Raw genomic sequence first — 72,089 nt, forward strand, 5'->3', positions numbered from 1 at the left:
CCAGAGCCCAGACTTGAATCCGATTAAACATCTTTGGAGAGATCTGAAAATGGCTGTGCACTGATCCTTCCCATCCAACCTGATGGAGCTTGAGAGGTGCTGCAAAGAGGAATGGGGCGAAACTGCCCAAAGATAGGTGTGCCAAGCTTGTGGCATCATATTCAAAAAGACTTGAGACTGTAATTGCTGGTAATTGCTGCCAAAGGTGCATCAACAAGGCATGGTTTTACCTTGTAAGTGATTGTCCCTTTGAAAGAAAAAGTCTGAGTTCAGCCGTTGTCCCGCATGGCCACCGGAATTGGGCGGCATTACATCCTGCTGATGGTGTAGGTGGCCAAAGCTCACTACCTTTTGGAATTACATTAGTTCTCTAATCCACTCCAATGTTGGCTTGAATATGTCTCTAACTCCTAAAAACGTTCTATTACCATTGAGTCCCCCTGATGCCACTCGCTATCAGCATAAGCTTACCAAGCACATTCTGTCAGCGGCTATATGTCAGCTGGCAGCAAACTGGAAACAAACAGTAACTCCTCAAATAGGGGAGAAAATTGGCAATGTATGGCACATATATACTATGGAACACATGACTAGCATACTGTGTAGCTCCTCCAAGAGGTTTTCTAAAACATGGGAATGGTGGTCAACTCATTTTTATGTCTCTCCAGCATTTTTCTGATATATCTGTTAAGGCCCATACACACAAGCCGATTTTGAGCTCAAAGTAGCTCACTTTTGGCATTTTGAGTTACCTTGAGCTCAAACTCGGCCAGTGTGTATGGCCGGGTGATGAGCGGTGAGTGCTGATGCGTGCTCCCGCATCATCACTGGCCGCCGCCGTCCGTCGGGCTGTTTTAACAGGCAAGTGAACCACTTTCCATAGTCTCCTACTGTGGAAAGTGGTTCATCCCTGTGAACATCGCTGGGCACAGTGAAAATCGCTCAGTGTGTATGCACTGGGCTATTTTCCTGCCAGTGTGTATGCACCTTTAGTCTTCCAACAAGTTGTTTTTTTTCACTTTCAGACCTCTCTTGTTTTTGTAGCCCAACAGAGCTTTAGGATGGGTCCAGTGGGACTAAAACCTGCCCTCTCCCCTTCCTCTAGACCCCCCCCCCCCCCTTCATGTTCCTTTCTAAGCAGCTGGAAACCCTGTGCCCTTTCTTTGCATCCTTCTCTTCTGTTTCTTTCGTTTTTCGTTTTCTCCTATTTTATCTTTTAAGGGAAAAAAATAACATAACATCGGATAAGTTGATGAGTTCATCATTCTTCCTGGTTACATTGTGGTGATTCTGACAATGCTTTAGAAATATCCTCTACTCCAGAGGTAGCCAACCCTGGTCCTCGAGAGCTACCAACAGTTCATGTTTTCCAGGCCACCTGTGAATCTGCAGAATATGTCAGTTAGGAATGAATGCGCACGTTTGAAAATGTGACAGTTAGTAATGACTGCACCTGTGCACCAGCAAGGTGGTTTGGAAAACGTGAACTGTTAGTAGCTCTCAAGGACCAGGTTGGCTACCCTTGCTCTACTACATTTCTTTTCAGATTGACATTATGTCATTATATCACTTCACCATGCATATTGTATGTTTACTTATATGCTTTTCTGTATTGGTTGACCTCTATGTTGGTGTGTTTTACCTAGACTCTCATTCTTTGAATAAAACTAAAAAAATAAATAAAATAAAACTCCAGAGCTTCACTCTGCAAAACTACAACGCACTAAAATCCAACATACTACCACTTTAGTTTTACGCCTTTCCTAATAATAATTATTCAGTTGTTCTCCCAAAATATTGCTTAGTTTGTGACCTAAACTAGAGTAAAGGTGCATACACACTATGGGGTAAATTTACTAAGGTGGGAGATTTTTAGAACTGGTGATGTTGCCCATAGCAACCAATCAGATTATATCTATTATCTGCTAGAAGCAGCTAGATAAATGGTAAGTAGAATCTGATTGGTTGCCATTGGCAACATCACCAGTTCTAAAAATCTCCCACCTTAGTAAATTTACACCTGTATGTGATTCCCATTAAACTCCCCGCAGCCCAGAACCACCAATTTTGACTATATACAATTTTGACCTTACCAGAAACTAGATTGTGCACAATATAGTCAATATTGCCATGTCTGCACAGTCTATTTTTTCTTGCGAAACCGACCCCACGGGAGCGCGCATCGGTATCACAAGCTGTATACACAAGGTGCGATATGTGCTAACTTTTCTTACAATTTTGACTATATAGTCAAAACCATAAGCACACATTGCACCGTGTGTATGCACCTTAAGGGGACATTGGGAATGTTTTTATGACATGCGCCAGTTCTGTGTTTGCAAAGCACATTAATCATAATTGCACTGCGAGGTAATCACATTTCATTGAATTCTCCCTAAGTTTTTGCATTTCATACACTTGAGTGATATGGTTCTTTTTCGACAGTAGGGAATCTAGGGATGTACAGTATCTGTTCTTCAAGAAAATGATTCTGGAATTCTGCCAGGTACAATAGTACCGGTAATTATGCATTTAACAGTACAGCAAAATTCTTATACTGAATTTAAAACGAAAAATAAAATCAACATTTATACTAACAACTTTCTATCATACATATACTTTACAGTTAGTACAATTAAAAGTATTATGTAATGTATTATAACAAAACAGTGATGTTTAATTTAAAAAAAGCTATATAGCTATATTGACGCTTATAGAGTAAAAAAAAATAATCGTAATTGGCAGAATCACTGCATTATGTTAGTGAGGGCATAAAATAATAATACCAATAAAAGTCAACACTTTCCGTGACAGACTTAAACACTTTTACCCTTACTTAAGATGGCTATCGGAAGTCAGATCACTGAGTGACTCATAAACCTATCCTGACACGTAATGACACATCAAGCCCTTATACGCGGCTGCCCCTGCCGCCTGTATATACATAGAACGTATATGCCGGTTTTTTAGTTTAATAGAACGGCACTACTCTTTAACATATGTTGCTATATTTTAATAATAAATGTATAGGTGCAGATATGTGTGTCGCTACTACAGTTTGTGCAGCATTCTCACACAGGCATTGGTTAGGGCAGCTCTTTTGCTGGTGACGTCCGTACCGGTGTGGCTGCTGCTGCATGTTCTCTGGGTTCAGTGATTGACAAGTTGGGCTGAGGAGCTCGCATTCTGCTCCGTACAAGATGTAAGTAGTAGTAGGGCAGGCACAGTTATATTCCTCCTGCTGTGTGAGTAAGTCTGAGGGCTGAGTCACTGGCTTCTATACTAAACCCTCACACATCTCTCTACCTAACATGTTCTTGAATTATATTATTATTAGAGTGTCTGGAAAGCACAGAAAGGTGAAGTGTCACTCATCAGAAATTAAAATAACCTTCCTGGCTGCAGTCTATTATTCTGATGGTAGCCATTAGTTTTGGTTACACAGCTGTAACAGAACTGCAAGTCCCAGCATACCCAGTCAGCTGATGCCTGCTGTTTACAGCTTTGCAGCTGTACTGGGCTAGACAGAATTGTGAAGTCAGTTCAGTTAGGGCTGAGTTGTGAAATGATGGATGCAATGTACCATTGTGATGGCTTTGTAAAACCAGCAAATGCCCAATAAAGTGTCCTTAAAAAGCATAATTTAGTTTACTGCCCTGCCCTGTAGTTGTGCTTATTAAAATATGCAATTTAGGGTCTGCCGTAGGTACGTGATTGGCATTGCACTTAATTGAATTACACATTAACATCAGAAACCTTGTGTGATGTGTGTTGGTAATTACTGGAGGAAAACCTTGCTTATTTTTGCTTGTATGTCTATGCTGATTTTAACGTGAAGTTCTGTTGACTTGTTAAAATTATAATGTTACTGTTTATTTCTCTGGCATAAGAAACAATCAGCCAGTGACCTCTTTTTTAATTCATGGTCACTGAATTTTAAACTAACCAATTTTTCCGTTATGTGCGTGCCAGACATTCCATATTTAATTTAAATATATTTAAAAATTGCTTTTCTCTGACGTCCTAAGTGGATGCTGGGGACTCCGTCAGGACCATGGGGAATAGCGGCTCCGCAGGAGACAGGGCACAAAAGTAAAAGCTTTAGGATCAGGTGGTGTGCACTAGCTCCTCCCCCTATGACCCTCCTCCAAGCCTCAGTTAGGTTTTTGTGCCCGGCCGAGAAGGGTGCAATCTAGGTGGCTCTCCTAAAGAGCTGCTTAGAGTAAAAGTTTTATTAGGTTTTTTATTTTCAGTGAGTCCTGCTGGCAACAGGCTCACTGCAATGAGGGACTTAGGGGAGAAGAAGTGAACTCACCTGCGTGCAGGATGGATTGGCTTCTTAGGCTACTGGACACTAGCTCCAGAGGGACGATCACAGGTACAGCCTGGATGGGTCACCGGAGCCGCGCCGCCGACCCCTTGCAGATGCTGAAGAGAGAAGAGGTCCAGAAATCGGCGGCTGAAGACTTCTCAGTCTTCATGAGGTAGCGCACAGCACTGCAGCTGTGCGCCATTGCTCTCAGCACACTTCACACCAACGGTCACTGAGGGTGCAGGGCGCTGGGGGGGGCGCCCTGGGCAGCAATGAAAGTACCTATACTGGCTAAAAATACATCACATATAGCCTCTGGGGCTATATGGATGTATTTAACCCCTGCCAGGTTGTCAGAAAAACGGGAGAAGAAGCCAGCCGAAAAGGGGGCGGGGCCTATTCTCCTCAGCACACAGCGCCATTTTCCCTCACAGAACTGCTGGTGGGAAGGCTCCCAGGCTCTCCCCTGCACTGCACTACAGAAACAGGGTTAAAACAGAGAGGGGGGGCACTTATTTGGCGATATGATTATATATTAAGATGCTATAAGGGAAAACACTTATATAAAGGTTGTCCCTGTATAATTATAGCGTTTTGGTGTGTGCTGGCAAACTCTCCCTCTGTCTCCCCAAAGGGCTAGTGGGGTCCTGTCCTCTATCAGAGCATTCCCTGTGTGTGTGCTGTGTGTCGGTATGTGTGTGTCGACATGTATGAGGACGATGTTGGTGAGGAGGCGGAGCAATTGCCTGTAATGGTGATGTCACTCTCTAGGGAGTCGACACCGGAATGGATGGCTTATTTAGGGAATTACGTGATAATGTCAACACGCTGCAAGGTCGGTTGACGACATGAGACGGCCGGCAAACAAATTAGTACCTGTCCAGGCGTCTCAAACACCGTCAGGGGCTTTAAAACGCCCATTTACCTCAGTCGGTCGACACAGACACGGACACTGACTCCAGTGTCGACGGTGAAGAAACAAACGTATTTTCCTTTAGGGCCACACGTTACATGTTAAGGGCAATGAAGGAGGTGTTACATATTTCTGATACTAGAAGTACCACAAAAAAGGGTATTATGTGGGGTGTGAAAAAACTACCTGTAGTTTTTCCTGAATCAGATAAATTAAATGAAGTGTGTGATGATGCGTGGGTTTCCCCCGATAGAAAATTATTGGCGGTATACCTTTTCCCGCCAGAAGTTAGGGCGCGTTGGGAAACACCTCTTAGGGTGGATAAGGCGCTCACACGCTTATCACAAGTGGCGTTACCGTCTCCAGATACGGCCGCCCTCAAGGAGCCAGCTGATAGGAGGCTGGAAAATATCCTAAAAAGTATATACACACATACTGGTGTTATACTGCGTCCAGCGATCGCCTCAGCCTGGATGTGCAGCGCTGGGGTGGCTTGGTCGGATTCCCTGACTGAAAATATTGATACCCTTGACAGGGACAGTATTTTATTGACTATAGAGCATTTAAAGTAGGGGTGGGCAACAGGCGGCCCGCGGGCCGGATGTGGCCCGCGGACCGATCCTGCCTGGCCCGCTGTGCCCCACCAGAGTGCAATGACAAGCGGCCCGACAGGCCGCTTGTCATTGCACTGCTCTCAGACGCGGCGCCGCTGAGGAAATCCCGGTCACGTCACAGAGTCAGCTGACCGGGATTTCCTCTGTTAGCTGGGCGGCACGGGGAGCGGGCACTGCAGTGACCAGGAGCGGCGGCCTGTGAGGAGGAGATTAAGCGGTGGCCAGTGAGGAGAAGCGGCGGGCAGCGAGCCGGAGCAGGAGAGGCCACATCAGTGGTGACTCCGGCCAGCAGCAGCGCGGATCTTCGGACAGCGGGGATCGTTTGTGTCGGTGACAAACAGGTAAACCCCCTGTCCAGCCAACCCCTGGATCAGTGCTTAAGCTGCCATATAGGTTTAGGGGTGGGGAGGGAGGGGGATTAAAAACTGCAATATGGGTTTAGGGGAGGGGAGGAAAGGGGGGTAGGGACTGTCTGCCTTAATGTGTAAAAATGGGGGATGCTGTCTGCCGTAATGTGTAAAAATGGGGGTGCTGTCTGCCGTAATGTGTAAAAAGGGGGACGATGTCTGCCGTAATGTGTAAAAAGAGGGACGCTGTCTGCCGTAATGTGTAAAAAAGGGCACGCTGTCTGCCGTAATGTGTAAAAAGAGGGACGCTGTCTGCCGTAATGTGTAAAAAAAGGCACGCTGTCTGCCGTAATGTGTAAAAAGAGGGACGCTGTCTGCCGTAATGTGTAAAAGGGGGACGATGTCTGCCGTAATGTGTAAAAAGAGCACACTGTCTGCCGTAATGTGTAAAAAGGGGACGCTGTCTGCCGTAATGTGTAAAAAGAGGGACGCTGTCTGCCGTAATGTGTAAAAAAAGGGCACGCTGTCTGCCGTAATGTGTAAAAAGAGGGACGCTGTCTGCCGTAATGTGTAAAAAGAGGGACGCTGTCTGCCGTAATGTGTAAAAAGAGGGACGCTGTGTGCCGTAATGTGTAAAAAAGGGCACGCTGTCTGCCGTAATGTGTAAAAAGAGGGACGCTGTCTACCGTAATGTGTAAAAAGAGGGACGCTGTCTGCCGTATTGTGTAAAAAAGGGCACGCTGTCTGCCGTAATGTGTAAAAAGGGGACTCTTTTTGAGTATTTTGTGTGTGGCCCTCGAATATTCGCTGGAAGTGTTAAGCGGCCCCCCAGCTGAAATAATTGCCCACCCCTGATTTAAAGGATGCATTTCTATATTTGCGAGATGCACAGAGGGATATTTGCACTGTGGCATCAAGAGTAAGTGCGATGTCCATATCTGCCAGAAGATGTTTATGGACACGACAGTGGTCAGGTGATGCAGATTCCAAACGGCACATGGAAGTATTGCCTTATAAAGGGGAGGAGTTATTTGGGGTCGGTCCATCGGACCTGGTGGCCACGGCAACAGCTGGAAAATCCACCTTTTTTACCCCAAGTCACATCTCAGCAGAAAAAGACACCGTCTTTTCAGCCTCAGTCCTTTCGTCCCCATAAGGGCAAGCGGGCAAAAGGCCAGTCATATCTGCCCAGGGATAGAGGAAAGGGAAGAAGACTGCAGCATGCAGCCCATTCCCAGGAACAGAAGCCCTCCACCGCTTCTACCAAGTCCTCAGCATGACGCTGGGGCCGTACAAGCGTACTCAGGTGCGGTGGGGGGTCGTCTCAAGAGTTTCAGCACGCAGTGGGCTCACTCGCAAGTGGACCCCTGGAGCCTACAAGTAGTATCCCAGGGGTACAGATTGGAAATTCGAGACGTCTCCCCCTCGCAGGTTCCTGAAGTCTGTTTTACCAACGTCTCCCTCCGACAGGGAGGCAGTATTGGAAACAATTCACAAGCTGTATTCCCAGCAGGTGATAATCAAAGTACCCCTCCTACAACAAGGAAAGGGGTATTATTCCACACTATATTGTGGTACTGAAGCCAGACGGCTCGGTGAGACCTATTCTAAATCTGAAATATTTGAACACTTACATACAAAGGTTCAAATCAAGATGGAGTCACTCAGAGCAGTGATAGCGAACCAGGAAGAAGGGGACTATATGGTGTCCCTGGACATCAGGGATGCTTACCTCCATGTCCAAATTTGCCCTTCTCACCAAGGGTACCTCAGGTTCGTGGTACAGAACTGTCACTATCGGTTTCAGACGCTGCCGTTTGGATTGTCCACGGCACCCCGGGTCTTTACCAAGGTAATGGCCGAAATGATGATTCTTCTTCAAAGAAAATGGACGATCTCCTGATAAGGGCAAGGTCCAGAGAACAGTTGGAGGTCGGAGTAGCACTATCTCAAGTAGTTCTACGACAGCACGGGTGGATTCTAAATATTCCAAAATCGCAGCTGTTTCCGAAGACACGTCTGCTGTTCCTAGGGATGATTCTGGACACAGTCCAGAAAAGGGTGTTTCTCCCGGAGAAGAAAGCCAGGGAGTTATCCGAGCTAGTCAGGAACCTCCTAAAACCAGGAAAAGTGTCAGTGCATCATTGCACAAGGGTCCTGGGAAAAATGGTGGCTTCTTACGAAGCGATTCCATTCGGCAGATTTCACGCAAGAACTTTTCAGTGGGATCTGCTGGAAAAATGGTCCGGATCGCATCTTCAGATGCATCAGCGGATAACCCTGTCTCCAAGGACAAGGGTGTTTCTTCTGCGGTGGCTGCAGAGTGCTCATCTATTAAAGGGCCGCAGATTCGGCATTCAGGACTGGGTCCTGGTGACCACGGATGCCAGCCTGAGAGGCTGGGGAGCAGTCACACAGGGAAAAAATTTCCAGGGAGTGTGATATAGTCTGGAGACTTCTCTCCACATAAATATACTGGAGCTAAGGGCAATTTACAATGCTCTAAGCTTAGCAAGACCTCTGCTTCAACGTCAGCCGGTATTGATCCAGTGGGACAACATCACGGCAGTCGCCCACGTAAACAGACAGGGCGGCACAAGAAGCAGGAGGGCAATGGCAGAAACTGCAAGGATTCTTCGCTGGGCGGAAAATCATGTGATAACACTGTCAGCAGTGTTCATTCCGGGAGTGGACAACTGGGAAGCAGACTTCCTCAGCAGGCACGACCTCCACCCGGGAGAGTGGGGACTTCATCGGGAAGTCTTCCACATGATTGTGAACCGTTGGGAAAGACCAAAGGTGGACATGATGGCGTCCCGCCTGAACAAAAAACTGGACAGGTATTGCGCCAGGTCAAGAGACCCTCAGGCAATAGCTGTGGACGTTCTGGTAACACCGTGGGTGTACCAGTCGGTGTATGTGTTCCCTCCTCTGCTTCTCATACCCAAGGTACTGAGAATTATAAGACGTAGAGGAGTAAGAACTATACTCGTGGCTCCGGATTGGCCAAGAAGGACTTGGTACCCGGAACTTCAAGAAATGCTCACAGAGGACTCATGGCCTCTGCCGCTAAGAAGGGACTTGCTTCAGCAAGTACCATGTCTGTTCCAAGACTTACCGCGGCTGCGTTTGACGGCATGGCGGTGGAACGCCGGATCCTAAGGGAAAAAGGCATTCCGGAAGAGGTCATTCCTACCCTGGTCAAAGCCAGGAAGGAGGTGACCGCACAACATTATCACCACATGTGGCGAAAATATGTTGCGTGGTGTGAGGCCAGGAAGGCCCCACGAAGAAATTTCAACTCGGTCGATTCCTGCATTTCCTGCAAACAGGAGTGTCTATGGGCCTCAAATTGGGGTCCATTAAGGTTCAAATTTCGGCCCTGTCAATTTTCTTCCAGAAAAAATTGGCTTCAGTTCCTGAAGTCCAGAAGTTTGTCAAGGGAGTACTGCATATACAACCCCCTTTTGTGCCTCCAGTGGCACTGTGGGATCTCAACGTAGTTCTGGGATTCCTCAAATCACACATGGAAAGTGACCATGCTGTTGGCCCTGGCCTCGGCCAGGCGAGTGTCAGAATTGGCGGCTTTGTCTCACAAAGCCCATATCTGATTGTCCATTCGGACAGGGCAGAGCTGCTGACTCGTCCCCAGTTTCTCCCTAAGGTGGTGTCAGCGTTTCACCTGCACCAGCTTATTGTGGTACCTGCGGCTACTAGGGACTTGGAGGACTCCAAGTTGCTAGATGTTGTCAGGGCCCTGAAAATATAGGTTTCCAGGACGGCTGGAGTCAGGAAAACTGACTTGCTGTTATCCTGTAGGCACCCAAAAAACTGGGTGCTCTTGCTTCTAAGCAGACGATTGCTAGTTGGATGTGTAGTACAATTCAGCTTGCACATTCTGTGGCAGGCCTGCCACAGCCAAAATATGTAAATGCCCATTCCACAAGGAAGGTGGGCTCATCTTGGGCGGCTGCCCGAGGGGTCTCGGCTTTACAACTTTGCCGAGCTGCTACTGGGTCAGGGGCACACCCTGGCTGAGGAGGACCTGGAGTTCTCTCATTCGGTGCTGCAGAGTCATCCGCACTCTCCCGCCCGTTTGGGAGCTTTGGTATAATCCCCATGGTCCTGACGGAGTCCCCAGCATCCACTTAGGACGTCAGAGAAAATAAGAATTTACTTACCGATAATTCTATTTCTCGTAGTCCGTAGTGGATGCTGGGCGCCCATCCCAAGTGCGGATTGTCTGCAATACTTGTACATAGTTATTGTTACAAAAATCGGGTTATTATTGTTGTGAGCCATCTTTTCAGAGGCTCCGCTGTTATCATGCTGTTAACTGGGTTCAGATCACAGGTTGTACAGTGTGATTGGTGTGGCTGGTATGAGTCTTACCCGGGATTCAAAATCCTTCCTTATTGTGTACGCTCGTCCGGGCACAGTATCCTAACTGAGGCTTGGAGGAGGGTCATAGGGGGAGGAGCCAGTGCACACCACCTGATCCTAAAGCTTTTACTTTTGTGCCCTGTCTCCTGCGGAGCCGCTATTCCCCATGGTCCTGACGGAGTCCCCAGCATCCACTACGGACTACGAGAAATAGAATTATCGGTAAGTAAATTCTTATTATCCCCTCTCCAATGCACAATAAATGCCGTGGGGAGATTGCTCTTCGCACGTCACAGCTAGATCCCACAACTGTCCGTCAAATCAGACTTTCATGGTGCCAATATTGTTTGACAGACTAGTATTATATGGGCAGGAAGTGTGTAATCATCACCTAAACCAGGGGTGGGGAACCTTTTTTCAGCAAAGGGCCATTTGGATTTTTTAAGCATCATTTGTGGGCCCCCCCACCCTCTGGAAAGTAGGCGTGGCCTTACACATAATGCCCACATTAGTACTCCTTACACATAATGGCCACAGTAATAGAGCAGTTGTACAGTATATCACTCATAATCAACCCCACCATGTCCCACACAGGACAGAAAACACACACCCACATTACACCCACAGTGACATAATAAAACACATTGTCCCCACTGGAGAATAATAAAACATATTCATTGCCCACCCTAAAAAAAAAAAAAACTGACCTGGTATGAAGTGAAGGCAAAGATGTGTGGCAGAACTTGCAATAAAGTGGAAGCTGGCTCCTCGGATCCTCATCCACTCCCTCATTCTCGCAGCAGCCTAAGCAGTCTGCACTGGCACTGCAGTGTGTGGGCAGCCTCTCTGCTCCAGCGCTCCTTCCCGCTACTGGTTTAAATGTGTGAGGCTGTGAGTTGCTGAGCCTCTACAGTAGTTCCAGCGTTCTCTCCCGCTGCAGCCTTAGCTCAGTTGTGTGAGCAGTGCTGACGGCTGTCTCCCCCCTCCGCCGATCTCTGTTGATCTGTGTGTGTCCCCCCCTTGCCGATCTCTGTTTAGCTGCCGACTGCCTCCTCATCCCAGCCAATCTCTGCTCAGTTAGGCAGTGCAAAAGCAGAGCCGCCGGTGGGTGCCCCGCAAAGCCATACTCTGCATCAAGGGAGATGTAATTTTCTCACACGGTACACTGAATACTGTAAAGTCTGATTTACTTACAAGGAAAAAAGCAATACCTAATCACACTGTGGTTCGGGTTGCTACACGTAATCAATAACCCTAAGATGTGTATGCACGTTGCGTATACACGCCGACACGCCGTGCACACAATACAGCGACATGTGTGGCTGAATATACCTTATATCCCAAACAAAAATGGAATGTGACACCAGTAGTTAAATGTAATGTTGTGGTCCAACGCATCAACAATATTTACTCAAAAGATAAAAGTAAAAGATACAACAATATTGCAGAGAAGAGCTACAACCAATAGTACATACGTTTGTTCGCCAGGGCTCCCTGATCCGGGCCTCAGTCAGTCTTAGCAAGATGACCTCAAGAGAATAGACTGGTGCTTGGTCAGGGAGCCTTTCTTTTATACAATGGGTCCAAATACAGTGTAATAGGAAATGTAAGCTCTTCTTCCATAGGTCAAGGGGCAGGTCATTTACAGTACATGAGGGGTCATAGGTTGGTTTGAATGAGTGGGCGATGCTTGGTCCAGGTGTGCTTGCAGGTCTCCACCACAGGGTTCCCGCCGAATATCATGAGTACAGTATTTACAGTATTTGTGAAAATTACAATTCTGCGCATATCTGTGTGCAGAAACATGCGATTAACTGCACATAACAACCGGAACATAGATCTCAAAATACTGCACATCTGGATACCAAACACTAAGTCCTAACCTTGTTCTGTCCCTTCACATCCTGTAAAGCTGGATAACTCTATTGTTCTACCCTCTGAGTAAATGTAACTTGCTGGCAATGTGTGTGGAGACTATGTGTAAATTGTGCACTATATGAATTGAATATTGCATATGTCTTTGTAGCTTTTCTGTGCGAATGCGTATGCTACCGTATATACTCATAGTGTTCACTCTAGGGGACGGGCAGGGCGCGGGTCCGTGAGGGGCACAAGCGCGCACACCAAAAGGGGGTGTGGTTATGCAAATAGGGGGCATGGCCATTTGCATGTAATGCAAGTGGGCGGTTCAGTCCACAGACGGGGGTGTGGGCGGCCAGCAGCGTCACTGTTGGGGGCGTGCCCAGCCCCAAGCTCTCTGACAGCGTGAATGGTTGCTGCGCGCATGCGCGCTGCATCTTTACACGCTGAGAGGGCAGAAAGCGGGTGGCTGTTTTAGCAGGGCACCGCAGAAAGGGCAGGGCGGGTTTTGCCCTTAAAAAATCGGGCATGGCGCGGCGCTCTGCTAAAACAGCCTAGAGTGAACACTATACTCATACCACGCGCCAATGTGCAAGGCTTGCGAACCAGTATGCGTACGCACGCGAAAATGCGCACGTACAGAGGCCACTCTGTGTGATGTTTGCACGTGAAGTGTGTGTGTGTGGGTAATATTTTCGACTTCGACAATACAGTGCAGTGTGAGAAAACTACATCTCCCAGGATGCCGTGCGCGTCGGACGGCTTTACACCTTGTCGGCTGCCTTGCGGGCCGGTCAAAATGCTTTGACGGGCCGAAGGTTCCCCACCCCTGACCTAAACAGAAATATTTCTCTTACGTCCTAGAGGATGCTGGGGACTCCAAAAGGACCATGGGGTATAGACGGGATCCGCAGGAGCTTGGCCACACTAAAAAGACTTTGACTGGGTGTGAACTGGCTCCTCCCTCTATGCCCCTCCTCCAGACCTCAGTTAGACTTTGTGCCCAGGAGAGACTGGACACGCACTAGGGGAGCTCTACAGAGTTTCTCTAGAAAGACTTTTGTTAGTTTTTTTTATTTTCAGGGAGACCTGCTGGCTACAGGCTCCCTGCATCGTGGGAGTGAGGGGAGAGAAGTCAGACCTACTTCTTCTTAGTTAAGGGCTCTGCTTCTTAGGCTACTGGACACCATTAGCTCCAGAGGGTTCGATCACTTGGTTCGCCTAGCTGCTTTTTCCCGGAGCCGCGCCGTCACCCCCTCACAGAAGCCAGAAGAAAGAAGCCGGGTGAGTATTAGAAGAACCGAAGACTTCAGTGACTGCAGAAGACTTCAGTAATGAGGTACAGCGCAGCGGTAGCGCTGCGCTCCATGCTCCCACACATGTCACCAACGGCACTTGCAGGGTGCAGGGCGCTAGGGGGGAGCGCCCTGGGCAGCAGTTACTGGGGTCGGTGGCTGGAAAAAAACGGAATATACGGTGTCCGGACACCGTATAGAGTACCCCCGCCAGTGTACAGATATTTGAATTTTAGCGGGCTACATCACGCCGGAAAGGGGCGTGGCTTAGCCACACATTGCTCACCAGCGCCATTTTCTCCTATCTCTACAGTGCTGCAGAGACGCTGGCACGGACCTCCAAGCTCCCGCAAGTAACAGGGAGGAAAAACGGGGGAGGGAGGGGGCACAGAAAATATGGTGCTTTCATTTATGTTAAGACAACGCTGATCATATTTACTATTCCTTTAGTGTATGGGCGCTGGGGTGTGAGCTGCCATACTCCCTCTGTGTTTCTCCCTACGGGCTTCTCTGTGGGTCTGTCCCCGTGCTTGTGGCCTGTGAGAGTGTGGGTGTGTCGGCTCTAGGTGTCGACATGTCTGAACCTGGGTGTTCCTCCCCAAAGGAAGTTATGGGGGGTGCAGAAAAGGATTTAGGTATGTCCCTGTCGGCACAGCCGACTGCTGATTGGATGACTATGCTGAGTACACTGAATGCGAATGTGGCTTTATTATCTAAGAGACTGGATAAATCTGATTCTTAGACACAAACATGGATACAGTCCGTGGAGGACGCTTTGTCTCAGGTATAGACAGGCTCAGGGTCACAAAAGCGTGCTTTTAACCAGATGGCAGATACAGGTACCGACACGGACTCTGACTCCCATATCGATTTTAATGAGGCTTCTTTGCATCCGCGGGTTGTCGAGAGTATTCAGTACATGATTATAGCCATTAAAGATGTTTTACGTATATCTGAGGAACCTGCCGTTCCTGACACAAGAGTTTGTTTATTTAAAGGGAAAAGACCTAAGGTAAAATTTCCCCCCCTCTCACGAAATGAATGCGCTTTGTGAAAAGGCTTGGGAGTCGCCTGAAAAACGGTGGCAGATTTCCAAGAGAATTTTGATGGCATATCCTTTCCCCTCTGACGATAGGGAAAAATGGGAGTCGTCTCCAAATGTGGACAAGGCTCTCTCGCGATTGTCCAAGAAGGTGGCGCTTCCGGCTCCTGACACGGCTGCTCTCAAGGATCCGGCGGATCGCAAGCTGGAGACGACATTGAAGTCCATTTTCGGCAATACTGGCTTCTGATATGGATGCTCTTGATAAAGATAATATTCTTTTGACTCTTGGTTATATCAAGGACGCTGCAGATTACCTAAAGGATGGGGCGAGGGATGTTGGCCTCTTGGGATCAAGAGCCAATGCCATGGCGATTTCGGCCAGGAGGGCGCTGTGGGTTCATCAATGGAACGCTGATGCCGACTCCAAGAAGAATATGGAAGCTCTCCCTTTTAAAGGTAGTGTCTTGTTCGGTGACAGCCTGGCTGACCTGGTGTCGACCGCTACTGCGGGTAAGTCATCTTTTCTTCCCTATGTTCCCACACAACAGAAAAAGGCACCCCATCAGCAGATGCAGTCCTTTCGGCCTAATAAATACAAAAGAGGTAAGAGCTCGTCCTTCCTCGCTTCAAAGGGTAGAGGAAGGGGAAGGAAGTCGCCTGCAGTGTCAGGCACCCAGGACCAAAAGTCCTCCCCCGCCTCTACCAAGTCCACCGCATGACGCTGGGGCTCCCCTGGGGGAGTCCCTACCGGTGGGGGGCCGTCTCCGATTCAGTTTTGGGTTCGTTCGGCTCTGGATCCTAGGGTCTTAGACATAGTGTCCCAAGGGTACAGACTGGAGTTTCAGGAGATGCCCCCCAACCGGTTTTTCGTGTCGGCCTTGCCAGCTTCTCTTCCCGAAAGAGAGGTGGTAAGGGATGCGATACAAAAGTTGTGTCAACAGAGGGTCGTGGTGCCGGTTTCCCCGTCAGAACGGGGGGAAGGGTTCTATTCGAGCCTCTTTGTGGTGCCAAAGCCGGACGGATCGATCAGACCGATTCTGAACCTAAAATCCCTCAATCCATACTAGGGAGGCCAATCCCGGGCCGTTTTTTCAATCCCGGGATTCGGGATTAAAAAACGGTCAATCCCGGGATTGCAGTAGGGATCAAAGAAAGTTGTAGGGAGCTGCGCTGGAGGGAGGGTGTAGGTAGCGATAATGGAGGTAGGGAGGGTGTAGGTAGCAGTGCAGGACTCAGGAGGGAGGGTGTAGGTCTCGGCAGGGAGGGCTGGTAGCGGCGCGGGAGGGAGGAAGGCTGTAGGGAGCACCACTGAATGCACGGAGGGAGAGAGGGTGGGTGTAAGGAATAGTACTTACTATTAGGCGGGCTGCAACCATTAACACACTGAACGCGGCGGCATTTCAAATGAAGCGCCGGCCGCCAGCCAACCAGAGCTGGCGGACCGGCAGCCAATCAGGGAAGCGGCCACAGCAGTCGCTCCTGATTGGCTGCCGCTGCAGCAGCTCTGATTGGCTGCCAGTCCGCCAGCTCTGATTGGCTGGCGGCCGGCGCTACATTTGAAGTGCCACCGCGTTCAACTTGTTCATGGCTGCCGCCCCCCTAATATTAGTAAGTACTATTACTTACACACCCACCCTCCCGCCGCCGCGCATGCGCAGTAAAATCCAGTGAATCCCGGGATTGGATGCTCCAATCCCGGGATTCAAATCCCGGCATTTTTGGGCCCAAATCCCGGGGACCCGCCTCCCTAATCCATACTTGAAAACTTTCAATTTTAAGATGGAGTCTCTTTGAGCGGTGATCTCCAGCCTCGAAGGGGGGGATTTTATGGCGTCAGTCAACATAAAGGATGCTTACTTACACATCCCGATATTCCCTCCTCATCAGGGTTTTCACCAAGGTAATGGCGGAGATGATGGTCCTCCTTCGCAAGCAAGGGGTCACAATTATCCCGTACTTGGACGATCTCCTGATAAATGCGAGGTCCAAGGAACAGTTGTTAAGAAATGTGTATCTCTCCCTGTCTGTTCTGCGACATCACGGTTGGATTCTAAATTTGCCAAAGTCTCAGTTGATCCTGGCCACTCGGCTGCCCTTCCTGGGCATGATCCTAGACACGGAGATACAGAGAGTGTTTCTTCCGGAGGTCAAAGCTCTGGAAATCCAGACCATGGTCAGGGAGCTTCTGAGGCCGACAAGTGTGTCGATTCATCAATGTACTCGGGTACTAGGGAAGATGGTTGCGGCTTACGAAGCCATTCCGTTTGGCAGGTTTCATGCCCGGGTGTTTCAGTGGGATCTGCTGAAAAAATGGTCCGGGTCTCACCTTCTCATGCACCGGAAAATAAGTCTATCTTCCAGGGCCAGGATTTCTCTCCTGTGGTGGCTGCAAGGCTCTCACCTTCTAGAGGGACGCCGATTCGGAGTCCAGGACTGGGTCCTGCTGACAACAGATGCAAGTCTCCGAGGCTGGGGAGCAGTCACGGAAGGAAGAAATTTCCAGGGAAAATGGTCAAGCCAGGAATCTTGTCTCCACATAAATGTTCTCGAGTTGAGAGCCATTTACAACGGCCTGCTGCAAGCAAAGAACCTTCAGGGTCTCCCTGTCCTGATCCAGTCGGACAACATAACAGCGGTGGCGTACGTAAAAACCGCCAAGGCGGAACAAGGAGCATGGCAGCAATGGCGGAGGCCACAAGAATCCTTCGCTGGGCGGAACAGCACGTGAGCGCTCTGTCAGCAGTCTTCCTCCCGGGCGTGGACAACTGGGAAGCAGACTTCCTCAGGAGACACGATCTCCATCCGGGGGATTGGGCTCTTCATCAAGAGGTATTTGCAGAAGTGAAAAGGCGTTGGGGAATTCCTCTGATAAACATGATGGCGTCTCGCCTCAACAAGAAGCTTCCGAGGTATTGTTCCAGGTCAAGGGACCCCCAAGCCAGTGCAGTGGACGCCCTGGTGACTCCATGGGTGTTTCAGTCGGTGTATCTGTCCCTCCGCTACCTCTCATTCCAAAGGTGCTGAGTATCGTTCGACGAACAAGGGTTCAGGCGATACTCGTCGTTCCAGATTGCCCACGGAGGGCCTGGTATCCGGATCTTCAAGAATTACTAGTGGAAGATCCCTGGCCGCTTCCTCTAAGAGAGGACCTGTTACTGCAGGGGCCCTGCGTGTTTCCGAACTTACCACGTCTGCGTTTGACGGCGTGGAAGTTGAGCGCCAAATCTTAGCTCGGAAAGGTATTCCCGGGGAGGTCATCCCCACTCTCCTCAAAGCTAGGAAGGCGGTTACGGCGAAACATTATCACCGTATTTGGAGAAAGTATGTTTCGTGGTCTGAAACCAAAGCAGCTCCTGCGGAGGAGTTTCACTTGGGTCGGTGTGACAGGACGGTACCGTACGGAAGCACTCGCCGCTTGCCGCGTCCCGTCGACTGCGCACAGAATGGAAGGTCAAGCCGCACGAGGCCTGACCACATAGGGGATTCCCGCTTACCGTCAGTAACCGCCTGTTACTGACTCCACCCACCGCTGTGGGCGGGTTCTCGCTGCCACCACCAAACTCCTAACCTGCCGTGGCGTTTGGAACCACGGTTCTGCTCTGTATGTGCCGACGCACTGCTTTACCACAGCTGTGTGGTGCTGACGAATCCCCACTAGCCACTTGCTAGGCCTCTACCGGTAGCTGGCGGAAGGCGGAGCTTGGAGACGTCAGGTGCTTCCCTGGACAGCCGGAGAACGGGGCTAGGTTTGGCCTAACCCTATAGGTCACAAGATGAAGCAGTCTTCTTGAGGCAAAGGTGTTTATTGCTCAAATAACCTTTAAAAAGGCTCCTCCCTATTGCTAGGGGCAACAGCATACAATCAAGATGTTTTCAGCAGAAGAAGATGTTACAATACCAATCCTATGGGCCAGCTGCCCTTCTTTTATCCCTCTCCAAGACCCCTTACCACAGGGGGTAAGCCCGCCCTGTGGTGCACAACCAATCAATGTTTACCCATGAGCTGTGCATGCTCTGGTCTCATGCACACCTAACATTGTTCCCTATGGACAGTGGGGAGTGGTCGGTCTCCTTGGACTCTCCCATCTGGGAGAGTCAGGATACTCCCCGGTGCCGTTCAGTCTGGCTGGGGGGAAGTTTTCCCTCCTAAACTGATTTCCAGAAACCTGCCCGGGACCCCTCTCACTGCCTGCAGCCTGGACCTGGGCTCCAGAGCTGGGCAGCCTGGCTCCCCGGTCCAGGCTTCCCGGCACTACAGCTGGTCTCCATGGAGCTCCAAGAAACCACCCAGCCCGTTTCACAGCCAAGCTGCTTCTCTCTCTCCCTGTGCTCCCCGGAAATGTGAGGCCGGATGGGAAAACACTCCGCTTTTGGGGAAAAGGTCCGGGAGAATCCATCAGCCTGCACAGCCATGGATTCCCCCCTCCTGGGACACACAACCAAGTAAGTGCAATTTATCTTTAAATACATTACATTTAAATCACACTGTACATTTCCCTGTAAATATACACTGAGCCTGTGCCCTGCACAGACTCTACATACTCAGGCACTGCAGTGCCTTACAACACACTGTATGTCATTATTTAACTACTGTGCCCAGCGCTCAGCGCTGGGCTTCCCTAGCCCTGCAGCCTGGCTGCTAGGGCTCTCTCTCAGTGCTGGAGGTATGGGGCTGGCTTCCCCCATCCTCCAGCCTGCCTTCCTGCCTCTGGGGTTCCAGGGAGCTGGCTCTCCCTGTCCCCCCAGTGTGGCACTAACCAGTGGCCTCGCCGCACGCAGCGGCGCACCCCCCTGTACCGAAGTCCGGCGGCCCGGGACACTTGTCCCGGCCGCCGTGACACTTGTCCCGGCCGCCGTGACACTTGTCCCGGCCGCCGTGACCCTGGCTTGTTTCAGCGCTGAGGCGCCGGGAGCGTAGCTCCCGGAGCCCAGCGCTTCACCATCCTGCTCGGCAGCCTAATGTCCCCCACACCGCTAGGGAGCCGGCTAGCCCGGTCCCCCGTGAGCGGCGCTGACTGCGTCCGGCGGGGAGCCGGGCTGCGGCGCACCCCCCTCGCCAGCTAGCAGCCCGGGACGTCCGTCCCGGCTGCCGCGGCTGGCCACCTCCGACGGGCTGAGGCGCCGGGAGCAGAGCTCCCGGCCCCCAGCGGCGGCTCTCACGGAGAACACTGCAGCGGGAGCCGAGCTCCCAGCCGCAGCGCTCACCCTTCTCCCCGGCGCGCACACTCCAGTGCGCCCGGGGCTACACTGACCGCTGCTGGGAGCGGAGCTCCCGGACTCCGGCAGTCAGCGGCTGCCTCCTCTCCCCCGGCGTGCACACTCTGCTGAGCGCGCCGGGGAGCTGTCCTCCCTGCCGTGGTCTCCGGAGAGGTCCGGGACCACGGCACAACCAAAAAAAAACACATTTTTTTTTAACATTAATAAAACACGGCGCCTAGCGCCCACAATACATTTTTAAATCTGGCGCCAAGCGCCCATTGTCTTTGCAAATGGCGCCGGGCACTAGGGGTTAACCCCTTCAGTGCTGCGGCGGCCATTTGCCTCGTGGCTGGGGCTCTCCGGCCACACTCCTCCCCCCCCCATTCAAGCGGGTCAACCAGGGACCCATGTCCCAACGATTTGGGTCCTGGTCCCGCAGTCCGTTGGGGTGAAGGGGACGCTACCTGGGGGGTGTAGGCTCTGGCCTAGACAGTTCATCCATAGTGTAGTGGGCCTCTCTTCGTGGGTGCACAATTTTCAAATAGTCCACCTGAAGTCCAAGTTCAAGGCTCCACCACAAAAGTCTGTCCAATTCCCCCAAGGTAGGTTGCAGCCACCTAACAGGTAGGTGGTAAGTCACCACGGTGGGGGGCCGGTTACAAACAAGTGCCACCCACGGTGTCCCAACTGTGGCATACCCCACCTCCCACAATAGCAGTGTACTGCTCAACCAGGCCACAGGGTGCTCCTGCCCATATGGCTCTTTCTGGCTCGGTACTGCTCCCAGTCCGTGCAGTGGTGCAATAGTTCGTAACACACAGTCCTGGTCAAGAATGTGCGCCATCAGCACTGGAGCGGGTACCCGAGCTTCCTTCAATGACTGGAATGCCAACTCGCAAGCGGGTGCAAAGTCCACTGACTTGGGAATGCCCTTCCTAGCCATCTCTGTCAAGGGGTTCACTACAGGACTAAAGTCAATGACAACATGTCCGTAGGGCCTTACAGGTTCTAAGGTCAGTACCGGTCTGGGTGATGTGGGTCAGGGACAGCCTCTGGTTGCCTCCACCCCCTCTGGGTTGGGCCTACCCCTGTCTCCTCCCACATGGTGCCCCAGGCACTGCACCTTCGTCATACCTATCTGGCAACTGTCTGCCCTAACTGTCAGACCTGCCCTCCAATCCTCCTCCGTCAACCTATGACTCGGGAAACCTACCCTGTCACCTAGGCCTACTCCTTCCTCCTCGTCCGCTACCTGTGCCACAGTGATGGCGGCCAGACCACCAGCCTCTGGATCCTGTGTGGCATCCACTACTGGGAGGCTGCGTGTCTTCCCCGATCTACTGTGCACAGGCAGGGGACCTGCTATGTCCACAGCAACTTGCTGCAAGGGTTCTCCTATGGGCAGAGGCCCAGAGACAACACAACCGCTGGAGTGCCCCGGCTGCCAACGCATGGCACCAGCCTTACATTTGGTCTGGGCGTCATCCGACATTCCAGACCAGGGTAAGCTCTGTGTCAGGCACTTCAGGGTACGGTCTGTCTCCGGGTTGCTGTCCAAAGGGGTTTCGCTGGCAACCGACACCGGTTGCGCAGGAACGTTCCCTGAGGGGACCAGTTGGACACATTCCCTATCTGGTCTATCCCCTCCCACTTTCCTGGCTACCCTGTACCTTAACCCTTCCCGCCAGGTCAAACTTCCTGCCCCAACCCTGTCAAGGCTGCTGCCAGAGTGGCGCCTCATGCCTTTTGGGGATGGGTCAGAGAGTTGAGCCTCCCTAACCTCCTGCCTGTGGCCCTCAATCTCTCCTAAATTGAGACACCTTGTGCCCACTCTGCATGGAGAGGCCTTGGAGGCCTATCGAGGAGTGGCGACGGAGAAAACACTCCGTTTTTGGGGAAAAGGTCCGGGAGAATCCATCAGCCTGCACAGCCATGGATTCCCCCCTCCTGGGACACACAACCAAGTAAGTGCAATTTATCTTTAAATACATTACATTTTAATCACACTGTACATTTCCCTGTAAATATACACCGAGCCTGTGCCCTGCACAGACTCTACATACTCAGGCACTGCAGTGCCTTACAACACACTGTATGTCATTATTTAACTACTGTGCCCAGCGCTCAGTGCTCGGCTTTCCTAGCCCTGCAGCCTGGCTGCTAGGGCTCTCTCTCAGTGCTGGAGGTATGGGGCTGGCTTCCCCCACCCTCCAGCCTGCCTTCCTGCCTCTGGGGTTCCAGGGAGCTGGCTCTCCCTGTCCCCCCAGTGTGGCACTAACCAGTGGCCTCGCCGCACGCAGCGGCGCACCCCCCTGTACCGAAGTCCGGCGGCCCGGGACACTTGTCCCGGCCGCCGTGACCCTGGCTTGTTTCAGCGCTGAGGCGCCGGGAGCGTAGCTCCTGGACCCCAGCGCTTCACCATCCTGCTCGGCAGCCTAATGTCCCCCACACCGCTAGGGAGCCGGCTAGCCCGGTCCCCCATGAGCGGCGCTGACTATTAGCCTCGCCGCAGCGTCCGGCGGGGAGCCGGGCTGCGGCGCACCCCCCTCGCCAGCTAGCAGCCCGGGACGTCCGTCCCGGCTGCCGCGGCTGGCCACCTCCGACGGGCTGAGGCGCCGGGAGCAGAGCTCCCGGCCCCCAGCGGCGGCTCTCACAGAGAACACTGCAGCGGGAGCCGAGCTCCCAGCCGCAGCGGGAGCCCTTCTCCCCGGCGCGCACACTCCAGTGCGCCCGGGGCTACACTGACCGCTGCCGGGAGCGGAGCTCCCGGACTCCGGCGGTCAGCGGCTGCCTCCTCTCCCCCGGCGTGCACACTCTGCTGAGCGCGCCGGGGAGCTGTCCTCCCTGCCGTGGTCTCCGGAGAGGTCCGGGACCACGGCACAACCAAAAAAAACACATTTTTTTTTTACATTAATAAAGCACGGCGTCTAGCGCCCACAATACATTTTTAAATCTGGCGCCAAGCGCCCATTGTCTTTGCAAATGGCGCCGGGCACTAGAGGTTAACCTCTTCAGTGCTTCGGCGGCCATTTGCCTCGTGGCTGGGGCTCTCCGGCCACAGTCGGTTTCTCCATTTCTAGCAGGCAGGCGTCAATGCAGGCCTGAAATTGGGTTCCATCAAAGTGCAGATTTCGGCTTTATCTATTTTCTTTCAGAAGGAATTGGCCGTCCTTCCAGAGGTTCAGACTTTTGTGAAGGGAGTACTGCATATCCATCCTCCTTTTGTGGCGCCGTGGGATCTTGAAGTGGTCTTGCAGTTCCTTATGTCTCACTGGTTTGAACCTTTGCGTAAGGTTGAGTTAAAGTTTCTCACTTGGAAAGTGGTCATGCTTTTGGCTCTGACGTCTGCCAGGCGAGTGTCAGAGTTGGCGGCCTTGTCTCACAAGAGCCCTTATTTGATCTTCCATTCGGATAGAGCGGAATTGAGGACTCGTCAACAATTTCTGCCGAAGGTGGTTTCTTCGTTTCACATTAATCAACCTATTGTGGTACCTGTGGCTACGGATGCTGTGGCGGTTCCAAGGTCTCTTGATGTTGTAAGAGCTTTGAAAATTTACGTCGCCAGAACGGCTCTTACCAGGAAAACAGAGGCCTTGTTTGTCCTGTATGCTTCCAACAAGATTGGAAATCCTGTTTCTAAACAAACTATTGCTCGCTGGATTTGTAATACGATTCAGCAAGCTCATTCTTCGGCTGGGCTACCGTTGCCGAAGTCAGTAAAGGCTCATTCTACCAGAAAAGTGGGCTCATCTTGGGCGGCTGCCTGAGGAGTCTCGGCACTTCAGCTTTGCCGAGCAGCTACGTGGTCGAGTTCAAACACTTTTGCTAAGTTTTACAAGTTTGATACCCTGGCTGATGAGGACCTCATGTTTGCTCAATCGGTGCTGCAGAATTGTCCGCACTCTCCCGCCCGTTCTGGAGCTTTGGTATAGACCCCATATGGTCCTTTTGGAGTCCCCAGCATCCTCTAGGACGTAAGAGAAAATAGGATTTTAATACCTACCGGTAAATCCTTTTCTCCTAGTCCGTAGAGGATGCTGGGCGCCCATCCCAGTGCGGACTGTTACATGCAGTTGTATTATTACTGGTTATATTTGTTTACACGTGGGTTGTGTATTAGTTGTATTCAGCTTGTTGCTGTTGTAAATTCATACTGTTATCTGGTTTGCTGCTACTCCGGTTGTACGGTATGTTTATGGTGTGGGCTGGTATGTTTCTCGCCCTTAGTTTAAACAAAAATCCTTTCCTCGACATGTCCGTCCCTCCTGGGCACAGTTCCTATAACTGAGGTCTGGAGGAGGGGCATAGAGGGAGGAGCCAGTTCACACCCAGTCAAAGTCTTTTTAGTGTGCCCAAGCTCCTGCGGATCCCGTCTATACCCCATGGTCCTTTTGGAGTCCCCAGCATCCTCTACGGACTAGGAGAAAAGGATTTACCGGTAGGTATTAAAATCTTATTTTCTTAATTCTGGTTTATTTTCAATAGAACACCAGTAAAAAAAGTTTGCCCAATATTATCGTACAGTAGATTTACTTATTATACAATCTAACTGGGAGCGAGGTTACAGAGGTGTGCTCATATACCTATCATTTTTGCTCCATATGATGTGACTTAGATTCTCTGCTACAGGTAACAAGTAATACCTGAGTTCTTCTCTTGTTCCCAAATTTTTGCTTCCTAATTCGCTAATAGGGCCTGATTCAGATGTGGTTGGAGTTACTATTGCTGTTTACACAGAAACAACAGCGATAGCACTAATGTGGTAATGCAGCATCACGCCTCCTGCTGCATTACTAATCCGTGTTGGGTCCTAAGACGCAGTATCGGATCATCACCAACACCATCAGCCAGCTGCGTGACCCATGAGTTCATGCAAGTCAGCTGCTACAGGAGATACAAAGAGGCCAGGAAATCTGCATCCTCTGATGGCCTACGTTTTCAGAAACTAAGGCTGTTGCCACCCTCTCCCTGCTCTCCAAACAGCAGCAGACTGTCAATCACTGACAGTCTACTACCATCCTGCTTCACAGGATCCATTCGTGCATACACGGAACGGATCCTGCGTATGCTCAAAGTACCGGCTATTGGTACTTAGCAGAGAAGGACGTCAGTCTGTCCACAGGCCCATAGTACTAATGGGGAAATGAACCAAGCAGTGAACACTGGAGAAGTTGCCAATACTAACCAATCATCTTTGAAGTAGTATTTATCAAGTACATTCTAGAAAAGGATTAGTGGAAGCTGATTGCTTGCTGTGGGCAATTTCTCCAATCGTCCATGTCTTTTCTCTGCTTGCTACATCTTTCCCTGTGTACTGTATTTAGGATTCATATTTTTGTTGCAAAGGAATTGGAAGAAAGTAGCAGATGAAGCATCATACAGGACCATATAGGACCTCCGGTTTTTGCCTTTTCACAGACTGCGTACTTTCCCCCAAATTTTGCCGCTTAATTCACTAATAGTGTACTAAGTACATAGGTTTGGTATTTTTGTCCTGAAATAGTTGCTATATAAAAGCAGATAAAGATGCGTATTTGTAGAAAGTCGCACAGTTTGTTTAAATTGTGAAGATCATTATGTGCCAAACTGGGCTATTTGGCACAGTTTGAGGATAAGTGTATGTGGAGACATCTGTAGTTGGGAAACCAGATTATTTGGGTAATTGAGCAGGCAAGTGGCAGGTTGTGGTCGGGATTCCGGCAGTCACCATACCGACGCCGGGATCAGCGGCTGCCAGGATGCCGGCAGAGGGAGAGAGAGCACCGAAGCACCTTGCGGGCTCGCTACGCTACGGACTCTGTGGCTCGCTGCCCTCGCCACAGGTTTTATTCCCACGGGTGGGAATAGCCCTGGGCACCCTGCCGGCATTCTGGAGGTCGGGATCCCGGCATCGGTATGCTGACAGCCGGTCACCTGACTACATCCCCAATAAATTATGTATACAAGTGAGTTCGGTTATATATGTTTTTTCTTCAGAGTTCATAGGCTTCACAGGATTACCATGGGGTTTAGGCGGTTTGGAACACACCGGGCACGAAACAGTTAAAGCTTTTCGGTCCCAGAATGCAGCTATAACCTCTCCCCAGCCCCAGGCCATTGTTTTGTTTTGGTGGCGGCAGCAGCTGGATACACTTTTTTTGTTTCGTTTTTTTTACCGAGACTGCTGTTGCAGCCTCAATTTTTTTTTTTATGTAACAGAGCTGACAGGTGGCTGATGGAACAATGGTACTGCAGCTCCATCACTCGCGCCACGACACTGATTATGAGGTCCAGTGTTTCGGCGGGCGCAGGTAAAGCATATGCTAGCTATCGCTTTTCCGGGCCCAGGACCGCAGCCAGACAGAGGGGGGGAAGGTAAGTAGCAGCTCAAGACCTCCAGAGTTGGAGACGCTGTGAAGGCACTTATTGCGGAAACTGGGTCTCTCGCGTCTTCCGCTAGACTACCAGGGCATATATATATACTAGCACGGGGACGCGTATAAGCTGGTAGTCCTGGTGGGGAATATCACACTAGGGGAGGTAGGCTCTCCCCGTTAGCCCCTCCTTCATGCCAGGGCGTGATTCTTTGAGATTTTTCTGGTCTGTCGAATACTACCCTCCTCCTCCCCCAGTGAGACACTCAGACAGTGCCGGCTTCAGAGGTCTCAGGAGCTCGTGTCCAGTCTCACTGTATGCCTTTTCCTGGGGACAGGTTATACAGTACTTACCCTACCATCCTTTGAGGTTGTGTAGTTGAGTCAGTGCCCAATGTTATATGCATTGTGTGTGAATTGTTGCTAGCTACTGCTGTTTGTGTTCAGACTCTGCTGTGTTTGTTATACTGTGCCTGTAGATCAAGGTGGAGTCTGGGGCTTCTGTACTGGTTTCTTGCAAGACCTGCTCAGTCAAGTTAGACGTGCTTTTATTTTGTGAAAAAGGGTCTCTGTTTGAGGTGTTATGCTGCACCATCACTCAATACGGTGACTCCAGCACCTGTCCTAGAACCGCCATGGGTGGCTTCTTTGTCTCGGCTTATGACTCAGTAGAACGCTTGCCCGTGCCTACTCTCACTCTACAGCACGGGTTGCCTCAACAGTCTCAGGCTTCGTCGTTGGCCCATCCTTTGCAACCTCCTTGGATGGACATGTGTTCACAATCTAGCTCAGACGTCAGTCGTGATTAAAGATATGTTACGGAGCGACAGATCAGGGCCCACTAAAGCATCTAGACAAGTTACATCCTCATCTCCTTCGGCGCAGGCCTCGGATTCTGAGACTGATTCTGATCAGTAGGAAGATGATGTCTCAGACTTTGGTTTTAGTCCATAACCGCGCGTACTAAGAGGCAGATTCAGCGTGAATCTGAGAAGTGCAGAAATCGCTATTTGGCAATTTCTGCACTTCTGCTCATTCGCGAGGAAGTCCCAGCGGGGACAGAGGCTGTCCATTTTGGATCTTGGATTGGATACTACTGGCCACAGATGCCAGTCTCTGGGTGTGGGGAGCAGTGACCAGCCAACAATCCTTGCAGGGACATTGGACAGTCCTCGAGAGTCGCCTATCCATCAACATACTGGAACTCAGGGCAGTGTTCAGGGCACTCCGTCCGATGCAGGACCTTCCTCAGGGTCAGCCAGTGCAGGTCCAATCTGACAATGCGACTACAGTAGCTTACCTCAACCATCAAGGAGGCATGCAACGTTTAGCCACTATGAGAGAGGTGACGCACATCCTCACGTGGGCAGAACGTCTTCTTCCAGTAATGTCGGCCGTGTTCATCCCAGTAGTTTTCAATGGGGAAGCGGACTACCTAAGCCGACAGGACGTACACTCAGGAGAGTGTCCTCTACATCCAGAGGTCTTTCAGGATCTAGTGGACAGATGGGGTCATCCAGAAGTGGAACTCATGGCATCACGCCTCTAGCACAAACTACTAGTATATGGGTCCAGGACCAGGGATCCTGCAGGCGCCATTTGTAGACGCTCTGGCAGTACAGTGGGACTACAATCTGGTATACATCTTCCCTCCAGTTTCACTTCGTCCAAGGGTGCTTGCAAGTTCAAGCAGGAGGGAGGCACAATGCTTCTCACAGCTCCAGACTGGCCGAGGCGTCCTTGGTTTGTAGACCTGCAGGGTCTGTCAATCGACGCTCTTCAGACTGCATTTAAGGCAGGATCTGTTAACACAGGGTCCTTGTCTACACCAGGTCCTGACTCTGCTGTTTTTGACGGGCGTGGCTCTTGAGACACACTTAAAGCACGCAAGCCTGCCTCAGCAAGGATTTGGCACACTTATTTCCAGTGGTGTTCACCGAGGAACGACAATCCTACTTTCAGAGTGGCAAGCGTACTTTCTTTCCTTCAACCATGATTGTTCTTAGGTCTTCGACTAGCGTCCCTCATGGCACAGGCATCTGCCTTGTCCATGTGGTTTCAGAGAAAGATTGCTTCTCTGCCAGATATCAGAATTTTGTTTCAGAGGATCCTCCGTATTCAGCCTCCATTTGTCCCTCCGGTGGCTCCATGGGACTTGTCTCTGGATCTAAAAGCGTAATAAGCAGCTGCATTTGAACCATTGGACTTCGGATTTAAAGAGGCTGACAGAAAAGTCTCTCCTCCTCCTAGCTATTGCCTCTGCTCGCAAAGTGTCTGATTTAGCGGCACTTTCGTGTATCTCTGCTATTTTTGATTTTTCTTCTAGAACAGAGCTGTCCTTAGGACCAGGTCTGGATACCTTCCTAAGATGGTCTCCAAATTTCATATCAATGAGGAAACTGTGGTTCCAGCCTTTCAATCTCCAAACCCTTCCAAAAGATTGTTGGATGTGGTGCGAGCACTTCAGATTTATGTGGAGCGAACTAAATCTATCCGTAAATTTGACGCTCTTTTTCTTTTGTACAGTTTTCACAAAAGAGGCTGGCCTGATAACAAGCAGACCTTGGCTCGATGGCTTCAAATGACAATTGCTCTGGCATTCATGGAAGCGGATCTACCTGTTCCTGTGGTGCTCAAGGCTCTGTGGGGCCTTCATGTGTGGCTAGTCGTAGAGTATCTGCCGAACAGTTGTACAGAGCAGCCACCTGGTCTTCTGTCCATACTTTCCTCCGTTTCTATTTATTCAATACTTTTGCATCCCAGGATGCTACATTTAGGTGATGGGTTCTCCGTTCTGCTTAGGCGCGTACCCTTCCTTAGGGGATACTGCTTTAGGACATCCCCGTGGTAATCCTGCGGATCCTTTGGATCCTGAAGAAGAAGAGAATAAGAGTTATGATACACTCACCATAGTTAACTCTTTTTCTCTTATGTCCTAGAGGATGCTGGGGACTCCGTAAGGACCATGGGGTATAGACGGGCTCCGCAGGAGACATGGGCACTATAAAGAACTTTAGATGGGTGTGCACTGGCTCCTCCCTCTATGCCCCTCCTCCAGACCTCAGATAGATCCTGTGCCCAGAGGAGACTGGGTGCATTACAGGGGAGCTCTCCTGAGTTTCTCTGAAAAGAATTTTGTTAGGTTTTTTATTTTCAGGGAGCACTGCTGGCAACAGGCTCCCTGGATCGTGGGACTGAGGGGAGAGAAGCAGACCTACTTAAGTGATAGGCTCTGCTTCTTAGGCTACTGGACACCATTAGCTCCAGGTGGTCGGAACGCAGGTCTCACCCTCGCCGTTCGTCCCGGAGCCGCGCCGCCGTCCCCCTCACAGAGCCGGAAGATAGTAGCCGGGTGAGTATCAGAAGAAAGAAGACTTCAAAGGCGGCTGAAGATTTCAGATCTTCTCTGAGGTAACGCGCAGTGGTAACGCGCAGCGCCATTGCTCCCACACACAGCGGGCACTGACGGGCGCAGGGGGGGCGCCCTGGGCAGCAATATTAAACCTTTTGGGACTGGCTAAAGTATATAGATATACTGGGGAGGCAGTATATAAGATAATCCCCCGCCCAGGATTGTGAATTTGAGCGGGACCGAAGCCCGACGCTGAGGGGACGGGGCTTGATCCTCCAGCACTAACCAGCACCATTTTCTCCACAGCACACTGCAGAGAAGCTGGCTCCCCGGACTCTCCCCTGCTGAACACTGTGACAGAGGGCAAAAAAGAGGGGGGGGGGGCACATTAGATTGGCGCAGTGAGTGTATATACATATATTGGTATAAAAGCGCTGTTTAACTGGGAATTCTGTTCCCAGAGTCAAGGGGCGCTGGTGTGTGCTGGCATACTCTCTCTCTCTGTCTCTCCAAAGGGCCCTTAGTGGGGAATTGTCTCCATATAAATATATCCCTGAGTGTGTGGGGGTGTCAGTACGTGTATGTATAAAGGATGTTTTACATATCACAGATGACCCCTCTGTCCCTGACACGAGGGTACACATGTTTAAGGAAAAGAAACCTGAGGTAACCTTTCCCCCATCTTATGAGCTGAAAGAGTTATTTGAAAAAGCTTGGGAAACTCCAGACAAGAAACTGCAGATTCCCAAAAGAATTCTTATGGCGTATCCTTTCCCTGCGCAGGACAGGTTATGGTGGGAATCCTCACCCAGAGTGGACAAGGCGTTAACGCGCTTGTCAAAAAAGGTGGCGCTGCCGTCTCCAGACACAGCAGCCCTTAAGGATCCTGCTGATCGCAGACAGGAAACTACCTTAAAATCAATTTATATGCATACGGGTGCTTTGCTCAGACTGGCAATAGCATCGGCTTGGGTTTGTAGTGCGGTAGCAGCTTGGACAGATACCTTGTCAGCTGACATTGATACCCTAGATAGGGATACCATTTTATTGACCTTAGTCAATATTGACCCGCAGTCTTATATATGAGAGACGCTCAGAGAGACGTTGGGCTACTAGGTTCAAGAGCCAACGCCATGGCGATTTCTGCTAAGCGAGCCCTGTGGACCCGCCAATGGACGGGTGATGCCGACTCAAAGAAGCATATGGAAGTTTTACCTTACAAAGGTGAGGATTTATTTGGGGAAGGTCTCGCGGACCTGGTTTCCATGGCTACCGCGGGTAAATCTACCTTTTTACCTTATGTTTCCCCACAGCAAAAGAAAACAACGCATTATCAGATGCAGTCCTTTCGGTCGCATAAGTCCAGAAGAGGTCGGGGTTCTTCCTTCCTCGCCAGAGGTAAAGGTAGAGGGAAAAAACTGCCGGCTACGGCTAGTTCCCAGGAGCAGAAGTCCTCTCCGGCTTCTACTAAATCCACCGCATGACGCTGGGGCTCCACTGAGGGAGTCGGCGCCGGTGGGGGCACGTCTTCGACTCTTCAGCCACTTCTGGGTTCAGTCAGATGTGGATCCTTGGGCGATGGAAATTGTATCCCAAGGTTACAAGCTGGAATTCGAAGACGTGCCTCCTCGCCGGTTTTTCAGATCGGCTTTACCAGCTTCTTCCGCAGAAAGGGAGATAATTTTAGCGGCAATTCAAAAATTGTGTCAACAACAAGTGGTTGTCGAGGTTCCCCGGGTTCAACATGGAAAAGGGTACTATTCAACCCTATTTGTCGTCCCGAAACAGGATGGCTCGGTCAGACCCATTCTAAATTTAAAATCCCTAAACCTGTACTTGAAAAAGTTCAAATTCAAGATGGAATCGTTCCGGGCAGTAATCTCCAGCCTGGAAGGGGGGGATTTTATGGTGTCACTGGACATAAAGGATGCATACCTTCATGTCCCCATATATCCCCCTCATCAGGCGTACCTGAGATTCGCGGTACAGGACTGTCATTACCAGTTTCAGACGTTGCCGTTTGGGCTTTCCACGGCCCCGAGGACTTTCACCAAGGTAATGGCGGAAATGATGGTGCTCCTGCGCCGGCAGGGAGTCACAATTATCCCGTACTTGGACGATCTCCTGATAAAAGCGAGATCGAGAGATCGGTTGCTGAAAAGTGTGGCGCTCTCCCTGGAAGTGCTGCAGCAACATGGCTGGATTCTAAATCTACCAAAGTCACAGTTGGTTCCAACAACTCGGCTATCGTACTTAGGCATGATTCTGGACACGGAACAAAAGAGGGTTTTTCTCCCAACGGAAAAAGCCCAGGAACTCCAGAACATGGTCAGAGACCTGTTAAAACCGAAAGTGTCGGTCCATCAATGCACTCGAGTACTGGGGAAAATGGTGGCGACCTACGAGGCCATCCCCTTCAGCAGGATTCATGCGAGGACTTTTCAGTGGGACCTTCTGGACAAGTGGTCCGGGTCCCATCTCCAAATTCATCAGAAAATACGCCTTTCCCCCAGGGCCAGGGTGTCTCTCCTATGGTGGCTGCAGAGTGCTCATCTTCTAGAGGGTCGCAGGTTCGGCATTCAAGACTGGGTTCTGGTGACCACGGACGCGAGCCTCCGAGGTTGGGGAGCAGTCACACAAGGAAGAAACTTTCAGGGGATATGGTCAAGTCAGGAGGCTTGTCTACACATCAACGTACTGGAATTGAGGGCCATATACAACGGCCTACGTCAAGCGGAATATCTTCTTCGCGACCTACCGTTTCTGATTCAATCAGACAACATCACAGCCGTGGCTCATGTAAACCGCCAAGGCGGAACAAGGAGCAGAGTGGCAATGGCGGAAGCTACCAAGATTCTGCGCTGGGCGGAAAATCACATAAGCGCTTTGGCAGCAGTCTTCATTCCGGGAGTGGACAACTGGGAAGCAGACTTCCTCAGCAGACACGATCTCCATCCAGGAGAGTGGGGACTTCATCAAGAAGTTTTTGCAGAGATAACAAGTCAGTGGGGACTTCCTCAAATAGACATGATGGCTTCACACCTCAACAAGAAGCTTCGGAAGTATTGTGCCAGGTCGAGGGACCCTCAGGCAGTAGCAGTGGACGCCCTGGTGACACCATGGGTGTTTCAGTCGGTCTATGTGTTCCCTCCTCTTCCACTCATCTCAAAGATATTGAGAATCATAAGACGAAAAAGAGTACAGACAATACTCATTGTTCCAGATTGGCCTCGAAGGGCCTGGTATTCAGATCTTCAGGAAATGCTCACAGAAGATCTGTGGCCTCTTCCTCTCAGAGAGGACCTGTTGCAACAGGGGCCCTGCGTGTTCCAAGACTTACCGCGGTTACGTTTGACGGCATGGCGGTTGAATTCTAGCTGGGAAAGGCATTCCGGAAGAAGTCATCCCTACTCTGATAAAGGCTAGGAAGGAAGTGACGGCGAAACATTATCACCGTATCTGGAGAAAATATGTATCTTGGTGTGAATCCAAGAATGCTCCTACGGAAGATTTCCATCTGGGCCGTTTTCTCCACTTTCTACAGACAGGAGTGGATATGGGCCTAAAATTAGGGTCCATTAAGGTACAGATTTCGGCTCTATCAATTTTCTTTCAGAAGGAATTGGCTTCTCTCCCAGAAGTCCAGACTTTTGTAAAGGGAGTGCTGCACATACAGCCTCCTTTTGTGCCTCCAGTGGCACCATGGGACCTTAACGTGGTGTTACAGTTCCTGAAATCTCACTGGTTTGAACCTCTTCAAACGGTTGAGTTAAGATTTCTCACTTGGAAGGTGGTCATGTTGTTGGCCTTGGCATCTGCAAGGCGGGTGTTCGAATTGGCGGCTTTGTCGCACAAGAGCCCCTATCTGATTTTCCATGTGGATAGAGCAGAATTAAGGACTCGTCCTCAATTTTTGCCTAAGGTGGTTTCATCGTTTCACATGAACCACAACCTATTGTGGTACCTTTGGCTACGAATGACTTGGAGGATTCCAAGTCCCTGGATGTAGTCAGGGCCTTAAAAATGTATGTAGCCAGGACGGCTAGGGTTAGGAAAACAGAGGCACTGTTTGTCCTGTATGCAGCCAACAAGGTTGGCGCTCCTGCTTCTAAGCAGACTATTGCTCGCTGGATCTGTAACACGATTCAGCAAGCTCATTCTACGGCTGGATTGCCGTTACCAAATTCGGTAAAGGCCCATTCCACTAGGAAGGTGGGCTCTTATTGGGCGGCTGCCCGAGGCGTCTCGCGTTACAACTTTGCCGAGCGGCGACTTGGTCGGGTTCAAACACTTTTGCAAAATTCTACAAGTTTGATACCCTGGCTGATGAGGACCTTATGTTTGCTCAATCGGTGCTGCAGAGTCATCCGCACTCTCCCGCCCGGTCTGGAGCTTTGGTATAATCCTCATGGTCCTTACGGAGTCCCCAGCATCCTCTAGGACGTAAGAGAAAATAAGATTTTAAACCTACCGGTAAATCTTTATCTCCTAGTCCGTAGAGGATACTGGGCGCCTGTCCCAGTGCGGACATTTTTTCTGCAAGGCTTGTATATAGTTATTGCTTACATAAGGGTTATGTTACAGTTGAGATCAGTCTTTGGCTGATGCTGTTTTGTTCATACTGTTTACTGGTGGCGTATATTCCATGTTATACGGTGTGGATGGTGTGGGCTGGTATGAATCTTGCCCTTAGATTAACAAAAATCCTTTCCTCGTACTGTCAGTCTCCTCTGGGCACAGTTCTCTAACTGAGGTCTGGAGGAGGGGCATAGAGGGAGGAGCCAGTGCACACCCATCTAAAGTTCTTTATAGTGCCCATGTCTCCTGCTGAGCCCATCTATACCCCATGGTCCTTACGGAGTCCCCAGCATCCTCTACGGACTAGGAGAAAAATATTTACCGGTAGGTTTAAAATCTTATTTTCTCTTACATCCTAGAGGATGCTGGGGGTCTACATTAGTACCATGGGGTATAGACAGGTCCACCAGGAGCCATTGGCACTTTAAGAGTTTGAGAGTGTGGGTTGGCTCCTCCCTCTATGCCCCTCCTACCAGACTCTGTTTAGAAAATGTGCCCGGAGGAGCCGGTCACAGCTAGGGGAGCTCTCCAGAGTTTCCTTAGTAAAAGTAATTTTTTAGAGTTTATTTGTTTTACAGGAGGCTGCTGGCAACAGCCTTTCTGCAGCAAGGGACTTAGGGGGGGAGCAGTGTCCACCCTGCGGGGTCTGAGCCACTGTCTCCGCTGACTGGACACTGAGCTCCAGAGGGAATAGATCGTTCCCCGCCACAGGGGATCGCTCACCCCAGCAGCATGCCGCCACCCCCAAACAGATCTGAAGAATCGGTGGCGAGTGAGGCACCGACCCCCCTAGCAAGTGGGTGGCCGGTGTGAAGATGGCGGCATCTGGGTAGGAGCGCAGTATTAACTGCGCTCCAGGAGGCTCAGCGGTATACTGTGCGGCGCTGTGAGTGGCACCATGAGCCAACGCCTACACCCTGCACAGGTCACACAGCCTGTCGGGGTCCCAGGATCTCAGCCAGCATCAAACCTCAGGCCAGTATAATCTTATGAAGAGCGGGAAGACAGCGCCACTATGGGGGAGAAGCTTCTCCTCAGAGCGGAACCAGCAGCGTTCAGCGCCATCTTCCTGCCTGCACAGCGCTGTCCAGGAGGAAGCAAGCCCCTCCACAACAACTCCAGCTATCTCTCACGGTACCAGGGGGTTGTAGAAGGGGGGGGAGGGGAGGGGAGGGGAGGGGGGGGGGCTGCAAAACGACTGTGTAACCTATTAAGGTGCACAGTCGGCGCTGATAAGGAGTCTCCCTTTGTGTTAAAAGGGCTGTGTGTGGGTTGGCTCCAATCTCTGTGTCTCTTTTGCCATCCTTGGGGGTAAACTCTGTCTGCCCTCCCGTGTGTGTGTGTGTGTGTGTGTGTGTGTGTGTGTGTGTGTGTGTGTGTGTGTGTGTGTGGAGTGTCTGTGGTCTCCATTAAGCAATGTCCAGAGTCTCTGTGTCATATGCTGCAGAGGATATGTCCTCTCAGGATGATCCCATTCCATGTAATCAGGATAGCACTGGTTTAGCACAGATACCAGCAAGGGAACCTGAGTGTTTTTCCTCTATCGAATCTGTGATTTCGCAGACTTCTAATAGAGCTGCACAATCTGAGTTTGCACCTCAGACTTTACAGGACTCTATGGCAGTCTGGCCCAGTTCTGTCGCCTCAGGGCCTTCCTCTGTATGTTTCCAAACACGTGTTCTTGCACAGATTAGACAGGTTGACACTGGTACCGTTTCTGACACTACGGACAGTGATGGGGGGTATGTTTGCGGGGACTGCATATCTTACACAAGTGCAGTTAATGATAGAGGCCATTACAGTTATGTTGAGTATTTCCGAGGCTTCCTTCACTGATAAGGGAACCTCGCTAACCTTCCCTGCGTCAAAGGCTTTATATGCTATGTTTGAAACAGCATGGGTTAATCCTGCGAAAAATTCCAGATTCCTAAGAGGATCCAAGTGGTTTTTCCTTTCCCTGTGGAGGATATGACTGAGTGGGAAACCCGACCAGTATTGCAGACGGCTGACCGTAAGATTGATAATACGCTCAGATCAGTGTGCACGGCTTCAGGGGCGATGTCAAGTCCCACTATTGCCAGTACATGCATTGCCAAGTCCTTAGTGAAGTGGTCAGGCACGTTACTTGAGGATTTGGATAAAATGGACAAAAAGGATGTTAAATTGTTTTTGCGTAACATTCAGGGTTCGGCAGGTTTTCTGGCTGAATCCATGAACGACCTGGGTTCCATGTCTGCAGGAATTTCTTCCATGTATGTCTCCGCTCGTCGTCGACTGTGGCTACGTCAGTAGTCTGCCGACGCAGAATCCAGGAGAAGTGTGGAGACCCTACCCTACACAGGTCAGGCTCTCTTTGGGGAAGCGCTAGAAGCGTGGATATCCACGGCTACAGCGGGCATGTCACCTTTTCTTCCCTCAGCTACGCCTGCTCCGAAGAAACCCTTTTCTTCAACTGTATGACAGCCCTGTGGGGCTGCCAAACCAGAGAAGCCAGGCCATCCAACGTCTCCTTTCGGGGAGGTAGGCCCAGGAACAGAAGCCTGCTTTAGGTGCACTAAAGTCCTCCGCATGACGGTGGACTGCACGCCCCGGTGGTGGGGCCGGTGAGAGCGCAGCTCAGATGTTTCAGTCATGTCTGGGTGTCGTCCGACCTGGATCCCTTGGTGCAATATATTGTGTCCCAGGGATACAGGCTGGTATTTAATTTCTCTCACCGGTTTTCAATTCAGGCCTGCCAGCTCTGCTGGCAGACAGGACTGTCCTGCAAGACGCCGTCCAGACGTTGGTGGAGGCGCATGTTCTTGTGCCAGTACCACCTCCATATGCAAAACAAAGGTTTCTATTCGAACCTTTTCATATACCGAAACCAGATGGTTCGGTCAGACCCATTCTTAACCTAAAAAACCCTTTTCTGAGGGAGTACAAGTTCAAAATGGAGTCTCTAAGGGCGGTAATATCAGGAGAAGGGGTTTTCCTGGTATCCCTGGATATTGAGGATGCATAACCCCACAATCCATTTTGGCCACTGCGTCAAGAAATTCTCCGATTCGCTCTGTTGAACTGTCATTTCCATTTCCAGGACCTGCCATTCGCCCTCTCCACAGCACAGCAGCTTGGTAAGCCAGCAACATTATCCATGGTGTCACTAATATGTCTCTCAGCCTCTGAGACTCTACCAGATAGAACCTGCATTTGGTTAGTAATGTCAGACACCACTTTTTGCAGCAAAGGTGCCATGGTAGATTGAAACACTGAGACCATTTCTTCATAGGAAGAAGAAATGTTACCTTTGTGGGCAAGTATCACATCCGAGTCTGGAGGAAGGACAGCTATGGGTTTTTTGTTAGCCTGTGTTTCCAGGGCGCTGTCTGTACCCAGCGCCATATTGTGATCTCCCCATCGCTTCTCCTGGCGTGGCAGCTGAGCTGGCGCAGTCACTTTAGGGACATAGGGTGCACCCAGAAACTTCATTTTCTTCTCATTTCTGCGTGGAGACCGGGAGTGGTGTTTTCCTGTTGTAGACAGCGTGTTGGCGGTTAGGGCTGGCGTGAGGAACTTAGCTGACGTGAGAAGCTGCTCACTCTCACATGCCGAATCTGGAAGTCTCAAATGAATGCTGCTTTTAAAAGAATAAGCAGACACGCTAGAATCTTTCTGATGACTGCTTATCGCAGGTTATTACATTTCTGCTCTTGGTGTACCTTCCACCTCTGACATACAAAAGAGATTTGCTATCTCCACTAATTGCTTCTATCAATATCTAATCTGGGCATTTCTTCTACAATATGGATGCCAATATATCTAGCAGGCCTTCAACCACATTTGAGTCTCTATATTTTAGATGCTTTCTCCATGGGCTAAATATCCACTATATACTTGACTTTCTCCTGCCCTTTGAAATATCACCAAATAGTCAAATGGGCAACTGATTTAGGTGAAACTTCAGTTGGCGATGAATGGGAGGACATTTTGGACAACATTGCTTTTAGCTTGATCTGCACTGGGATCAAAGAATATTCATGTCAACTATTATACCATCAGTTTATGGGATATGTTCTGATCAACCTTCACAATATATATGCACCTGATTTTCACGTGTTAGAGATGCTGCTTATCTGCATGCTGTTTCCTACATACAGTACCTGCTAGTAATGAGTTTTCTCTAACGTCCTAGAGGATGCTGGGGACTCCGTAAGGACCATGGGGAATAGACGGGCTCCGCAGGAGATAGGGCACTTTATGAAAGCTTTGGATTCTGGGTGTGCACTGGCTCCTCCCTCTGTCCCTCCTCCAGACCTCAGTTTTACACTGTGCCCAGAGCGAGATGGGTGCACTGCAGAGAGCACCCTGGAGTTCTCTGCCTAGGAAGCATTTTTGTTTGGATTGTTTCTACGTTTTTACAGGGAGCACTGCTGGCAACAGGCTCCCTGCATCGAGGGACTGAGGAGAGAGGGGCAGACCTTCTTAATTGATAGGCTCTGCTTCCTCGGCTACTGGACACCATTAGCTCCAGAGGGGGTGAACACAGGTTCTTACTGGGCGTCCACCTCCAGAGCCGTGCCGCCGTTTTCCTCACAGAGCCAGAAGAAACGAAGTCAGAAGACGTCTCAGGCGGCAGAAGCCTTCAGAGCTTCACTGAGGTAACGCACAGCACTGCAGCTGTGCGTCATTGCTCCCATACACTTCACATACTCCGGTCACTGTAAGGGTGCAGGGCGCAGGGGGGGCGCCCTAGGCAGCAATATAACACCTCTCTTATGGCAAAAGACAATATACATGTACAGGTGGGCACTGTACATGTATATAAAGAGCCCCCGCCATTTTTTAATAACTTTGAGCGGGACTGAAGCCCGCCGCCGATGGGGTAGGGCTTCTCCCTCAGCACTCACCAGCGCCATTTTCTCTCCACAGCACCGCTGAGAGGAAGCTCCCCAGACTCTCCCCTGCTTACACACGGTGAAGGGGTGTTTAAAAGAGAAGGGGGGGCACATAATTGGCGGATAACATATTATACAGTGCGGCTGGGGAAAAAACATTTTGTGTTGGTCTCCAGGGTCATTGCGCTGGGGTGTGTGCTGGCATACTCTCTCTCTGTCTCTCCAAAGGGCCTTAAAGGGGACACTGTCTTCAGAAAACAGTTTCCGTGTGTGTGTGTGTGTGTGTGTGTGTGTGTGTGTGAAGTGTGTCGGTACGTGTGTGTCGACATGTTTGACGAGGAAGGCTCGCTTAATGTGGAGGGGGAGTGCTTGAATGTCATATCGCCGTCGCCAGCGCCGACACAGGAATGGATGGATATGCTGAATGTCTTAAATGCAAATGTCAATCTATTGCATAAAAGGTTAGACAAGGCTGAAGCTAGGGATCAGTCAGGTAGCCAGTCCATGCCTGTCCCTGGGGCGCCAGGCCCTTCGGGGTCTCAGAAGCGCACCATATCCCAGATCGATGACACAGATACCGACACAGATACTGACTCTAGTGTCGACTATGAAGATGCAAAATTACAGCCGAAGGTGGCAAAAGGTATTCGGTACATGATTATTGCCATTAAAGAGGTTTTGCATATTACTGAGGAACCCCCTGTCCCTGACACGAGGGTACACATGTATAAAGGGAAAAAGCCTGAGGTCACCTTTCTGTCCTCATTTGAGCTGAGCGAATTGTGCGAAAAGGCTTGGGAATCTCCAGATAGGAGACCACAAGTTCCCAAAAGGATTCTTATGGCGTATCCTTTTCCACAAACGGATAGGATACGATGGGAATCTTCGCCTAAAGTAGACAAGGCGCTGACACGCTTTTCCAAAAAGGTGGCACTGCCTTCGCAGGATACGGCTTCCCTCAAGGATCCTGCTGATCGCAGACAGGAAATTACCATGAAGCACATTTACACTCATTCCGGTACTATTGTTAGACCGGCTATGGCGTCGGCCTGGGTTTGTAGTGCTGTCGTGGCATGGGCAGATTCTTTATCTACGGAGCTTGACACCTTAGATAGGGATGCCATTTTAATGACCATAGAGCATATCCGGGAGGCTGCCTTGTATATGAGAGATGCTCAGAGACATTTGTTTACTAAGCTCCAGAATAAACGCTATGTCTATTTCTGCTAGGCGGCTCTTGTGGACCCGACAGTGGACGGGAGACGCCGATTCAAAGCGGCATATGGAGTCCTTGCCTTACAAGGGGGAGGAGTTGTTTGGAGACGGCCTCTCGGACCTTGTCTCTACTGCTACGGCTGGTAAGTCAAATTTCTTACTTTATGTCCCCCCGCAGCATACAAAAAAGGCACCTCATTATCAAATGCAGTCCTTTCGTTCCAATAAGAGCAAGAAGGTACGGGGATCGTCCTTTGTTGCCAGAGGAAAAGGCAAGGGAAAAAGGCTGCACATAGCAAGTTCCCAGGAGCAGAAGTCCTCCCCTGCATCTGCAAAGACCACCGCATGACGCTGGGGCTTCCCGGGGGGAGGCAGATCTAGTGGGGGCTCGTCTTCGGTGTTTCAGCCACGTCTGGGTTCGCTCGCAGGTGGATCCCTGGGCATTAGAGATTGTTTCTCAGGGATACAGGCTGGAATTCGAAGACTTGCTCCTCGCCGGTTTTTCAAATCGGCTCTGCCGGCTTCCCCGTCAGAGAGGAAGCTAGTGTTAGCAGAAATCCAAAAATTGTATGTTCAACAGGTGATTATCACAGTTCCTCATCTCCAGCAAGGAGAGGGATATTACTCAACCCTGTTTGTGGTCCCGAAACCAGACGGTTCGGTCAGACCCATTTTAAATCTAAAATCCCTGAACCTGTACTTGAAGAGGTTCAAGTTCAAAATGGAATCACTCAGGGCGGTCATCGCCAGCCTGGAGGGGGGGGATTTGATGGTGTCCCTGGACATAAAGGATGCTTACCTTCATGTTCCGATATTCCCCCCTCACCAGGCGTTCCTGAGATTTGCAGTGCAGGACTGTCACTACAATTTCAGACGTTGCCGTTTGGGCTTTCCACCGGCCCGAGAATTTTCACCAAGGTAATGGCAGAAATGATGGTGCTCCTGCGCAGGCAGGGTGTCACAATTATCCCATACTTGGACGATCTCCTCATAAAGGCGAGATCTCGGGAGAAGTTGCTGGACAGCGTGTCTCTGTCCATGAAGACGTTGCAGTTACACTGCTGGATTCTCAATATACCGAAGTCTCTGCTAGTCCCTACAACGCGTCTGACCTTTTTGGGCCTGATTCTGGACACAGACCAGAAATAGGTTTTTCTTCCGATCGAAAAGGTTCAGGAGCTCATAGCCCTGGTCAGGAACCTATTAAAGCCAAAAAAGGTTTCAGTGCATCATTGCACACGGGTTCTGGGGAAGATGGTAGCTTCATACGAGGCCATCCCCTTCGGCAGGTTCCATGCGAGGACTTTTCAATGGGACCTCTTGGACAAGTGGTCAGGGTCCCATTTACAAATGCATCAAAGGATCACCCTGTCTCCCAGGACCAGGGTATCTCTCCTGTGGTGGCTGCACAGTGCTCACCTACTAGAGGGTCGCAGATTCGGCATTCAGGACTGGGTCCTGGTGACCACGGACGCAAGCCTCCGAGGCTGGGGAGCAGTCACACTGGGAAGAAATTTCCAAGGTCTCTGGTCAAATCTAGAGACTTGTCTCTACATCAACGTCCTGGAGTTGAGAGCCATATACAACGCCCTGCGTCAAGCGGAGGAATTGCTTCGGGAAAAACCGGTTCTGATTGTCAGACAATGTCACGGCAGTGGCTCATGTAAACCGCCAAGGCGGAACGCGAAGCAGAGTGGCCATGGCAGAAGCGACCAGGATTCTACGCTGGGCGGAAGGCCATGTAAGCGCACTATCGGCAGTGTTCATCCCGGGGGTGGACAACTGGGAGGCGGATTTCCTCAGCAGGCACGACCTGCATCCGGGAGAGTGGGGACTTCATCAAGAAGTCTTCGCACAGATCACGGGTCGGTGGGGGCTGCCTCAAATAGACATGATGGCGTCCCGTCTCAACAAAAAGCTAAAGTGATATTGCGCCAGGTCAAGGGACCCTCAGGCGGTAGCGGTAGACGCTCTGGTGACACCTTGGGTGTTCAGATCGGTCTATGTGTTTCCTCCTCTTCCTCTCATACCCAAGGTGTTGAGAATAATAAGAATAAGCAGAGTCAGAACAATCCTCATTGTTCCAGATTGGCCACGGAGGACTTGGTATCCGGAGCTGCAAGAGTTGCTCACAGAAGATCCGTGGCCTCTTCCTCTAAGGCAGGACCTGCTGCACCAGGGGCCCTGTCTGTTCCAAGACTTACCGCGGCTGCGTTTGACGGCATGGCGGTTGAACGCCGGATCCTAGCGGAAAAAGGGATTCCGGATGAGGTCATTCCTACCCTGATCAAGGCTAGGAAAGACGTGACGTCGAAACATTATCACCGTATATGGCGAAAATATGTTTCTTGGTGTGAGGCCAGAGCTGCTCCTACGGAGGAGTTCCAGTTGGGCCGTCTGCTTCACTTCCTTCAAACGGTAGTGAATTTGGGGCCTGAAATTAGGGTCCATAAAGGTTCAAATTTCGGCCTTATCCATTTTCTTTCAAAGAGAATTGGCTTCTCTTCCTGAAGTACAGACTTTTGTGAAGGGCGTGCTACATATTCAGCCTCCCTTTGTACCTCCGGTGGCGCCTTGGGACCTTAACGTGGTATTAAGTTTCCTCAAGTCACCTTGGTTTGAACCACTCAAAACAGTGGAGTTGAAATACCTCACTTGGAAAGTGGTCATGTTGTTGGCCTTAGCTTCTGCAAGGCGGGTTTCGGAATTGGTGGCTTTATCATATAAAAGCCCATACCTGATTTTTCACGTGGATAGGGCAGAGTTGAGGACTCGTCCTCAATTTCTGCCCAAGGTGGTCTCATCTTTTCATATGAACCAACCTATCGTCGTGCCTGTGGCTACACGGGACTTGGAGGATTCCGAGTCCCTGGATGTGGTCCGAGCTTTGAAGATTTGTGACCAGAAAAGCTAGGATCAGGAAGACCGAAGCTCTGTTTGTTCTGTATGCGGCCAACAAGGTTGGCGCTCCTGCTTCAAAGCAGACTATTGCTCGCTGGATCTATAACACGATTCAGCAGGCGCATTCTTCGGCAGGATTGCCATTGCCTAAATCGGAAGGTGGGCTCTTCTTAGGCGGCTGCCCGAGGGGTCTCCGCACTACAACTGTGCCGAGCTGCTACTTGGTCGGGGTCAAACACCTTTGCAAAGTTCTATAAGTTTGATACCCTGGCTGAGGAGGACCTCCTGTTTGCTCAATCGGTGCTGCAGAGTCATCCGCACTCTCCCGCCCGTTTGGGAGCTTTGGTATAATCCCCATGGTCCTTACGGAGTCCCCAGCATTCTCTAGGAGGTTAGAGAAAATAAGATTTTACTTACCGGTAAATCTATTTCTCGTAGTCCGTAGAGGATGCTGGGCGCCCGTCCCAAGTGCGGACTTCTTCTGCAAGACTTGTATATAGTTATTGCTTACATAAGGGTTATGTTATAGTTGATCGGGTTTGAACCGAGGCTATGTTATTGTTCATACTGTTAACTGGGTAGTTTATCACAAGTTATACGGTGTGATTGGTGTGGCTGGCATGAATCTTGCCCTTAGATTTACAAAAATCCTTTCCTCGTACTGTTCATCTCCTCTGGGCACAGTTTCTGTAACTGAGGTCTGGAGGAGGGACATGGAGGGAGGAGCCAGTGCACACCCAGAATCCAAAGCTTTCTTAAAGTGCCCTATCTCCTGCGGAGCCAGTCTATTCCCCATGGTCCTTACGGAGTCCCCAGCATCCTCTACGGACTACGAGAAAAAGATTTACCGGTAAGTAAAATCTTATTTTTAGGGCTATCGGAAAACAGATCCTTCATATTAACCACATGCACAGGCAAACTTCTCCAACTATTTTTTTGTTCCATTCATAACATAAACAATTTTTCATATAACATCCTTCAGTTGATCTATGACTAAGGCAATTCACCTTCATATCACCAATGAGCCTTGCATAAAATCTATCATGTTTATCATACAGATTACATGATCTGCTTCTAGAAACTCCTCTACAGCTTTATTTAAAACTTTGGAACCTGGTGCTGATTACTGGAACCTTAGGCTATCACTACATGGGTAGTAGGCTCTACTGAACTGACAGTTTCTTTGGGATTTTTTTTTTTGTGATACCCATAATTACATCTTATAAATCATTTATTTTTGGCAGCATATTTAAATAGTGTTTCTAACCCCAACTTTGCATAATAACAAATATCAACGACACACCAGGCAGTTAGCTATGGAATCATGAATAAAACGTATCAAGTAGTTTGAGCAATGTTGACATTACTGTTTAGAATCATACTACAGTGGCAGCAGAATCACCTAGCATGAATGAAGACCATTTCATGTGTGCTACTTCTGTTCGCTTTAAACTTTAGAATTAGCAAAATAATACCCCTTTCACATCGCACAAATAATAATAATATTGCTGTGTCGACACGGGTCAGTGTGCGATGTGAAAGCACTTTCAGAGAATTAGCGGGTCGTCTGACCCGGTAATTCAACCCGGTTTAAAAGAAAGATTATACCCGGGTTGAATACCGGGTCAGGTGCAGTGTGAATGGGAGCCGCGTCGATGCGACACGGTTCCCATTCACAGCAGAGGGAGAGGCGGCGCAGGAGATGAGCTCATCTCCCAGCGCCGCCTCCACCCCTGCCCCTGCTGCTGCTGCGCCCCCCCGCTGCTATGGCAACCGACCCGGTATATTATCGTGTCGGAAAGCCAGCAAAGGATCGCAAATGCCGGATCCCACCAGGTAAGGACACGTTTCTTTTACCGGGTGGGATCCGGCATTTGCGATCTGAATGCGGTATAACAGATGTATACGTTATCTATCTAAAGAGCCAACCTGCCGTATAATGGGGATGAATATTTTTCAAAGAATGTAGGCCACTACAAAAGACTTATTATTGCATCTTGATATTTTATTGTTGTAAACTCCAATTTGGACCAAGGTAATTCTAAAGAAAGATTGTCTGTAAAATGTTGTTCCATCACGGACTGTGTATTTTTCTCAATCATTTGATAGTTCAATGTCAGCTGCTTGTAACGCTTTGGTATATAAGTGTTCGAAATGGAAATGTCAACACAGTAATTACTACTTTTTCTGATTATAGGTCAAAGGTAACGTTTAAAATTACGCTTACAGCAGATCCTCGACTTCCATACAAAGTGTAAGTATATTTCATTCCTATGATGTTATTGACTTCCCAACACAACTGTACCTATGTATGTAGAGTAGTGGAAAACTCCGAAGAGGAGGACCGTGCAAAAGGCCAACATCCTGCCACTTAAGTCATCAGTTTCATTACGAAAGACTTCTGTTCTAAAATAGCTTGGCTTCACTTATGCTATAATTTAATGAGAGGGAGTTGGTTTTGCCTTGTAAATGATTGCCGCTTTAAAAATACGGGCAATCTCTGCAAAATCCCCGACCTCCAGAAACTCAGACAATGTTTTATTTTCCCGCTGGTGTGTTTGAAGCTTTGTTTAACATTTGGCCAAGTTCTTTGTCATAGTGCAAATACTGTAGAATGCTTTGAATTTATCCCATTTAACCCTCAGACGCAGCTGGCCTGACAGGCGCCGCAAAGCTGTTCTCGCTCCCCTCTCCGCCCCAAGGGGGCGCAGGGGCCTGTCCCTCCTAGTACCTTCCTATCTCTTGGTGCTGTTCGAAACCCTCCTAGTCGGTTTTCCTGCCGCCTGTGTGAAGTGCAGTAGTGACCCTCCTGGCCACTCAGGCACACTGCGCCCAAACTCCTCCGACTTTTGAAAGTTTGTTTTTCCTTTTATTTTCATCTATTAATTATTTTGCTCATTTTATGAATGAAAATTACAAAGGTTGTGGATATTTTGCGGAAATATGTAGGTTTGTCCAGGGTGTCCTCTCAGGCACACTGCGCCCAAACTTATACTCATGTTCGTGTTTTTCTCTTTTTTGCTTCAGATTTTCTGCTGAAATGGCCCGTAAAACCTACGATTTCTCTTTGTACATTCTAATGAAGGTCACTGATCACTTTAAGAGAGTTAGAATTGAGTTAATTAGGTGCTAATGACTATTTTCTAACAGGCGCCTGTCAGACGCACTGCGCCTGAACCCGGGAGTCCCAGAAGTGCACCTGACGGAGGGTTGATGGTATAGGAAGAAACTTTAACCATCTCAAAGCTAAAGCATGTTACTGTGTCACTTCTATAAATGGTCCCTGTCCATCTATGCTGGGTTTTTTTTGTTATCTTGCTCTTGCTCTTTGTTATAAAGGGTGCCCTTATAGCTAACATGACGTGGTTGTTTATTGCAAGGAGTTACACAGAATTTAACAGTTAATCTTGCCCTCACCTTGCACATAGATTATAGATAAGCTAAATCGCCCACAAAGTAATTTTCTCACACCCATACACACCTGTTATATGCCACCAGTTATTGAATGAGGGCAGTAGGACCACAGAACACTTACAGATGGAGCTGCTCTTATCTAGAGCGGCTCCATCGCAAACGTGCACTCCCGGTGTGACTAGGCAATCCGTCCGCCTAATCACGCCGGGAGTGCACAGAGACTCTTCCCATTCTGAGCGTCTCTGCCTGGGTTCGCTCGCCCGGACGTAGACTCTCTCCATTCAAGTGAATGGGGCGCGTTTCCATCATGGGCGCACGCGGCCAACCAGACGGAGACGCTCACAGCGTCCAGGGGCGCGCCTAGTCACAGACGGAGCCACGACTAGCGTTGCTCAATCTATAGCTACACACATTTACTCATTAATACACACTATGTTCTTATTTAACACATTGGCATTCAGTGCATGACAACAGACTGTCCTAGCATCCAAAGAGTTAATACAATCAAACTACAGCATAGTGTGGTCATGATTATTCTATTCATAAAGGCTATGGGTTCATTAGAGTAACTAAGGACAAAACATGTAAAATTTTAGATTTAATATAACGGTACAGGGTATTGAATGTAATAAAAACAAATGCCACACAAGTGCAAAAACTGTCCTGTAAAAGGATAAAAGAGGATTTACATAGTATAAACTTAATGCCATGAACAAGTCATAATAAAATAGACACTACGTCAATTTAGATTACGTTCCCAGATCATCTACAGTGTATGTAAACATTTTCCACATGGCAGGCAATAAGAAAGGCATTCTAATGTGAGGGAGTCATTTCCACTAGCTGTGAATTAAAGTTGATCAGGTATTACTCAAAAATCAATATATAAGGCATAACCTCCCACACCATGTAATTGGGCAGCATGGTTGGCGTAATGGTAGGCATTACTACCTTACATCACTGAGGTCATGGATTCAATTGGCAGTCGGTGCTTGTGTGGGTTCTCCAGTTTCTTGTTGCTAGGTTAGTTAGCTGTTGACAAAGAATTAACCCAGTGTGTGTGTGTATCTATGTGCTAGGAAATGTAGATTGTAAGGCACAGTAGGGCACAACTCGATGTCAATGACTGCAGAATATATATGCACTGTATACACATTTTTTAATAAATATTACTGTACATTCCCTAAATGTCCTTTTTAATTCATCCACTTTATGCATTTTTTTGTATTTGGCCTGAAATTGGCATCCTGATTGCCCAATTCCTGAATCGTGTTTTCTCTAATGAGTGTTTAAGGCTCCGTATTATGTGTATTTACTCTGAGTGACATCATTTACTAATTGGCAGGAATGACACTTGCTGATAATCCTATAGTCACAGATTAAGGAAATTGATTTGAGATTCACAGGCCTGTGTCTATATGACCGATTGACACAGATATGAGGACAATTAAGACTTTGTGACTGTTAATGGTATTGTGACATTTAAATTTAATCTGGTTCCCTAGAACCCAAGTGAGTTCTTTGAAAGTAGTAAGCATTCATTTAACTCCTGAATTGCTGGGAGACAGGTAAAATAAAAACATCCTTGAAAGGGAATAATTGATTTGTGCTCTATTTCCTGTGAAGGAATATTTTATGCCTGGTTATATTTTTAATCGTAAATACTTAATTGGACTTCTAGTCACAGCACTCTGCAAAATGGGACCTAATGTTTGCACTGCTCCGCCAAACTGCACACCTGGTGTGGACACTGTAAGAGACGCTGCCACCCAGCCGGGTCCTCCTATCCACTGCAAACACAAGTGGTTTTATGGATTTTTGTTCTGAATAAAAATGTAGCAGAGTTTTAAATGCAAATATACTTAAAAAGAATTTTCCTGTGCAACATATATTTTTTCATTGTCCTTCTTCCCTAGAATAGTCACTCCCATTATCATAGCAGAACAGGTCCACATACTGTAGTGCAGGGGTGGCCAAACAGTCGATCGCGATCGACTGGTCGATCGCGGACATGCGACCAGTCGATCGCGATCCGCCGCCCAGCCACCCGAAGCCTCGCCTCTCCTGCCTGCTGCTCTGCCTCCTCAGTGACTGCAGAGTGTATAGCTCAATCAGGTGCCGGTTCGTTAGCCAATGAGAGCTCGCGGACCGGCGCCTGATTTGAGCTATACACGCTGCCGTCACCGCCGGAGATTAGACTGAGAAGCAGGGCGGAACACAGGAGAAGCGCGCGCTGCGCTCTCCACTCCGGTGAGCTCTACTATGGGGGCATATCTGGCATTGTGGGCACATGGCTCAGTGGGGGCATATCTGGCAATATGGGGCATATCTGGCACTGTGGGGTCATATGTGGCACTGGGGGCATATCTGGCTCTGCGGGCACATGGCACTGTGGGGGCATATCTGGCACTGTGGGTACATGGCACTGTGGGGCAAATCTGTAATCTGGCGCTGTGGGGGCATATCTGGCACTGTGGGCACATGGCACTGTAGGGGCATATCTGTATCTGGCACTGTGGGGGCATATCTGGCACTGTGGGCACATGGCACTGTGGGGGCATGTGTATCTGGCACTGTGGGGGCATGTGTATCTGGCACTGTGGGGGCATATGTGTTTGAGGTTTTTACCTGTGGGGTCCAATGTGTTGTTTTGTGTGAGGCAGTCATTACACTCTGTGCAGCAAGGCTATGTCCCTTTTTTTTGTTATACCACGTCCACTTTTTGTTATACCACACCCACTTTTTGTTATGCCTCACCCCTTTTATTTGCGCGCGCGCCTGCGGCGCGCACTATTATTCCATCTAGGTAGATCACAAAAGCTTTTTAGCTTTCAAAGTAGATCGCCAACTCCAAAAGTCTGGCCGCCCCTGCTGTAGTGCATATACGTTACAGCCAGATGCTGTTTGGAGGAGCTTCCCCAAGGAGGACAATTCCCAAAAAATATATACATTAAAATTGAGACCTACTTTAAGTAAATACAGTAATAATGATTACACATTTCATAGGTTTCCCTTATTTTTAACACCACTTCAATTTACACTGAACTAGAGTCAGTATTGATATATCCAGCCATTCCTATGAGATTCATTTCAGCATTGATCTTATAGTTCTTTCCATGAGAACCTGATTTAGGTCTCCGCAATCACAAAAGCCGACCTAGTGTGGCAGCCCTTTGTAAACTGTATTTCTATATTAAGAAAATAGTGTTTAGAACATAACATGGCGCAATTAGCTGCCATATACATCGAGGTGGCGCTCACAGAAGCTGCTTTCATATGTATAAATGTCATGCTGCAGTGTCGTGCTACAGAGCATAACATTTATACCTGACATTTTGCAGGAGAGTGTAAACTATACAAATGCTCTTTCTCCTAAGATTTTATCGATGTTCTCTGTACGAACCTGGGGCCAGTTATTTTTTAATCTGCTCTCGAATTCCAGGTAGTTTGCCTTGAAGTTCTAAATATATAAATACAATATTTCTATAGTACCATTTTGTCTTCTTATAAGTTATTAAAATGATTACAGATGAAGCACTTTAATGTAATGCCTCTGTGTAAACACTTATAAATAATGTGATGGACGCCAGGAATACAAAGGTATGTTTACTGTGGCTCTGTCTAGTACAAGGTAACAAATGCCTTTATACAGTGGTGGCAGCCTTTGTGTATTCACCAGTAGCCAGTGAGCTCATTGGGGCATTTTTTCCTTTCTTGGGTTACGAGCGTCTATTGTGTTTATTTTGTTTTATCAGCGATGTCAGCGTGTAAATATCAATAAGGTTGTGTGGCTATAGCCAATGTATTTGCCAGTGAGTGCAGTAGACTGTCATAGACCAGTCTGGGCTCTATTCATGAAGCAGTGGAAAGAGTGGAGAAGTGAACCTGTGGAGAAACTGCCCATGGCAACCAATCAGCTGCTCCGTACAATTGTATAGTATGCAAATTATAAATGTTACTTCAATGCCGATTGGCTGCCATGGGCAACTTCTCCACTGGCTCTCTTCTCCACACTTTAAACTGCTTCATGAATAGACCCCTGTGTCCCCTGTCTCCGTTTTATATTGTGGATAGGCATAGACCAGCCTAGAACCAACCAAAGCATTAGAATGTTCATTTATATTACTCATGGTATAAATTGTGATTCTAATATTATTCTGTAAAATATTGCCTTTGAAGATTTTTTTTTCATGTCTTCTGCACAGGCTAAGCGTTCCTGAATGTACACCATTCACAGCAGTTCTAAAGTTTGCAGCAGAGGAGGTAAGTGTTTTTAAAACAATACACCTGATCTCTAGGTATTTACTTTGGAATATTGTATTGTCTTGCAGGGCACATGAAAGAGATATGAGACCGCACACCACCATGGTTGCAGCCTATCACAAAAGTACAACCAAGCACTACCACAAAAATAAACCTGAGGAATAAAATGAATATAGAAGTACAAAACTATTCTCTTGATGCTGGCCATCACTGATATTTTTTTTATAATGCTCACATGGGTATATATAACAAAAAGAATATAAAGGCCCCCATTTATCAAGCCTTGGAGAGTGATAAATAGCACGGTGATAAAGTACCAGACAATCAGCTCCTAACTGACATGTCACAGGCTGTGTTTGGAAAATGTCAGAAGCTGATTGGTTGGTACTTTATCACTGTGCTATTTATCACTCTCCAAGGCTTGATAAATCTGGGCCAAAGTCTGAAAGAATAGTACTGGTTTTTTTATGTATGTGTCAAGAAAGACCCATATAATATGGCCACAGAATACTGCAAGAGTGGCAGATACATTAGACCTTTGAAGGGATAAAGAGGAGAGGTTGCCCATAGCAACCAATAAGCTGCCGTTATTTTATAGACTGTGCCAGATAAATGATAGCTAGAAGCTGGTTGCTAGGGTCAATGGGCACTTGATCTCTCTCAGTAGTTTGTTAAAGCCCCCCTTTAATGTGAGCGCATCATCGGAGTTGGATTATTGTAATAAATGATGCAGAGGACTTTACAATTAGCGCCTGCTTTCTTTGTTGTATGAGGTTTTGAGATAAACTTCTGGAGGTCTAAAGAAATATAATTGACTGTAAGTGACCCCTTCTGTAGTTGAGTGGATACGCACCTGTTTGCCTGCACACTGGGGGTTTTTCTGTGCACGTGTCTGATTCTTGTATCAAACAAACACTTCCTACAGGACCTCATTTTCTTTTTGTTGTATACAGTACAATCATTTGATCATTAAGTAGAACATTTTATACCTCAGATTTTTTTTTCTGGTAACGCTGGGGAAAGGAACATTTATTGATCCAGATGGGTATGATATGACACTTTATCTTACCTGCTGGAGACTCTCTTTATTTTTTATATTTTTTAGATTCCTACATTTTCTTTTATCTTTTTTACATTGTATTGTTTGTTGCACAAATTGTTATTGTTGCACAAATTGTTTTGTAACATCAGGTTTGGTAATTTGATTCAATCGGTTGTTATCACGAGAAACTCATGGTTCCATTGCATTTTCAATATGATCAATTTATCAATTTGGAGGATTATTTCCTATTATATATTACGATTGTCTTAGTTGGACCAAGTAATGAGGGAAGTAAGTCTTCTGCACAACATCGGTGTGTCCCCCCCCCTTTCCCCCTCTCCCTCTTCCCCCAAACCACCACCCCCCCATCTGATTAATATGTTCATTCAGGAGTAGAGTTTCCATGGTAACTCCTATTGTGGCAATGACAGGCAGATCCCGGACTGATTTCCCTTTCACTCATCCTGGATTAGAGTTTATGGCTTTGTTATGCTGTACTTCATTTTTTTCCTATGGTATTGATATGACAAACTCACTGTCTTATCTATAATAAAAGAATATTACAACATATTGTTTAGGGCTCCTTCTTCTGTTGTGATACAATACTACTGCCATTATGGGGTCATGCATCATGTTTTTATCATATTCATGAGGAACTGTTGCTTTGTGAGTTGAGAGATTTATTATGAATATTATTTATTGTGGACCTGATTCAGAGATGGAAGCAGATGCATATGCAGCCAGATCTGCATCCATTTCCTCACATGCTGGGGGCCGCCCAGCATGTGTAGCACCGCCCCACGATTGCGGAGGCATCAAACTAGACGTCCCGCTGCCATTTTTTTAATCGGAGCAGCTGCATGTGGTGTCATCACGCAGCTGCCTCGAATACGATTCTGTAATGCCCTCGTTCATCCCACCACGCCTCCCCAGCGCTGTTCCACCATCCCGCGAATGCATGCTGTTTTAAATCACACTGCGGCCACAATATGTAAGGTCGCACACGTACACTGCGCCCAGTGCGCAGTCCACCAGAATGCAGCCGCTTTGTACAGATGCCCTTTATTCACTTGCACCCAGCTGCTGTAAATATGCATTTTACCATTCTGCCTTTATGCCTGGTGACCTGATAAAAACCCATGGTAAAATAGTCATACTGTATTTACCAGAGGAAAGGATTTGAAGTTTGGTACGCTCACCCATTCTGCATGACATTGCCACCGGTTGCATGGGTGATAATACACAAAAACTGCTTAATCTGAAACCACCCTAAAAGTGTCTCCACTTTGTCTGCCCATCCCATAAACCTGGCGATGGGTGTACACTTGTTTTGCCAGCATAATATTAATGAAATGAAAAAGATCCAATATATTGCTAATCGAAAGCTATATCTGGCCTAGGGCAAATGGAAAAATATAAAGTTACTCCCACTGAAACTGATGCATTACATAAACATACAATAATTGGTTTGGTCATGATGGGTCTTGACTTTTAAAACACTTTTCCTTCTTTTTAGTTTAAAGTACCTGCAGAAACGAGTGCTATAATAACGAATGGTAAGTAAGGTTCTGTTCCTTCTAGTCATTCAACTGGAAATAAGAAAGAGAAATGTCTGTTTCACTTTTTGCTACTGTACTACTTTCATTGAAGTTGTTGCAATTTGGCCTCCAGGGAAACTGCCGTCTCCAAAACTGGATCTTAAAATAGATTGACAAGCAAAGGAGAGGGATCCGTCCTCTTCTCCATTATAAAGGGCTGTGTGATCGATTTGATGATTTTGTTTTAGTCAGAAATACTTAACAGCTGTGGTCCGAAATTCTTTGCTGATGTTCAAGACTTATTTCTGGTTCCGGCTGTAAAATTGCAACATTTTATTCCCCAACTCCCCTTATGACACTCATTAGGTTGACATTGACATGGACAAAGGGTAGACACATTAAAAAGGACGACATGAGTTTTTTTTTTTAAATATATATTTTTTTGGAACTTTTTCATACTTTACGATCCACGTGGACTACGATTGGGAACGGTAACCTGTGCCGCATGTCGACCTTTTCACGTGTCAACCTTTTGTCCATGTCGACCATGTCAATGTCGACCAATAGTGGTCGACCTAATGAATGTCAACCTTAACATTGTCGACCATACATACCGGAAAAGCCTAGATCAGCCATTGAATCTGTATGCAGCTGGTCTCTGATCACCTCGAAAACGGGACCGACACCCCTGTTTTTAAGAACGCTGCCCATTGCCGTCACAATGTGCATTAGAGATTTACGTAATCCATCCAGTTTGGGAACATCTCTGAAATAGGCCCGTTATTAGCAAAAAAATATTTATGCATCGATATTTTAGAGACCGCCCAGCAGCTTCCCGGGTGGCAAGATCACATACGATACATTGTATGCTGTCCTTTTGCATACGATATATCGCATGCGATCCCAGCCATGCCTGCTGAATCCGACATATCTATAGTGCAGTACTTCCGATCTAGGGACTCCGATCCGATGCTCACGGGACCGCGGATTGGATCGGAGGTAAAGCAAATGGGATTTGCCCATTTTCATCCGATTTATTGTCCTGAAACGTCGGAATCGGATGAAATCGGGCAAAATTGCACTAGTGTTTGGGCACTTTAAGGCAGGAAAATATATTGAAAAAAATAATTAGCTTTTAAAAGTTTTTAGATGATGATAATATGCGGAGTCTCCACTCGCTGTCCCTTTTTATCATGTACAGTTTGCTCACTTGTTGCTTTTAATCTAACCTATTTCATTTCTTGCCATAATAGATGGAGTAGGATTAAATCCCGCGCAGACAGCTGGTAAGTGAGAGTGGTTGGAAGATACCATTTTTATTCTGATTTTCTAATCTGTTATTTGGAATGCTTTGTGACTTGAGGCATTTCCATAATTTTATTGTTTTTTCAGAATTTTCTGGCTAGCCGGTTTCACTAATATGTGGCACATACTTATATCAGTACCAGGTGTTTTCTTTGTATGATATTTCTCCGTATTACACTTTTTAACAGAGGAATTACAGATATATCCCATTACTTTTGCTGCCTACTGTACATGCTTTATACAGTGGGGAGTTGATGCACACTTCTTGGCAGGGGCATTGAAGTTGACACTGAATGTAATTTAAGCTCCTATGTTGAGACATTGGTATCTCAAAATTAGGGCCATAACAAGGGCAGAAGTCGAAGGGGTTGGCGTGCTCACTACCCTATGAAAATCCACAGCCATCTTGGTGCTCCCCTGTCACTTGCTGTGTGACCATGTGATATGAGCTGAGGGCAGTGCGTCCCAGACCAGGAAGAGCGTTTGTATTCCCTGCTACAGCACTGCTGAAGATGTGTACAGCTCTGCATAACTAGTATACAGATATGTCCTCTTACATCTTTGCTGTAGTCAGCTAAACAGCCCTTCAAGTCGTGCCATTCTGTGGCGGGACTCCGTAGCGCTGAGCATCTTTTTGTTTTGCGTCTTTTGTCTTGTACGCAATGGAATGCAATAGGACGCACGGGCAGCTTCTGCTGATTAAAATGATATGCAACATGCCTATATTTTGTGTGTAATAGCGACTCTGTCTGCATCCAAACCAAATCGTTGGTGTTTTCCAGCAAAACACTGTAGCATAGCATTTTGTATGCCAATACAGTCGTAGTGACACACAAAATATAGGCATATCATTTTAATCAGCAGAAGCTGTTCATGCCTCCTATTGCATTACATTGGGGTATATGCAATTAGCGGCGAATCGCGGCAATTTTTCGGCCGTTTTTCAATTCGACACAATTCGACAGTCTAATTTCGGCAAGTGGCTGCCGAAATTGACCATATTCAATAAAAAACGGATTCGACAGTCCTGCTGACGAAAAACGGCCGATTTGACGGATTTTGTTCCGATTTTTTAAAAACGGGGAAAAACACGGAAAAAAATGGCGTGGGGTCCCCCCTCCAAAGCATAACCAGCCTCAGGCTCTTCGAGCTGGTCCTGGTTCTAAAAATCTGGGGGGGAAATGGACAGGGGATCCCCCGTATTTTTAAAACCAGCACCGGGCTCTGCTCCTGGTGCTGGTGCAAAAAATACAGGGGACAAAAAGAGTAGGGGTCCCCCGTATTTTTTTACACCAGCATCGGGCTCCACTAGCTGGACAGATAATGCCACAGCCGGGGGTCACTTTTATACAGCGCCCTGCTGTATAAAAGTGATATCACAGCAATATATAACAGTTCTCCTCAGTCCTGCAGCAATCACATACTTTACCACTCAAGCAGAATGGTAGATTTGCACTCTCCAGCTCTCCTGATGTTCAGGCACATGGAATGGAGATCACCACTGTGCACGGTGAGGGCGTTCGTCTGCAGCTCCCAGCTCAACCTCTATAACCATGCAAACTCTGCTCCCTCTGATCAGTCACAAACAAACGAGTCAGGCTGTCACTGGCCTCTGGGGTTTAGCAGAGAAAAGCTGGCATGGACCATACCGATAATGTCCCAGTCCATTACCTCCCAGTGTTCCTTCTCCAGGAGTAAGGAGGGGCAGATGTTGGATCTGCATATGGACATAGATGTTTGCTTTTTTTGTGGTTATGTGCACTACTGTATATAAGTATGTTATGCTGATCTAATGAGCGTACACCCAGCATCGGCCCATAGTTTTCACAGTTTGTGTGATGTTTTTATGAAGAATCAATGTAAATGCACACATGCATATTCAATTACACTTTATGCAAAATTGTAAACTTCTGGTTGCTTGTCTGAAGACAAACTGACTTTACACCAGACTATTCCAGTGTTCGCACCAGCTGAGAAATTAATTTAAGACCTTTTGATCCTCAGTAATTTCAAATTCACACCGATGAGCATTGCACGTTCTATTAAATATTTAGTCCCAGCAACTGTGGGCGAATAGCTCTACAGAATGTATTAAAGTGAAGATCTAATTTTAACATGCATGAACCAATTAATTGAGATTTCTTACTGTGTAATTAATATACCTGTCACTTTCTTGTTTAATGAACAGTACCAGTATTAAATGTTCTGTAACCAAGTCCAATTTCTTTCTTGGCGTTCTTCTGAAAAGTAGAAAAACAACAATTACAATAAAATACTTTACATGCCAAATGGACAAAACATATATATATTAATGGCTTATAACTATTGATTTAATAAAACTGAAAAAGATTTTGTGTCCATGAAAATGGCGAATCTTTAAAAAAAAAAAAAAAAACTTCAGTTTAAATATAATTTTTTATGGCTAGTTACATTTGTATATTTCTTCAAGGACCGAATATTTTTAGATAATAATAATTTTGTATTTTGTTTTCTCTTCAGGAAACGTATTCCTTAAATATGGCTCAGAACTTAGACTCATTCCCAGAGACCGAGTGGGCAGCTGTTAATCTACAGGACATCTCACTATGTGGAACTATATATATTTATTGAGAGCCTTAAAAAAAAGAAAAAAAAGATCAGACTATGAATTCTAAGTCGGTTTTAAGATTTAATTCAGTTGGGCCCCTTTTCCTTTAAAATCAAAGTGACTTTGAAGATTAAAGATTTGTAAGATTTAATTATTGCTTCAGATGTCCTTTAAAATCATATAGCCGCAGCAATTCCATGGATACAGTCTGTCACTTCTGAAGTGTATACAGTTCATTGTGTATGTGTATATTAATATGAAAGTTACAGCAAGTTTATATTTTTTCTTGTATTTTTATTTTTGGTATAGTCACTTGGGTTACAAAAAGATATAATCGGAAAACTTTTTTCATTATTAATATGAGAACGTTTTGTAGTAAGTCCTCTGTGTATTTTGTCAATATTGCTGGGGGCGCTGTTTAACTATTTTACTGACACACTACAGGTTGAGTATCCCATATCCAAATATTCCGAAATACGGACTTTTTTGAGTGAGAGTGAGATAATGAAACCTTTGTTTTCTGATGGCTCAATGTACACAAACTTTGTTTAATACACAAAGTTATTAAAAATATTGTATTAAATTACCTTCAGACTGTGTGTATAAGTTGTATATGAAACATAAATGAATTGTGTGAATGTACACAGACTTTGTTTAATGCACAGTTATAAAAAATATTGACTAAAATTACCTTCAGGCTGTGTGTATAAGATGTATATGTAACATAAATGCATTCTGTGCTTAGATTTAGGTCCCATAACCATGGTATCTCATTATGGTATGCAATTATTCCAAAATACGGAAAAATCCCATATCCAAAATACGTCTGGTCCCAAGCATTTTGGATAAGGGATACTCAACCTGTATTAAATTGGGATCACTCACGTTTTCTCTTAGTGATTTGAAAAACCAAACAAAGAAGAATTAACCAGAAGAGTATAGCTTTGCTCAAGGAGAAGACCAAAATAAATTTGTTGTCATAAATGCTTAAAAGGCATGCAGCAACATCCATCTTCTTGTATGTATGTATGTATGTATGTATGTATGTATGTATGTATATATATATTAGTATTTAATTGAAAGTGAAAGAAAAGAGTAGGTGTAGTATTTTGTAGATTATTGAAGACTTTGAAAACTTTTGGTTCTAACATTTATTTTATACTTCATGTATTTTTGGAGGGTTTAGGGAGGGTTCAAAAGATCTTTAACAAACATAGGGGCCGATTCAATTAGAGGCAACATACTGCCTTGATGTTCTGCAGCACACATTCTGTATTTGCCTATTGCGATAGGCTGAACATCGCTAGGTTTCCCGCACATTTCCATGGACTATGAGTAAAAACTAGCGATGTTGTTGTCCACGACATGCCATAACAGAATGGTGCATTGCACCCAAGCCGCTAATTGAATGTGTACCCATAGGGTTACGGTGCTCTTTAACATACATAGAGTGTAATCCAATTTAGTGATGCATTTTCTCAGGATTTTACTGGCACGAAACATCACTTCTTTTTGCTAACATCGCAAAAAAAAAAAAAAAACACACCCATGTTTACTGTACCGTAATACCCATAGTATGTGCAGGACCTTGAACTTAATTAAATGTGCCCTATAGTCTAATTTGTTTGGCTGTATCACTAAAGGCAGACTCAGTCCTGCATCAATATTCATGACAATTTAATCTGTCTAATCGCCTGGAATTAGTGGCACCAATATGACTGAGACACAAAATTCTATTCAGTTCACACAGTGGCTGCCTCCACTTTGTATAAATATTAGGTACACACACATGCTACAGACAGCCTTGGTCTTATCGAAAGAAAAAAAAACTGATCAAAATACTCAAATAACATAGGGAAAAATAAATAAGAGCTCATTTATTAAATTATTTCTATTTTTGTCTTATGAATGTGCCTACATTTTTTCCCAAGTTCGTTGCATTAAGCTGTTGTAGATGGCAGGTGTAATCCAGGGACGTGCGGTGCATGTCACTGGTGTAATCTAGTCACCCAAACAAGTCAAGACTGGACTGCAGAGAAGGTAGAATGGCAGTCTGCTTTAAAAAAAAAAAAAAAAGCATGTAATCCTCTCAGTAGTTTCCAGTATAGTGCCAGTCATACTATATTTAGCCTTTGGATTTTAGAGATCCAAGTGCATTTTTTTTTCTCCATTTTTTGGCATTAAACTGTAATTGCCACGCTTTTGCCCATTTCTCTAGTATACATAGATCATCAATAATTTGTTTTACCACTCCTGGTATGTCTACCCTGTTGCATACTTTTGTGTCATCTGCAAATAGGCAAACTTTTCCTTTAATACCATTGTCACCAATAAAGATTTATAAAAGCATCGGTCCAAATACAGGACTCTGGGGTACGCCACTGGTAACATTTCCCTACTGTGAATGTACTCCATTTACTACAACTATGGTGGTCATTCCGAGTTGTTCGCTCGCTAGCTGCTTTTAGCAGCATTGCAAACGCTAGGCCGCCGCCCTCTGGGAGTGTATCTTAGCATAGCAGAATAGCGAACGAAAGGTTAGCAGAATTGCTACTAAATAATTCCTTGCTGTTTCTGAGTAGCTCCAGACCTACTCCTAGATTGCTATCACCTCAGTCCGTTTAGTTCCTGCTTTGATGTCACAAACGCCCTGCGTTCGGCCAGCCCCTCCCCCGTTTCTCCAGACACTCCTGCGTTTTGCCTGACACGCCTGCGTTTTTTAGCACACTCCCGGAAACGCTCAGTTACCACCCAGAAACGCCCCTTTCCTGTCAATCACTCACCGATCAGCAGTGCGACTGAAAAGCACCGCACGAACAACAGCAAAACTGCAAAGTTTTTAGTTAAATAACTAAGCGCATGGGCGCTGCGTACCATGCGCATGCAGCAGCAAATCGCAGCATTGCGAAAATCGGCAACGAGTGAGCAACTCGGAATGACCACCTATGTTTTCTATTCTGCAACAAAGATCTTATCCATTCAACCATCTTAGTATCCATTCCCACACTTTTGAGTTTATTAAGCAGTCTGTGAATGCATGGGATTGGCTACTAAGATGATAACAATAGGCTAGCTCGGCTTTTCTGTAAAGTAAAAATGCTTTGCAAACCATCATGCAGCTTGATGAAACCTTTTCCAGTGAAGATGAAATGAGTTGCAAACTTTGTCAATAACATATCCTCCATCTGGGCTGGAATGCCAACTGTGCCATCAAATGAGTGCCAAGGCTCCAAGCCTGTGAAAGGAAGTCCCCTGTCTTTATGGATCAGCTTTGACCCGATGGATGTAGAAGACCTTGCTGATATCATGCCTGGATGCCTGCCTGACCAATTACAGACCAGTATAAAAAAAATTCTTTTGAAGAAAGGTTATTGAGAAAATGGTTGCAACGCAACAGGAAATCTGCCTGTAGACCCATGATATTTTTGATCCATTCAAGTCAGGTTTCAGTGGAAGACATAGCACTTAAACAACCCTGGTATGTATGCTTAATGATCATCTGATGGCAAGAGACAGTTCAGTTTTAATCCTGTATCTCTCTGCAGCATTTGATACTGTAGACCATGGAATTCTAATTCAGTACCTGAAAAATGTCTGTGGACTGGATGGCAAAGGCTTTAGTTGGTTCAAATAATTTCTCACTGTCAGTTCACAGCATTTCTTCTGGAGTATACTCATCGACAACAGTGCCACTGCCATGTGCTTCAGAAGGTTCTATCCTATCTCCTATGTTTTTTGCAGTATACATGCTATGACTGGGTGAAATAATCAGATGCCATGTCCTGGTCACTTATTCTACTGCAAGGCCCTTGGTCTCCCTGCAGAAGAATTGTACCGCTTGCAGCTGGTACAAAATGCAGCAGCCAGGCTCATTAACCAGCCCTGCCACATAACACCCATTCTCTACTCTCTTCACTGGCTGCCTCTAAGATGACAAATCTATTTTAAGATGGGCTTTCTATCAAAGCCCTACATCATCAAGGCCTAAAGCAGCTTCTTATTCCGTACTTTGATCTGTAGATGAAGGCCTATTAGCAGTACCTAGGACCGTCCTTAATTAATTTGGCAATCAAGCTTCTAGTTTTGTAGCTCTGACTCTATGGAACTCTCTTCCTCACACAGTTCAAGAGGCCTCCACTCTAGAACCCATCAAAAACTGAAGACATACCTGTTTATTTTCTTAATGTGCCCATAGTTCCCAAAAAAATACAACCCAAATCTTTTATTCTTTCTCCTGTTAAGCTTATTTAATTTGGAAAAAAGAATTGGGGAAATATGGGCGCTTCACTGAAGCCAGCTGCTGAATCTCACCAACACTTGAGGATCTGTTCCAGAGATCAAAGAAACATGTTTTGGTATAGTGCAGGAGATGGAGCAAAGTCATGTGGATTAATCTATATATTTGTATGAAATGCACAAAAACAATAAATATATTAAAATGTGTTCCGAGTTAACTCTTTTCTTTTTGTGTCATTCGTGACAGTGTTGGAATGGTGCTTTTTCATAAATACATGAAAATAAAAGAAATGCCACAATGTGTAGTCCAGTACATTAAAAGAATAATTGCAGTGAGGTACCAATAAAACCAATAGGTACGTGGAGTGCACCCACCTCACTAGGCAGAGCAGGGACTGACTCTTATAAAGGTATCTTTGTGTACTTCAATGACACATGGTAATACAGGTAACAAATAATCCTCAGTGGTGCTCTTCTATGGAATATCTGCATGCAGGAGTTTGTAGTGATAAACCAGATTATGCAGTATTGAGGTCACATACCTAATTTCACCTGATAAAAATGGTGTTAAAGCCGATACAGGTTTCTTTTGTAGAAGGTCTAGTGCTGCGTACCGATACTCCATGATAAATATATTGTCGGACGTATAAAGGTTTCTTGAAACTGCTTGGATTTTCTCTTCCCAAGTGTATAGGGGTTGATACCGGGTGAGGTCACCATCCCAACGCAGGGACCCTGTTTGTCAGATGGCGGTGGCAAGCGCAACAAAGCCCCTTGCTGGCTCGCTGCACTCGCAACAGGTTCTATTCCCACTGTAAATATACAATAGATGAAATAACCCTATTTAGGGATACTTCAATACAGGCGCTTTGAAAAATTAAAATATAACCACACAAAAGATTAGGCGACTCCCACTCAGTGATCTGAAATCACCGAAGGTATATAAATGAACAATATAGAATACACTATACAAGGGAGCGCATAAATAAAAAATGAACAATTTATTATTATATTAATATAGATACTATAGTATCTTCATAAAACATTAATATAACCACATCAAATGACTTCAACCATTCTATGTGCCGACATTCTAATAAATAATAGTGCAATGCCAGTTGAGATGTATTAGGAGTAATCTTAATATTCCTGTAGACACTATTGATGTCCAAACGTCCTGATTGAATATAAATCACTGTAGATTCCACATACTATGTATGATAATCACAATGCGGCGTGGACTGTTAGGAACAAGATAGTCCTTTTATGTATGAGATTATCCTGTCCCAAAATGAGCCTCATTAAACAACAATGTCTCACCACTCTTGGACAATATGAGGGTATTTTAACCGGGCTGTGTTAGTTGTAATTCTCACCAGTATTGTTTACATACCCCACTGCGTCCTTATTCCGGACAATGGTCAATGCTGGAAGGCGCTGCCGGACCCTATAGCACAAGGGTGACGGCAGACAGATGAACAACGGAGATGAAGCGGCAAGCAGCCGTAGGAGCAGTGAGGCGTCCCGTGCTGAGATGGTGACGCTACAAGCGGCAATGAGGGTGGAGGACTGCGGCCGACAGCCGCGAGGCAAACAGCAAATCCCAAACTAGGACAGAGCAAGGATGTGGGGCACTAACGGTCTATACCAGAAGTTGCAGATTGGTAAGGCTGATCCGTCAATAATGATGTGGCTCCCACCTTAACGCGTTTCTCCGGCGTAGGGAAATGCCGGTTTCTTCAGAAGGTATAACAAATACTCAGGAATCCCAGGTATTTAAAGAAAATGTCCACCAATGAATGCTTCCATTTCCTGCATTGTAATTGACTGCAGGTATTCCCCACACCTGCATCTAAAGACTCTGCAGGTGTGCATCATGCATTTAATTTTAACTATGTGGCTACATTGTAATGTTACTATCTTTCTTAAGATTGAACAATAATATATTTCTACTTATAAATTCACATAATAAAAAGTACATAGTACATATAAATTTCTTATTAGCATTAAAATAATTTAATTTACAACATATTCAACTCTTTACAAAACAATAAAGGCACTAAGGAGAGATAATCTTAATATCAATTTAATAGATTTTTACGAGGCCAAGTATAACTTCCAGCACACACTCTATATATTGTCTCTGTGGCTCAGTGCACTAATGACCAGTGTTACTAAGTACTGAGACCTGGGTACGAATCCCACCCAAGGACACTTTTTTAAAAAGCATTTTTTATATTAAGAATTACTCCTAATACATCTCAACTGGCATTGCACTATTATTTATTAGAGTGTCGGCACATAGAATGGTTGAAGTCATTTGATGTGGTTATATTAATATGTTTTATGAAGATACTATAGTATCTATATCAATATAATAATAAATTGTTCATTTTTTATTTATGCGCTCCCTTATATAGTGTATTCTATATTGTTCATTTCTATTCCCACTGGGATGCCGGCGATGGTATTGTGACCGGCGGGGTCACATAACCGCATCCCGTGTATAGCACGAGGCCCCTCCAGACAATACCTCCTCAAGCCAATGCGTTTCGGGGTCTTGAGCCACTGACTCTGCTGACTTTCAATTGAGCTCCAGAGGGGACAGGTCGCGCCCCACCACAGGGGAACGCTCACCCCGGCAGCCAGCCACCACCCCCTTACAGAGCTGAAAGTTGTATGCCAGTCACTGTCCCCCCTTACAAGCGGGAGGTCAGTGTGAAGAGGACGGCTTTAAGGGTAGGGGCGCTCTGAGCCAGCACATAACCCTACTCTGACAATTTCCAGCCTGTCTGGGTCTGCGGATCTCAGCCAGCAAACAAATCCTCAGGCCAGTGTAATCTTACAAGAGCGGAAAGACGGCACCATTGAAGGGGAGGAGCTTCTCAGAGCGGACCCAGCAGCGTTCAGCGCCATTTTCCTGCCAGCAGCTCACGGCCAGTGGATGAACAGGTCCCTCCAGAGCACCTCCAGCTATCTGTACGGTACCAGGGGGTTGTAGAAGGGAGGGGAGGCTGTGTCACCTATTAAGGGACACAGTCAGCGCTGGTTGGGGTCTCCCTATACCTATAATAGCGCTGTGTGTGGATTGGCTCCAATCTCTGTGTCTCTGCCATTCTTGGGGGGGAAACTCTGTTTACCCAGTACCCTGTGTGTTTGTGGGGTGTTTGGTGTGCATGTGACAACATGTCTGGGGACACTTTCATATGCTGCAGAGGATTTATCTTCCCAGGAAGACTCCATACCATGTAATCAGGATTGCACTGTTGTAGCGCAGATCCCTGCTAGAGAGCCAGAATGGTTAGCCTCTCTGAGGGGGGACTATTTCTCAGCTTTCTGATAGGGTTGCTAGGACTGAGCATGCCACTTGCCAAACTTATGCAGGATGACACGGACACCGCTTCTGACACTGCAGACGGTGACGGGAATGTGTCGAGGGGGACGGTATCACTTTCTAAGGGGGTGCGGTTGATGATTGAAGCTGTAAAGGATGTGTTACACATTACTGACACAGCTCCTGAGCAGGTGGAGGAGGCCTTTTTCACAGACAAAAAAAAGCCCCCCCTCACCTTCCCGGCATCCAAAGAATTGAATGCTATCTTTTTGAAAAAGCCTGGGAAAATCCGGAAAAGAAATTCCAGATCCCTAAGAGGGTCTTGGTTGCTTTTCCCTTCCCAGAAGATGATAGAAAAAAATGGGAGTCTCTGCCGATAGTTGACGCCTCTGTCTCCAGGCTGTCCAAACAGGTGGTAGTACCAGTCCCTGGATCTACCGCGTTGAAAGACCCGGCAGATCCCAAGGTGGATGCTACGCTGAAATCCATTTACACGGCTTCAGGGGCTATACTGCGGCCTACTATAGCAGGTGCTTGGATCGCAAAAGCTATTGCCAGGTGGTCAATCACTCTGCAGGAGGAATCGACTACGATGGATAAAGGTGACCTTGATTTATTTTTACGCAATATTGAGGATTCTGCAGGATTCCTGGTAGATTCCATGAAGGACCTGGGTTCCATGGCTGCGGGGATCTCCTGCATGTCCGTCTCTGCTCGCAGAAGTCTCTAGCTGCGCCAATGGTCTGCGGACGCGGAATCCAGAAAGAGTGTGGAGGGTCTACCTTATACAGGTCAGGCTCTCTTTGGGGAGGCGCTATATACGTGGATTGCCACGGCTACAGCAGGTAAGTCTCCTTTTCTCCCCTCAGCTGCATCGGCTACTAAGAAGCCTTTTACACCAGCCACGTCACAGCCCTTTTCGGCCCGCGAGGCCTAGAAAGAACAAGCATTCGAACACCTTCGGAGGTGGTCGTGCTAAAGGAAAGAAGCCTGCTCCCGCTGGCTCCCAGAACCAGAAGCCTGCCCAAAGAGCCCAAAGTCCTCTGCATGACGGACAGCTAAGCCTGGAGGAAGGTCAGGTGGGGGCGAGACTTTGGCATTTATGTCACGTCTGGGGGGTGTCATCGGGTCTGGACCCCTGGGTACTGGATATAGTGTCCAGAGGGTACAGGCTAGAGTTTCAAGATCTCCCGCCTCACTGTTTCTTCAAGTCCGGCTTGCCAGCTCTGCTGGCAGACAAAACAATTCTTCTGGACGCTATCCAAAAGTTGGTGGTGTCCAGGGTCATTGTTCCAGTTCCACCTCATTAGTGGAAGAAAGGTTACTATTCAAACCTTTTCATGGTACCGAAGCCGGATGGTTCGGTACGGCCAATTCTGGACTTGAAATCTTTGAACCCCTATCTCAGGGAGTTCAAATTCAAAATGGAGTCTCTGAGAGCTGTCATCTCAGGTCTGACGGAGGGGGAGTTCCTAGTGTCCCTTGACATCAAGGATGCGAACCTCCATATTCCCATCTGGCATATCCGGTTTGCTCTGATGGACGATCATTATCGGTTTCAGGCGCTGCCGTTTGGCCTCTCCACAACACCGAGGGTCTTCTCCAAGGTGATGGTGGAGATGATGGTTCTCCGCAGCAAGTAGGGGGTGAACATAATTCCGTATCTGGACGATCTCCTGATCAAGGCGTCGTCCAGGGAGAAGTTGCTGTGATCCATTGCTCTCAAGACACATCTGCTCAGGGAGCACGGTTGGATCCTGAACCTTCCAAAGTCTCATCTGGAGCCGACAAGGAGGCTGTCTTTCCTGGGAATGATCCTAGACACGGAAGTGCAGAGGGTGTTTCCTCCGGTGGAGAAAGCATTGGTGATTCAATCAATGGTCCGGGATGTCTTAAAGTCTACCCGGGCCTCGGTTCATCAGTGCATCCAGCTTCTGGGGAAGATGGTTGCCTCCTACGAGGCTCCTCAATATGCAAGGTTTCATGCTCGATCCTTTCAGCTGGATCTCTTGGACCAGTGGTCGGGATCTCACCTACACATGCACCAGAGGATCCGTCTGTCTCTGGAAGCCAGGATTTCGCTCCTCTGGTGGATACAACTCCCTCACCTTCTGAAAGGCCAGAGGTTCGGAGTTCAGGACTGGATCCTTCTAACCACAGATGCAAGTCTAAGAGGTTGGGGAGCAGTCGCTCAGGTGGAAACCTTCCAAGGACGGTGGTCGGATCAAGAATCCCTTCTCCCGATAAACATTCTGGAGCTAAGAGCCGTGTACAACGGCCTTCTACAAGCAGCACACCTTCTACAGGATCAGGCTGTTCAGGTGCAGTCGGGCAACGTGACCACAGTGGCCTACATAAACCGACAAGGCGGAACGAAGAACAGGGCTGCCATGTCAGAGGTGTCAAAAATCCTCCTCTGGGCAGAAAGGCACGCCGTGGCGATGTCAGCAATCTTCAGTCTAGGTGTAGACAACTGGGAAGCAGACTTCCTCAGCAGACACAATCTCCATCCAGGAGAGTGGGGCCTCCATCCGGAGGTGTTCGAGGAGGTAACCGGTTGGTGGGGGGTTTCTCACATAAACATGATGGCCTCCTGCCTCAACAAGAAGCTGCGGAGGTACTGTTCCAGGTCGAGAGACCCACAGGCAGTGGCGGTGGACGCACTGGTAACACCGTGGGTGTTCACGTCAGTGTATGTGTTCCCTCCACTTCCTATGATACCAAAAGTTCTTCGACTAGTAAGAACAAAGGTTCTGCCAATCCTCATTGCTCTGGACTGGCCAAGGAGGGCTTGGTACGCGGATCTACTGGATCTTCTGCAGGAAGATCTAAGGCCGTTACCTCTTCGGGAGGATCTGCTACTGCAAGGGCCGTTCGCTTATCAAGACTTACCACAACTACGTTTGGCGGCATGGCGGTTGAATGCCAGATCTTCGCTCGGAAGGGTATCCCGAGTGAAGTCATTCCTACCCTGATACAGGCTGGGAAGGGGGTAACGTCTAAACATTACCATTGCATTTGGAATAAGTATGTTACTTGGTGTGAGTCCAAGAAGTTTCCTGCGGTGGAGTTTCAACTTGGACGTTTTCTCCTTTTCCTGCAAACGGGTGGATATGGGACTGAGATTGGACTCCATCAAGGTCCAGATCTCTGCTTTGTCCATCTTCTTCCAAAAACAATTGGCTGTCCTCCCTGAAGTTCAGACCTTTTTGAAAGGGGTTCTGCACATCCAGCCTCCCTTTGTTGCACCAACGGCATCCTGGGATCTTGATGTGGTGTTGCAGTTCTTGCAATCTGCTTGGTTTGAGCCGCTACAGGAGGCTGATCTCAAGTTTCTCACGTGGAAGGTGGTCACTTTGTTGGCCTTGGCTTCTGCACGACGCGTGTCGGAATTGGGGGCTTTATCTTGTAAAAGCCCCTATCTGATCTTCCATGAAGACAGGGCGGAACTTAGGACTCGTCCACAGTTCTTGCCTAAGGTTGTATAGGCTTTCCATATCAACCAACCTATTGTGGTGCCAGTGGCTACTGACTCCTCAATTGCTTCAAAGGCCTTGGATGTAGAGAGGACTTTGAAGATTTATGTGAAGAGGACGGCTCGTCATAGGAAAAGTGACTCTCTGTCCTCTATGATCCCAAGAAAATCGGGTGTCCTGCTTCTAAGCAGTCGATCTCACGCTGGATCAGGTGCACTATCCAGCATGCTTATTCCACGGCAGGATTGTCGTGTCCAAAATCTGTAAAGGCCCACTCTACTCGTAAAGTGGGCTCTTCTTGGGCGGCTGCCCGGGGTGTGTCAGCTGTACAACTCTGTCGAGCAGCTACTTGGTCTGGGTCGAACACGTTTGCCAAGTTTTACAAGTTCGATACTCTGGCCTCTGATGACCTCAGGTTTGGTCAAGCAGTGTTGCAGGAGCCTCCGCGCTCTCCCTCCTTTACTGGGAGCTTTGGTTCATCCCCATGGTACTAATATGGACCACAGCATCCTCTAGGACGTAAGAGAAAATAGGATTTTGGTTACCTACCAGTAAATCCTTTTCTCGTAGTCCGTAGAGGATGCTGGGCGCCCGCCCAGCGCTGCATTTTTCTGCTTTGGTTTTATAGTTCAGTACTGCCTGGTTCCTAGGTAAGTTTTGCGAGTTGTTCCGGCATGTTAGCCGGAATTGCCTGTTGTGTGAGCTGGTATGAATCTCGCCACTATCTGTGTAATACCTTCTCTCGAAGTATGTTGTCTCCTCGGGCACAGTTTCTAGACTGAGTCTGGTAGGAGGGGCATTAATCTCTTCAAGTGCCAATGGCTCCTGGTGGACCCGTCTATACCCCATGGTACTAATATGGACCCCAGCATCCTGTACAACTACGAGAAAAGGATTTACCGGTAGGTAACCAAAATCCTATTTTATTGTATTACAAATATTCACAGGTTTTAAAAAGGATCTCAACATATGTTCAGTCATTAAAATCTATTCACACTTCTTAATTTGGTATGTGAGTATTTCATACTTCTGTTACCATTCTCCACAGGATGTAAAATACCTCAATGGTAGCCTAGTATTTTTGTGAGAGCAATATCAGTAAGATAACAGAAATACTGTATTATTAATTTCACTTTCATATGGGTTTACCAACTATTGTATGAAACATCAACAGATTTTATTAGTTGTAGGATAAATTACATGCCATTTTTTTTCTATACTGGTCCACCTTTCTTGTCTCTTGGGAGGGGCATCCTTATAATTTTACTTTTCTCCGGCAGGGTCCACAGGTTATCCACAGAATGAGGAAAGGTTATTGAGAAAGTGGTTGCAAATCAACTGGAAACTTGCCTGACAACCCATGATATTTATGAGCCATTCCAAACAGGATTCAGGAGAAGACATAGCACTGAGACAGCCCTGGTGTGTGTTTGTTAAATGATCTTCTGATGGCAAGAGACAGAGGTGACTGTTCAATGTTAATCCTTCTGGAGCTCTCTGCAACATTTGATACCGTGGACTTCTGATTGAGCGACTGATAAATTTTTGTGGACTGGATGGCAAAGTCCTAAGCTGGTTCAAATCATCTGGAGTATACTCATCACCATCAGTGCCATTGCCATGTGGTGTCCCACAAGGTTCTATACTATCCCCCATGCTTTTTGCAGGTTACATGGTCCCGCTGGGTGACATAATCAGGCGCCATGGCCTGGTCTACCATTGCTATGCAGATGATACATAACTGTACTTGTCCTTTGCTCCGGTCACTGATAACCCAATAGCAACCCTAAATGGCTGTCTAGCTGAGCTTCAGGAGTGGATGAGCACCAGTTGGCTGTGACTGAACCTGGATAAAGCTGGATAGAACCGCAACATCAAAGTACAAGACTGCAGCATAGCCAACCAACTGGACTTACACTCGGGGCTTCAGAATTACAAACCACTGATCGTGTGCGGAATCTTGGCGTTGTCCTGGATGGTGGCTTGACACTTAAACATCAGATATCAGCCACAATCAAATCCTCATTCTTGCACCTGAGGAACATAGCCAGAATCAAGAACTTTATTCCCTCAGGTTATCTGCCAAAAGTCATACATGCATTTGTATCATCTCGATTAAACCACTGGAATGCCCTCTACCTTGGTCTCCCAGCAAAAAAATTGCACCGCTTATGACTGGTGCAAAAAACAGCTGCCAGGCTGTTAACCAAACAGCTTCATTCTAGCCACATACCACCCATCATTTACTCCATTCACTGGCTGCCTGTAAGATGGCAAATCATCTTCAAGATTGGCTTACTGAGTTTCAAAGCACTACATGACCAGGGCCCAAGGTACCTGAAGCAACTTCTGATCCGATACTGTCCACTCGACTACTGCGATCTGTAGATGAAGGACTTTCTCTTACGTCCCGGAGGATGCTGGGGTCCACATTAGTACCATGGGGTATAGACGGGTCCACTAGGAGCCATTGGCACTTTAAGAGTTTGAGAGTGTGGGCTGGCTCCTCCCTCTATGCCCCTCTTACTAGACTCGGTTTAGAAAATGTGCCCAGAGGAGCCGGTCACAGCTAGGGAAGCTCTACAGAGCTTCTTTAGTAAAAGATATTTTAGAGTTTTTTTTGCTGGCAACAGCCTCCCTGCTTCGTGGGACTAAGGGAGGGGGGGGGGGGGGGCGGAGAGAGTATTGTCCACCCTGCGGGGTCTGAGCCACTATCTCCGCTTACAGGACACTGGGCTCCTGAGGGGATAGATCGTTCCCCGCCACAGAGGATCGCTCACCCCGGCAGCATGCCGCCATCCCCTTACAGAGCCAGAAGATCAGTGGCGATTCAGTCCCCGGCCCCCCTAGCAAGCGGGGAGCCGGTGTGACGATGAAACAGGGTATGGAGTACAGTACTAACTGCGCTTTGGGGCTCAGCGGTACATAGTGCGGCGCTGTGAGGGGTGCCCTGAGCCAGCACTTACACCCTACACTGACCTCTCAGCCTGTCAGGGTCCGGGGATCACTGCCAGCATAAATCCTCAGGTCAGTATAATCTCATGAACAGCGGGAAGACAGCGCCATTAAGAGGGCGGAGCTTCAGAGAGCGAACCCAGCAGCATTCAGTGCCATTTTCCTGCCTGCAGAAATGCTGTCAGTGAAGTGCAGTCTCTCCAGAGCAACTCCAGCAATTTCTTACGGTACCAGGGGGTTGTAGAAGGGGGGGCGAGGCTGTGTAAAGACTGTGGAACCTATTATGGTAACAGTCAGCGCTGGTTTGGGGTCTCTCTATACCTTGAAAGCGCTGTGTGTGGGTTGGCTCCAATCTCTGTCCCTCTTGCCATTCTTGGGGGTGAAACTCTGTCTAGCCTCCCCTGTGTGTCATATGCTGCAGAGGACATGTCCTCTCAGGATGATCTAATTCCATGTAATCAGGATTGCACTGTTTTAGCACAGATACCAGCAAGGAATCCTGAATGGTTATCCTCTATCAAATCTATGATTTCTCAGATTTCTTCTAGGGTTGCACAGAATGAATCTGCGACTCAGGTTTTACAGAACTCTATGGTAGTTTGGTCCAGTTCTGTTACCTCAGGGCCCCCCTCTGTAGGTTTCCACAAGCGTGCTCTTGCACAGATTATGCAGGATTACACAGATACTGATTCTGA

The 72,089-nt window shown here is 47.7% G+C and overlaps 1 protein-coding gene across 1 annotated transcript; it reads left to right on the forward strand.

The window, feature by feature from the left end:
* Positions 1-3,093: 3,093 nt before the first annotated feature.
* On the forward strand, positions 3,094-57,670 carry UFM1 (ubiquitin fold modifier 1). The gene is made up of 6 exons (XM_063951859.1): positions 3,094-3,202; positions 45,442-45,498; positions 50,864-50,921; positions 53,480-53,519; positions 54,755-54,787; positions 57,306-57,670. Coding segments are annotated over exons 1-6 (258 nt in total). The 5' UTR covers positions 3,094-3,200; the 3' UTR covers positions 57,374-57,670.
* The last annotated feature ends 14,419 nt before the right edge of the window (positions 57,671-72,089 follow it).

The sequence above is a fragment of the Pseudophryne corroboree genome, chromosome 2 (assembly GCF_028390025.1).
Source record: "Pseudophryne corroboree isolate aPseCor3 chromosome 2, aPseCor3.hap2, whole genome shotgun sequence".
Classification (NCBI taxonomy): Eukaryota; Metazoa; Chordata; class Amphibia; order Anura; family Myobatrachidae; genus Pseudophryne; species Pseudophryne corroboree.

Excerpts from the sequence above, each read along its gene's own strand:
- UFM1 (XM_063951859.1), top strand. Across the intron at positions 45,499-50,863 it reads CCTCGACTTCCATACAAAGT|GCTAAGCGTTCCTGAATGTA; the intron begins GTAAGTATATTT and ends TCTTCTGCACAG. Across the intron at positions 54,788-57,305 it reads AAATCCCGCGCAGACAGCTG|GAAACGTATTCCTTAAATAT; the intron begins GTAAGTGAGAGT and ends TTTTCTCTTCAG.